Here is a 72,089-nt window from a genome sequence, read left to right as displayed (position 1 = left end):
TGTCCTGTGGTCAGCTTGCTGCCCCTCTTCCCACCCATGACCTCCATTGTCCGAATCAGTGCCTCTATTGCCTCTCTCTTGCCTCCCCATGGCAGTTGTGTTGCCGCTGCCGCTTCCTCCTGCCCTCGTTGGTCCTCTTTGCTGCCACTCCCACTTTTTACCCTGCATGGTCCATCGTTCTGCCACACCCACCTGACTTGATGCTCATTTCTTTGCAACTCCCCATCCTCGTGCACTCTGTTGCCTGAGTCTGTGCCCCCAACCTCTACCTCCTGCCATCTATGGTCCATAGTGATGCCACTCCTACATGCCCCATGTAGTCAGCTTGCTGCCCCTGGCCCCCTTTTGTCCTCAACGTCCATTGTGCCTGTCTTGTTTGAGTTCTGCCATTCTGTTGTCCTTTGTGGTCTATCGTACTGCCACTACCCCTGCCACCTGCCTTGTGTTGTTAGAGTGCTGCCACTGCCACCTACCTCCTACTCACCACTGTTTGCCCCACCCTATTACCCGGGCTGTCCACAGTCTGTTGTGCTGCCACTGTCTCTTCCCCTGACCTCCATGGTTTGTTGTTTGCCACTGCCCCTCCTGCCTGTCCTGCATGAACTGTTTTGCTGTCAATGCCCCTCCTGCCTTGTCATCATACTAAGTTTGCTGCCCGTGTTCCTCTCCCTTCCATCCGTCATCTGAGTCTGTTTTATTTTCTGCAGCCTTAACTATGATTTCTATGACAAAATAAGCCCCATTTTTAGATTTGGCCCTTTTGCAGGGTCATCCCCAAACTTTTTGCCTTCACCCTACTATTTTCAGAACCCATTTGTGTTGGCATGTAGGACTGCGTGCACTTTATCACAGCTAACCAGTGCTAAAGTGCTTGTGCTCTCTCCTTTAAACAAGGTAAGATTGGCTAGCACCCAATTGGCAAATTCAATTTTTGTATAAGTCCCTAGTAAAGTGGTACTTCATGGACCTAGGACCTATAAATTAAATGCTACTAGTAGGCTTGCAGCATTCATTGTGAAAAGACACTTTGTTAGCCTTTTGAACATGTCTCAGGACTGCTATTGCAGCCTGTGTGCGCAGTTTGAAACTGTTATTTCAACACCGCAAAACAAACCTTTTGCCAGGTCTACCCTAGCTTTTTAATACATATTCATCACCACTAGGGCATACTTTAAATAGCCCATTGGGCAGGGTGCAGTGTATTTAAAAAGATGGACAGGTACTTTTAACTTTTACATGTTCTGGTATTGAAACTTTAGTTTCTTACTACTGCAAGGCCTCCTTCTCCCATTGGATAACATTGGGTCTCCTCATTATATTTATTAAGTGATAACATTCAGTTGGGAGCAAGTAGGAATGTCAAGTTTGGTGTTTTAAGAATTGTAATTTAGAACCCTAACTAATGGTAAAGCTTGATTTTAAGTCACAATTCTTAAAATGCTACTTTTAAAAAGTTAGTATTTTCTTGTCCTAAACATTTGGGGCCTCATGTAGGTGGCCTGGCATTTACCACTTCATAAATACCGAATCAGACTGATTCGGTATTTATGAAGTGGTAAATGCCATGTAGGTATTCCTGCGGTAAAAATTACCGATTCGTAGAAATTCGGTAATTACCGAATCGGTATTTACCGATTCGGTAATGAGGCATACCTTCCCATTGATTAAATGTTTAAATCTGCATATCTCTGGTTCTACTGATTAATTATGTGTCATTTTGATCTCAAATTCTTTATTACATTTTACTCTATTTTTTCAAGCTGGTGTGGGATTTGTCTTGGGTTGCATTTTCACCTTATTACTGTTTGTAGTGCTGCATAAATACTTTACACATTACCTCTGATATAAGCCTGTCTGATTTGTGCCAGGCTACATCAGTCACAGGTTATTTTAGGGTTTGCGTGTTTCACCTTGACAAGAATTGAGGTAGCTGCTTGAGTATGGCTTCACGCCCCTCAACCAATACCCACATTTTCTATATCCATCATTTTGTTAATTTCTAAATGGAAATTATTAAGATTTAGAGCTTTGATTCAATCAAGATGTGTTGAGGTGTGCCCGTCTTATGTCATTAAAACATGTGTTAGCATTCTAGTTCATTACAACTTTGGGGGAGGCTGCAGCAGAACACTGGTGAATCTACTGACAGGCTGCTGGTACTGTTGAAATCCATGTTTTACTCAGTATTCCCACACGGCTGAAGAAGATACTATAAATACACAGAAAACATGCTCTTGTTTTAGGTACGGGATTAACGACCATCATCTCTATGATAAAACCATGAGATAAAACAGTTTTCTCTCACACATGGTTCATCAAATCCATATATGTTAACAAGCCAGATTCAGCTGGTAGACTCCCATTTTTTAAGTTAAAAATGGCTTTATTTTAGATGTCTCATGCATATAATTGCCTCGGCTTCAACAGAAATCAATAGAGAAAATACATTATCTGTTTCTGTCTCAAAATTTCCCACTTTCCTCTTCTAAAATGGCTGCATGTTTGCAAATTCCAGCAAAGCATCAGCATTTTCCACAGGGTAAAATCACCTTAGAATACACCACAATTACTAAAAAGAATATTCAAAAGTTTTCTCTTGTGACTACAATCTGTTATCACACTTTATATGTGCTCCTTTTTTGTGACACACAATTGATGGACGGAATGCAGAACAAATGAAAATATTCACCCCAGTCAAGATATCTGGGTAAAAAAGACTTGCCGTTCATCGTCAACCATGGGAGCTGTGTAGAGACTTCTTATCCACATCTACCATGGAGATCCAAGGAGGCATATTTGGCTTAATTCTTCATCTCAGACAGTGCCCCCTGGTTATTAGAGCCCACTAGCATTTTCAATTTTGTAGTAATTGGTGCTCGCTAGAGTTGCAGTTCCAGGTAATAATTGCTCACAATTTTATCTTTATTTTTTGTATGAAGCTATATTAATTTCATATTGTATTATTGTTTTGATTTGTTGAGTCTGGATAATCACATGTGAGGGTATCCGGGTAATAACAGTCAAACAGCTAGGTCTTTAGATTCCACCAGAAGTCGAGAAGGGATGGGGATGTGAGGCATGTGTTGTGGGAGGTCGTTCCAGGACTTAGCATTGATGTAGGAAAAAGACCATCTAATGGAACAGCTTTGTGGGTGTAGAGAACTTATGCGAGTGAGACAAATGCTGAGCGTAGTGGTCTGGAAGCCTAGTAGAAGTGAAGATAGTTGTTGAGATATGCAGGTCCGGTGCTGTTTAAGTCTTTGTAAACATGGGTGAGGATCTTGAAGTGGCATTGTTTCTGTATGGGTTGCCAGTGGAGCTCTCAGAGGTGAGTGCTGATATGAGTGTTGTGGGAGATGTCCAGGATGAGACTGGCCAACGTAGTCCTGTCTGCTTTTAGGACTTGGGTGACTATTTGCCTTGTGTGCATGGAGAGCCACTTGAAGATCTTGCAGAGCATTCTTAGAATAATGAAACAGGAAACAGGATGAGGACACAGAGTTCACCTGCTTGGTTTGTATGAGTAGGGGTCGATCTTAGTTCTGCTGGCCACCAAGAGGAGTCCTATGGGGACTCTTGTTTGCCGACTTTCTCTCTTCCCCCTGTTGAGTTTCAGGCAGATCTCCTTCATCCAGTTGGCTACGTTGATCATACAGGCTGTGAAATGAGTGCTTGTGATGTTTTTTTGTCAGTGCGGGAGAGGATAAGCTGGGTTCCACCAGCGTAGGAGACCATGTTGATGTTGTGGGCTCTGATGTTGTGTGGGAGCAGTGTCATGTAGATGTGGAAGAGGGTTGGGCTGAGGGAAGAGCCCTGGGGGACTGCAGATTGAGCTGCTTGTGTTCAGAGGTGTATGGGGAGACTAGCCCGTTGGGTGCATTTGGAGATGAAGGAGACGATCTGTCTGAAGGTAGGGCCTAAATTTCAGAGTTGTAGAATCTTGAGATGAGGATGGCATGAGATACGGTGCTGAAGCAGCTGAGAGGTCAAGGAGGATGAGGGTGGTGGTTTCCTCTCTACCCCATGAGTGTAGTGGTCTGGAAGGCTAGTAAAAGTGAAGACGGTTGTTGAGGTATGCAGGTCCGGTGCTGTTTAAGGCTTTGTAGACGTGGGTGAGGATCTTGAAGTGGAATTGTTTCTGTATGGGTTGCCAGTGGAGCTCTCTGAGTTGAGCGCTGATATGAGCGCTGTGGGGGATGTCCAGGACGAGACTGGCCGGCGAAGTCCAGTCTGCTGGTTATGAAGGCTTGGGTGACTATTTGTCTTGTGTTCAAGTGGAGCCACTTGAAGATCTTGCAGAGCATTCTTAGTATGAGGAAACAGGAAACAGGATGAGGACACAGAGTTCACCCGCTTGGTTTGTATGAGTAGGGGTCGATCTTAGTTCTGCTGGCCACCAAGAGGAGTCCTATCGGGACTCTTGTTTCCAGACTTTCTCTCTTCCCCCTGTTGAGTTTCAGGCAGATCTCCTTCATCCAGTTGGCTACGTTGATCATACAGGCTGTGAAATGAGTGCTTGTAAAGTGTTTTTGTCAATGCAGAAGAGGATAAGCTGGGTTCCACCAGCGTAGGAGACCATGTTGATGTTGTGGGCTCTGATGTTGTGTGGGAGCAGTGTCATGTAGATGTGGAGGAGGGTTGGGCTGAGGGAAGAGCCCTGGGGAACTCTGCATATTGAGCTGCTTGGGTTCAGAGGTGTATGGGGAGACTAGCCCGTTGGGTGCATTTGGAGATGAAGGAGACGATCAGTCTGAAGGTAGGGCCTAAATTTCAGAGTTGTAGAATCTTGAGATGAGGATGGCATGAGATACGGTGCTGAAGCAGCTGAGAGGTCGAGGAGGATGAGGGTGGTGGTTTCCTCTCTACCCATGAGTTTAGTGGTCTGGAAGGCTAGTAAAAGTGAAGACGGTATTTGAGGTATGCAGTTCCGGTGCTGTTTAAGGCTTTGTAGATGTGGGTGAGGATCTTGAAATGGCATTCTTTCTGTATGGGTTGCCAGTTGAGCTCTCTGAGTTGAGTGCTGATATGAGCGCTGTGGGAGATGTCAAGGATGAGACTGGCCGGCGAAGTCCAGTCTGCTGCTTATGAAGGCTTGGGTGACTATTTGTTTTGTGTTCGTGTGGAGCTACTTGAAGATCTTGCAAAGCATTCTTAGTATGAGGAAACAGGAAACAGAATGAGGACACAAAGTTCACCTGCTTGGTCATTTTAGGCTTGTTGTCAGGTTTTTCTTGCATGGTTTGTAGGAGTGGGGGTGGATCCTAGTTCTGCTGGCCACCAGGAGGAGTCCTATATGGGGCTCTTGTTTCCAGACTTTCTGTCTTCCTCCTGTTGTGTTTCATCCAGTTGGCAATGTTATCATACAGGTTGTGTAATTAGTGCTGGTGATGTTTTTTTGTCAGTGCAGGAGAGGATAAGCTGGGTGTCACCAGCGTTGGAGACCATGTTGATGATGTGTGGGAGCAGCGTCATGTAGATGTGGAAGAGGATTGGGCTGAGTAAAATGCCCTGGGGGACTATACAGATGAGCTGCTTGGGCTCAGAGGTGTATGGGGGAGACTAGCCTGTTGGGTGCATTTGGAGATGAAGGAGACGATCTGTCTGAAGGTAGGGCCTAAATCTCGGATTTGTGGAATCTTGAGATAAGGATGGCGTGATATACGGTGCTGAATGCAGCTGAAAGGTGGAGGAGGATGAGGGTGGTGATTTACTCTGTACCCATGATGGTCCTTATGTTTTAAGTAGCTGGTATGAGGGGAGTTTCCATGATGTGGTTGCTGCAGAATCCCGATTGAGTGATGTATAGGAGGTGGTCCTGTTTGAAATGGGTGGAAAGTTGCTTGTTGATTGCTTTATCCATGACCATGAATGGGAAAGGCAGTCTGTAGTTGCTGAGATCTTTCTGGTCAGCTGATGGTTTCTTCTGGAGGGTTTTGACCTCAGCATGTTTGCAGTTGTTGGGGAAGGTGCATCTGTGGATAGATGTATTGATGATGGAGGTAAAGTGTGGGCAAGGGTTGATGTGCATTCCAGTGGATGATTTTCATGACTTTGTCCGTGCCTTCTGTCATTAGGGTGTTCTATGCCATGAGTAGATTTGTTGTGGTGGGTGGTAAATGTTTGATGTGGTCTTCTGTGGAAAGTTTTTGCAGAGGTTTTGTGATGGGGATGGTGTTAGAGGCTGCGACGAGGATGGAAAATTCTATGATGGTGTTGAAGAGCTCTCTGGCAGTGTTGGATCTAGATTCAAATCTCTTTGCAATGGCTGCTTTATTGGCTTCTTTGTTCTGGGTGTGGTATTTGAAATAAAAATGAAATAAAATTTGAATTTATAGCGAGTATTAAACCCAAGGGTATCTAAGCGCTATACCAAAGAGGCGGAACTCACTAACAACTAAAACGTTGGAAGATCTAGGAAGAATATAGCCAGTTTTCAAAGGCTTTTTCAACCGAGACAAATGAGTTGAGCTTAGAGAAGTGGGCAGGCAAAATGTCCCATAACCTTGTGGCAGCCACAGAAATAAAACAGCTGTCCCATCAAACTTTGCAAAAACTGGGGATGGTAACTTTCTTACCTGAAGAGGATCTGAGCAACCTACCTAGCACATAGCAGTTAAAGAGAGCAGAAAGGTGTTTAGATTCTTTAAATTGAAAGGCTAAGAAGACCAAGGAAATGTCCTTAAAAGAGTTACACTTCCTAATAGGAAGCCAGTGCAATGAGTGAATGCTTCTGTAACTGACTTTCATTTGGGGGGTGTTAAGAATGAGCCTGGCAGCCGCATTCTGCACCACTTGCAGCTTATTCAAGGAGGATGCGGTATTGGTCAAATAAAGGGCATTGCAGTAGTCAAGTCGGGTGGAGACCAAAGTAATGACCACAGAGTGATGCATTTCTGCCAGAATAAATGGATAGACTTTCTTAAGACTCCTGATAATATAAAATAAAAAACATTTAGCAGATTTGACAGGGGTAGGTAGAGGGCCACATTCTTCAGGCCACCAAGTACTGGTCCAGATAGAATTTTGTGCCCCAAACACCAACAACTTAGTCTTGTTCATATTAAGGTTCAGAAAATGTTATTTGATTCCAGTTATTATTCCTGGTCATACAGTGAATAAACTTATTAGCTGTAAAGTAGCAGTTGTCAGAGATAGATACATTGATCTGAGTATCATCGGCATATGTATTGAACACAGTATGAAAATAACTTGCATCTTATCGTTTTTTCCATCCTGGATATAATTATCATATGTATGGTATGAGCTGTGTAAATGTATGTAAATAAAAAAGTGTTATAATACAATCACTGACTATAGAGTTTGATAACTTTAAAATCATTCTGCCTATGTCTTTTTGTCTTATACTGTAAGGTTATAACACATTTACAGGGCACTTCTACGGAGGGGCTGGAACAACAAGGAGGTTATTTTGTGGAGAGCTTAAGTACTGGCCTGTTTTGATCCCTAGAACACCAACCTAAACTGTGCACTGGTGAGGTTTATGGTCTGCACAGCAGAAAACTAGAGGAGGGGATCAGTTTATCATTACCTCGGCCAGAGATGCAGACTCCTGGTTCCTCGCAATAGTTGAACAACTCTTTTTCTGGGGCAGCCAGGTATATGGAAAACCTGACGGAAATACCAAAACAGAACGACTATCAGAAGGGGAACAACGTATGGGCTGATAAATCTGGGACTTAAAAAGCTACCTCAACCGGGATAACAATGGCCCCCAAGGGAACATAATCATATGATTTGTGGGCAGTGCACCCAGAATAGAACTCTTAATAGTGGGAGGTTGGGTGTTTTTATTTACATGAGCTGGGGTTCTTTTTAATGAATCTATTAAGTGCTATATTTAATTTTTTGTATTTTGCAAAGGTTTTATCAAATCATGCAATAAAGTATTATTAGTATACATTTTTAAACATGTTTTATTGAGCATTTTCACAGGTAACATCAGTACAATTCTATTGTCTGCTACAACTGTTACAACTAGTAAGTAAGTAAGTAAGTAAGTAAATGGTTTATATAGCGCACAAATACCAGAAGGTGTCTTAACGCTAGCGTTGACCCCCAGGTAACAAGCTGTAGGCAAGAAATAACCATTACAGCTAAATGAAAGATTCAGTAAAAATCCAGGTCTTCAATTGCTTCCTGAATAGTAACGTCTTGAATGGCAGCGTAGTGTTAAAGGTAAAGAGTTCCAGAGTTTTCCTACACAGTAGGAGAACATCCTTCCACCCCATCTGGTTTCTTTATTCTGGGAATGGTTATCATTTTAGTTGAGCTAAATCTTAAATGCCTGCTGGGGGTATACCAAGTGAACTGTTTTTGAAAGTATAATGGACCTGCCTGGTGAAGCGCTTTATGGACCATACAAAGTTCCTTTAAAATATGCCTCTTCCTGACAGGTAGCCAGTGCAAGCCTTGCAACGATGCAGAGATAGGTGCAAACTTAGGGATTTTTAAAAGCATTCTGACATCTGAGTTTTGAAAAGATTGCATTTTTTTCACCTGTTGCTTCAGTGCCCCCAGGTATAGAGCGTTACAGTAATCAATCTTGGAGGTGACAAGTGCCACCATCCCTGTCTGTTGTAGGTCCTGTGGGATGAATGGAAAAATCTTCTTAAGGACGCTAACCGGAAAGAAACCCGAAGAAGTGATTTGTTAGATTTGCACAGAGAATCCAAGTTTAGTGGCAAAATAACTTCCAGATGTCTAACTTTTTGCACCGGGACTGGAACTGGGCCAATATCATCTGGCCACCAAGATGAGTTCCAGAAGGTGGTATCTTTCCCAAAGAGCAGGACCTTGGTTTTTTCTGAGTTCAATTTCAGTCAGTTCCTTCGTATCCAATCAGAGATATGGGTCATGCAGCTGCGGAAGTTGTTTGATTCCTTTATAAAGTTGGAAGATATAGACACCACAATCTGTGTATCGTCGGCATAGGAGAACACTGCAAGACCATAGCTTCGGATGAGATTGATCAAAGGGGTAACACAGATGTTAAAAAGTGTGGGGCTGAAGTAGGAGCCCTGAGGCAGCCCACAGGGGAGGGAGAAAAGAGCAGAACTCACCTCACCCATCTCTACACGCTGCTGCCTGCCCTCTAGAAAGAATCTCAGCAAAGCCAGAGCAGAGTCCTGAATGCCAAGCTGCGGATGCCTGTTTATGAGGATGGAATTATGGACCGTATCAAAGGCTGCAGAGAGATCTAATAAAATCAATGCAGCTGTGCCTCCCTTATCAATCATCGTGTTCAGATCTTCTGATGCTGCTGCTGGAGCAGGGTTTTCTATTTAAACCCAAACATCAGCTTATATTTTTGTATGTTATAATTAAAATTATTAATGATTAGATATTAAGTACTAAATTTTTTCGAGTTTTTTATTAACCAACCTTACTAATGAAAGAATTACACGTGGGAATGCAATTGCATGGCTAAATTAATAAGTGAACTAAGTTGGTGAGCAAATTAATTAAATAAGTGTGGCTTATGTGATATTTGTTATGTGTTTGCGCTTTAAAATAATATGCTGTAATGCTTTTTTATGTCGCAAATGGCTAGATAAATACATACACATAATGGTATTAGTGGGGATTAACACTGTATAATCAATACAATGTAGTAACGTTGTTTTGTGTTTCTTTTTAATTAAGTTGTCCATTTTGGCCTGCTAAGAAAATGGCCGACATCTACAGCCTGCATTTGAGTAGATGAAATATGAAGAGAGGCCTCGCTGAATGTGACCTCGGCCTCTGTCTGAACTAAAAGTTATGAAAAAGACGACAACTCTGGGATGGTCGCCAATTATGCTTGGTAGAGAACATTTGTCACAAATTAACATTTTTGATAAACTTGCGGTGACTTCACTGCGAGTGATACAATTCCGAAGAAGAGCATCCATGGATGTTGCAAACAAGATTTTGACTTCCTATTTCCGTGTTTTTATTTTTGAGATATCCGAGAGCGGAGATTTTTCTAATGTTGCAAGCTAACATCCTTTCCTGATCAACGGACGTTTAGGGCTTTGTTTGTAACTTTAGTATGTTAATTTTTAGTATAAATATTACTAGACTAGAGAGGGTCTGCGCGCCACTTTTTCCTGAACTTATGCTCAAGAGGACCGATGCTGACTGACGGCAACTCGAGAGACTTTAATTCTTTGCCGAGAGACCTGATCTGATTTAGGGAACAACATTTAGCCAGAATAGGTAAATATGAGAATAATGATTTTGCAATTGAATGGCTTTCATATGAACTAATTTAGATAAATCATTCTTGTTTGAATTTCAGTGTCGGGTGGTTATTTCTTTGTCATATTATTGAGATCTCAAATGTGTTTAAATTGTTTAAATCATGACTCGAGACAATTCAATTTGGTTGCATTGACCTCAAATTAGGTGCAGATTGATTAAAGAGTTCTTCCTTATATTCAGTGTGGATAAAGTAATAGAATGAATGTTGGTGTAATGGGCCCCACCAGCGTATGATGAGTGTATGTGCGTATGACTGTGAAAATACTCTTTCCGTGGAAGTAGGGAGAATTTATAAGTTCTGATCTGCAGCAGTTTCCTGGTAGCAGTATGATGGTTTTGATTATTGTCTTGATCTGATAAATTGCTTGTACATAGGCTTTTTGGATTTATTGATTGATGTTGATACATGTACTAACACTAAATGTTGAAGTCGTCGTATTGAGTTATATGTAGTGTGTACGGCTTCTGGGACGTAGGAAGTCGGTGACGGTTCCGTAGTAGGGCAGAGGGAAGTGCGTGCTGCTCTCGGGAAAGACGGGATTGTTGGCCCTGTACGAATGCAGGTAAAAGCGTGTGACAATTGAAGTTGCGCGTCGCATTGTCTGGGTTCGATTCAGTGACATCGTCGTGTGTTACTACTAGAGACATATTTTCGGTATAAGAGAAGTGTGTATGGTTGCGAAGGTTATCTGTGAAGTTCTGGTTTTAGGTATCAGGGATCCTTTTGGGATTGCCGTTAACACTTATCACTGGGAAGGTAATAGGTATTCTCTGAGCTTGTTTGAAGGACAGAGCAGAGGTAAGCGCTGCTTGGTTAACGTGTGTTATAATTCTGTAGCAGGACAGATTGTTTGCTGTTCTCGGGAAAGGCAGGATTCTGTGTGAATGTGTTATATTTTTCTAGTGCGAAAGTGCGTGAATGTATGGGCATTTAGTTAATTGTGAAACTCTTAGGAACATTCTGGGAGGAAACAGTTAATGGATGCATGTTAGAAGGGCAGAGTAGAGGGATGTGCTACTGTGTCAACGAAAGTGACAATTCCGTAGTGGAGCAGAGGTAAGCGCTGTTCTAGAGAGAAGCGGGATTCTCGTGGAAAAGGTCTTTACTATTCTGTGGTTAGCGGAGCAGACAATGGAGATGTTTATATGTTGTAACTAATAGATTTATAGAATCTGAAACAGAGTCTACTGAGAAGGTTTTGTGAAGGAGGGGTAGACGAGTGACAGGAGACAGGAGTAGAAGCGACTGCAGCGACTACTGACGTCAGAAAAGACCGCACTGTGATTGGACAGTGGGTTAGAACAGCAAAAGCGCTGTGATTGGTGCATTGGTGTGAGCCGCGCAGGGATTGGAAGAAGTAAAGGGTGACGTAGACGCTCCAGGACTGGTGCGTTAGTGTGAGTCGCGCTGTTATTGGACAAAGATCATACAGTTGTAGAAAGAACTAGAGGGTTGTGGTAAACGCAAAAATGTATTACCAAACAGAGGAAAAGAAAAAGAAATCCTTGTTCAGTAAAATTAAAAAATGGTTTGACAAGGATAAGGACATAATAACTAGAGAAGGTGAGTTATTACCTCCGACAAGAACCCCTGCATCCTTCATGGTTGCGAAATATGGGTATCATACCTGTATTTGGTTAGACAATTGGGCTAAGTACACTAGAGAAGATGGTGTTTTAGCATTCCCGGAACATGGTTCATTTAATCTGGCCGTGTTGAGAAATTTACGGGAAAAAATGATGAGACTAGAGCCCAGACCAAGGCCGACACAGTTCGAGGCATTGGTAGAATGGGAAGATGAGTTGCATGAGCGAGAAAAGCAGAGGAGTGGAGGTAATTATAGGTACATGTTCGGGAGGAAATATGATCGTGAAACTCATCATGATCGAATGAGGAGATGGCGAGATGCTAGTATAACAGAGGGATTATATCCTGTGAGAACTGTTGAGGAAGCAGAAGGGAGGAAAAGTACGGAAAAAGTACATGATGCAGAATTGAGAAGGTATGGGGCTAATGAATAGGAGGATGAAGTCTTGGATGACATGATTTACAAGAGACCGCCTCCATATAGACAAGAACCAGAAGTGAGAACACCAGTTACTACCCCAATGAGAGATACTTTACAAATCATAAAAACAGAGGTTGGGACACCTGATCTGAAAAGTGGTAGCTCTTTCGCGGAAAGAGAGAGAGAGCGAGAGAGAGAAAGAGAGATTGAAATTGAGAATGAAAAAACAAGAGAATTAGCAAGGACCACATCTGAGTTGACAGAGAAAATCAGGGAATTAACAAAGAATCTAGAAGCTGTTACAGTGCCTGTAACCATAGGTCCAGTTATGCCTATTTTTGAAAAGCAAAGAATGGGTGAAAGTGGTTTAACAGTTCCATATGTAGGAAATGAATTAATTAGTTCTCCGGGAGAGTCAGGAATGAGGACGGGGAAAAATCAGTTGAGACATACTATATGTGGTGGAGAGTCAGATGTACAGCCTGATTCAGGATTGAATACTGGTTGTGTAGAAAGAAATGTTATGATGAGAGGATCAATTTTGGAACCACAGAGGATGGCAGAACAAGTGAGTACGGGGAAAAAGTCTACAGAAATAACGGCTGAGGATTTGAATCATTGGTTGAAAGTTCTCCAAAAGAAGGATAAAGATTCTCAGGCAATTGATGTAGCTAGGTTGCGTATAGAACTGGAAGAGCTTATAGCGGGAACAATTCCTACAGAAATGTTAAAAAATCATCATGATGGAGAGTTGTTATTTATGTGCAAGAGCATCACATGGAGGGCTAAGAATACATATGACAGGTTAAAAGGAATAGCGAGTGAAATGGGAATTGACATGGACAAGGTGAAAGCTTTACAGAAGCCTTACAGAGTGGATTTTTCGGATAAGGACATTGAGAATCTAAATGATGTTGGCCGAACAGGGCAGATTAAGGAAATGATTTCCTTATTGCGAAAATGGGGTGATGTGGAGAAATGGAAGGATAGATGGTATAAGAAAAGAGAAGATACAGTGGACAGGACTTACTCAGCATTTCCTATGAGAGAAAAGGAAAAAACAGTGGATGCTTATCCCATGAGAGAGATTCCTGGAGGAGGATATGTACATGTCCCATGGACTAGGCAGGATATTTTGTCATTTACGAATGATTTCCCTCGACTGAGAGAAAAGCCCGTCGAGTGGTATAGGCAGGTTGATAGGTTTGTGAAATTGTCAAAAGTGCTGTGGATTGACCTGAATAGTCTGTTTGATATAATTGTTCCAGCAGACTTGTGGGCAGAGTGTAAAATAGTCATAGATTGGCCCTCTAAAGAATACCCGAGAGATCAGAGAACAGGAGCTCCAGACCCGGAGGTTATGAAAAAATATGAGCAGGTCATTGTGTTCCTGAAGAATAAGGTTCCCCCTAAGGAGACAGATTGGGTTAAGATAGATCGAACACATCAGGAAGCAAAAGAATCAGTTCATGCTTTTTATGAAAGGTTAGTACTGGCTTTTAAACAGTTCAGTGGAGATGAACATCTGGGTGATAAGGATTTGTATACAGATTTGTATATGGCCTGAGACCTGAAATCAGTGAAATGATACATGAGCACACAGTTGATTGGCAGAGTAAGAAGATTGATGAGATCTTGAGACATGCGAAGTACTTCAGTGATGAAATTGAGGCGAAACAAAGAAAGCTGAAGGAAAAAGCAATGTGGGCACAGGTGAAGGTTGCAGAAAGACAAGAAGCACAGCTGGTTGAACAAGCAAATAATCCAGGAAATAAGCCTAGATATGGTACAGGAAAAGGAAAGGGGAACATCGAAGAGGCGAAAAAGAAGTTTCCGTGCCACAACTGCAGAAAATTAGGGCACTGGAGATCCGAGTGTACAAATCCACCATTAGTGAGTAATGACAATCAATCCTTGAATCAACAGGTGCAGAACGAGGGGTGTACTCATCAGCAGCAACAGCAGAAGGTTGTCAAGCAGCAGAATCAAGAGCCAAAATCGCCCTTGCCACAGAACAGAGGATCCCAGAAATACAATCAAGACTCGGGATTCTACAATGATGAACAGGTAAACAAACCGAGACGTACAAATCCAGTACAACAATACTGGCTAAAGAATGAGGGGAGTGAGTCTGAAGGGGACTACTGACGGTGCCGAAGAGAGGAGGAAGAGTGCATACTTGGAGCAACTCTAGAAATAGACCAGGCAGGACCATTTGTAGATGGGAAAATAAATGGGGAAAGTGTTACTTTTTTAGTAGACACAGGAGCGACGAGATCAACTGTCAGGTCAGCAGATATAAGAAATCTTCCTCTCTCGGACGAAGCAATCCAAGTGGTTGGTGTGTCTAATACACAGATTAGGACTCGTCTTACTGAACCAGTAAGGGTAAGGATAGGGAAATTTTCAGATATGCACAGGTTTGTAGTGTGTGACACTAGTCCAGTAAATTTGTTAGGTAGGGATTTGTTGTGTAAAATGAATTGCACAATTTTTTGTACTCCGGATGGAATAGCCTTTGAGACACCGGATGAGGATGTCTTATATAGGGTAACTCTAGATAATAGAGAAAACGAGATTGTTGGAACATATGCTATATTTAATCCAGATGATTTGCCTCAAGAATTGAGAAACACAGTAAAAGCAGCAGTCTGGGATTTTACTGGAGAGGATGTGGGATTGATGAATAATGTAGATCCAGTAAAAATTACAGTGAAAGAGGGAATCTCTTATCCTAATATCCCACAATACAGATTGACAACAGAGATAATTGAAGGAATAACACCTATAATTGACAAAATGATTCAGCAAGGTGTTTTGAGAGAGTTACTGAGTAGCCCATGTAATTCACCTATAATGGGACTGAAGAAACCTAATGGGAAGTTCAGAATAGTACACGATTTGAGAAAAGTTAACATAATTGTGGTATCATGCTGTCCCATTGTGCCAAATCCATCAGTGATTTTGTATCAGATTCCTCATGATGCTGAATGGTACACGGTAATTGATTTGTGCCATGCTTTCTTTTCAATCCCATTGCATCATGACAGCCAGCCGATTTTTGCATTTCGGTTTGGACAGCGTATTTTGGCATGGTGCCGAATCCCACAGGGGTATACAGAGAGTCCTTCAATATTCAATCAGTTGCTGAAGAAATCTTTGGAGAGTCTAACTCTGCCTGAAAGCTCAGTACTAGTACAATATATCGATGACCTACTTGAAGCTTGTGAAGTAGATACCATAGCTTTATTGAATCATCTGGCTGATGGAGGATTAAAGGTATCTCCAGCCAAGTTGCAATTTTGCAAGAAAGAAGTACATTATCTTGGACACAATATTGAAAAAGGTCTAAGAAAAGTGACCATTGACAGGATCAAAATTATCAGAGGAATGAGAGCCCCAATGACCCAGAGAGAAGTAAGAATGTTTCTGGGAATGGTGGGTTATTGTCGTCAGTGGATAAGTAACTTTTCCCTGATAGCAAAGCCACTGATTAAATTGACTAAAAGTGAAGTAAAAGACCCATTGGAATTGAATGCAGAACAAATGGCAGCATTCGAAGAATTAAAGAGCAGATTATGTGAAGCTCCTGCTCTAGGAATGCCAGACTATGAGAAGGAGTTTGAGCTGTACTGTAGTGAGAGGAATGGATGTGCACTTTCAGTGTTAATCCAGAAACATGGATGTCTGAGGAGGCCAATTGCGTACTTCTCATCAACACTTGACCCAGTAGCTGTGGGTTTACCAGGTTGCCTGAAAGCAGTAGCTGCTACATGCAGAAGCTTGGAACAGAGTGAGGGTATAATAATTAGGGGTGGGCGGAATTTGCGTAATCGCGTTACGCAAATCTCCGCGAAACGGTAAAAAATCTCCGCGAACACGCAGAAATTCCGCGAACACGCGGAATTGCTTGTTCGCGATACTTTTTTCCTGTTCGCGATCGCTGTTTGCGTGCTCGGGGTGAAATATCTCGCGAACACGCATATTGAGAACGCGAACAAGCAAAAAATTTCGCAAAGTCGCGGAACGCAGATTTTTGGGCAATTTCGCGTTCTCCGCAGAACGCAAAATTACCCAAATTCTGCAAATTCCGCGAACGGAACGAAATTTACCGCCCAGGCCTAATAATAATGGGATATCCTGTACGGGTGTTCGTACCTCATGATGTGGCAATTCTTTTGACAAGAAGCAGAACTCAATATATGTCACATAGTCGGCTGACTAAATATGAGAAAATCATTCTGGGAGCATCAAATGTGACTCTTAAAAGATGTGTGAATGTGAATCCAGCAACACTGTTGCCAGATGCTGAAAATGTGAGTGTGAGAGATGATGTTGATCATGATTGCTTGGATGTGCTTGATTACTGTACAAAACCGAGACCAGACATAAGAGATCTGCCACTGCCTGAGAGTGATCATGTGTTGTTTGTGGATGGATCATGTCTGAGAACAGAAGAAGGTGTACTTAGTGCTGCATATGCGGTGTGTAAAGTTTCAGAAGTTATGGAAGCTTCACCTTTGAAAGGAGTTAAATCTGCTCAAGTAGCGGAATTGATGGCATTGACAAAAGCTTGCAAGATTGGGAGAAATGTGAGAGTGACTGTAATGACTGATAGTCAGTACGGATTTGGAGTTGTTCATGAATTTGGCCAACTTTGGCTACAGAGGTTTCCTGACCTCAAGTGGAACTCCTATAAAGAATGCTGAAGTGATTGGGAAATTGCTTGAGGCGATACAGCTGCCTAAAGAACTAGCAGTTGTAAAATGTGCTGCTCATGGACAGGGTGATGATTTTGTTACTCTCGGTAACAGGTTTGCAAATGACATAGCACAGTATTGTGCAAAGAACAATCATTCCGTTAACAGAGGAAAAGAGAAAGAAATGTCTTTTTGTTCTGTGATGTTTACTAATGTACTGGAAACATGGGATGAGGGGAGGCAGTTGCAGGATGAAGCAGGAGATGAGGAAATGAGAGATTGGATCAAAGCAGGTTGTACACCAAGAGAAAAGGATCATGTTTGGATCTATAGGGATGGAAGACCAGTCATGCCAAATGCTATGTTGTCAACAATGGCAAGAATGTATCATGGCCAGGGACAACTGGGGAGGGATGCTATGATTAGGTCCTTCAAGCAGACCTGGTACAATGCAAAGTTCAGGCTGATTGCAGAGAGCATCTGTCAAAGATGTTTGATTTGTCAGCAATTCAATACGGGAAAGAAAACAGTGGTGAGCCTAGGAACAATAGGCAGAGAAGGAGGTCCTTTTACCAGAATGCAAATTGATTTCATTGAAATGCCCCAAGTCAATAGATTGAGGTATGTTCTAGTGGTAGTCTGTTTGTTCTCAAGGTGGGTGGAAGCATATCCAACTAGGAGAAATGATGGAATAACAGTGGCCAAGTTGCTGTTAAGAGAGTTGATTCCTAGGTACGGGTTCCCAGTAACAACTGAGTCAGACAGAGGAGGACACTTCTACAATGAGCTCATGAGTTTAATTTGTGAAGCATTGAGCATACAGCAGAAGCTACATTGTGCATACAGACCAGAGGCTTCTGGTGTAGTTGAGCAGATGAATGGCACAATCAAAAACAGAATTGGCAAGATGTGCTTAGCCACTGGAATGAAATGGCCTGATGTCTTGCCTCTAGTGCTGATGACTATTAGATCTACTCCAGGCAGAACTACGGGGTTGAGTCCACATGAAATATTAATGGGACGTGCAATGAGACATGCATTCGTGCCTGTCAACAAGCTGATGACTATAACTGATGACATGATTTTGGATTACTGTAAAGGCCTCGCTGACGCAGTTCATTCTGTGTTTCACCAGGTTGGAGAAGACGCCACCACACTTGAAAAGAAGGCAGCCCATGATCTGAGCACAGGGGACTGGGTGAGAATTAAGGTGCACAGAAGAAGAAATTGCTTGGTTCCAAGGTGGGGAAGGCCAAGACAAGTCATTCTGACTACGACGACTGCTGTGAAGTGTGCTGGAGTGAAGAACTGGATTCATGCAAGTCATACTCTGAGAGTTCCAAATCCAAAGGATGGGACTGGAAAAGAGTACTTTGAAGAGTCAGATTCAGTGATGATGCAGACACTGAAACAGTGAGAAGAAAAAAGAATCCTGAAAGGGGGGAAAAAGAGTCAGAAAGAGAGTCAGGTGATTCTTTTTTCTTACCAGGAGAAGCTTTAAGAGGAACATTTCGAACCTCAGAAGAGAGTTCAGATTCTGGAAAAGTGCCTGAAGTTCTAACTAGCAGTGAAAAAGGAAAAGAGAAGGAGAGGAAAGGAAAGAGTGTTTCCATAGAGACTATACCTGAGTCAAAGGAAGAGGTTGAGAGAAATCCATCTGAGATAATCCTTGAAGAAGTAGGGTCAGAAGAAGATAGAGAGGGACAGATTGCGGAAGACCCCCGAGGAGGTATAGGGAACATTCATGATAAGCTAGGTGAAGGGACAAGTAGACAGCAAGAAGATTGCGTGTCGGAGACCCGAGGAGGGACAGTAGTAGGGAAATCTCAAGTGGTGGAGAAGAAGACTGTGGAAAAAGAGAGAATTATTGATGAACAAGAGGCAAATGAGACAGAATCGGATGAGAGTGAGAATTAGAAACCAGAGGGTCGAGTTCTGAGAAAGAGAACTTGGATCGGAGAAAGAAACAATAGAGAAGGGAAACAGAAAAGAAGTGTAAAAGGAGATCTTTGGCCTAATAAGATAAAGAGGCTGAGATATCGGCTGACACGAGTGAATTCATCAAAAGCTGAACAGGTGAACGAGGTGTCAAGTCAAAATCAAGCAAAAGAAGAAGAACGAAAAGAACCAAAGGAACCAGAGGAGATCAAAAGAATCAGAAAACCCAACCAGAAGTATAGGTCACCAGAATGGACGTATGTGGCACTGTCTGAAGAAGAAGAAGAGGCAGAAAGTCAAGGAAATCCAGAGGGGACCTTACAAAAAGTGGTTGAGGAGGAGAAAACTGTTGGAATCTTGAACGTTATCTTGTCTGACATTGGAGAAGAGACAGATGTTCAGGATCTGATACAATTTGATGTTGCTGAAGAAGAAGTAAAAAGTGATGAAAATCCAAATTGAGTGAATTGAAGGAGTCACTTGGAGAAGAGTGAAGAAGAAGAAATCTAAAAAAATTAACAGATTTTAACGATCTAGTGTTCTAGAGATTCAGTAGTGGAATAGTAGAGGCTAAGTCAAAAGACACTGCCAAAGTAATAAGATGGCTAACACAGAAAATAATCAAAGTAGATGTACCTTTCTGAAAAGATGGTGTAGAATGTGCTGCTGCTGTACAGGACTATTGATGCTACTATGGAGTGTGCTTGCTTTATTAGTTACTTTTAGAGTTACAATAGACACTTTGGGAATACATACTGAGAATATGACTAACATAGGGAAGAGTTCACAGAAAGTAGTACCAACTAGAATTAGTAATATATACATACACAAGGATAGGTCAATTAATGATTTTTCTAGTAATGTTTTTTCAAAATTATTGTATGAATATGTAAAGACAATGGAAGTAAGGGATTGCTACGTCTGTATGCAATTGCCTGCATCCGTTTCAGAGGGAGTTACTTATCATCATCTCCCAGCTACGTATGGGATTTCATGTAGTGTGTTGAGTAGTATTTTTTATTTGTTAGGGAAAATAGATTATGAGATGTCTAATAAGGATAACATTTTTGGGCAATTGCCTGTGAATAAAAAACTGAATCCTGCAAAAGAAGCTAACATTTTTGGTGAGATTTTTATTGAAATAGAAGAATTAACATTAGATTACATTTTTAGAAACAATTTAACTTGTAGTTTGAAAGAAGAGGAAGACGCTTTCATAGACATGGTAGAGAAAAGGAGGATGAGCATTCATGAAAAGGCAGGAGGATATAAAATGAGTGAGACAGTGTGGGACATCGAGATGGGAAAGGAGTTGAAGAATGGGGCTAGTCCAACTTTGGCTTTAGATGCACCACAGAAGGGTAAACTATGCATTACCAGAAGGAAATCCCAATATGATCATTATTTTGTTGGGACTAGTGAGTGTCCTGATACATACTTTATTGCAACAGGATGGGGATTTAAAGGAGGGGAAGATCCAGTTTTCCCGGGAGTGTATTATATTTGTGGGAATAAAGCTTATTACAGGTTGCCTGACCATTGGTATGGCACATGTTATGTTGGCCTGGTCTTTCCAAAGATTTTTCATATGGATAGAATAGAAGATGCAGAACAAATTAATCTACTAACACGCTTTAAAAGGGAAACTTGGACAGAAATTGTAGGAGATATTTTTGGAGCTTTGATACCAGCAGTGGGAATTTCATTAAATGCATATGGAATTCGGAAGCTGTCAACAGTGGTGGATCGCTTATCGACAAGCACCGCTGGAGGGTTTCTGTTGGTAAATACAGAGATGGTTGCCTTACGCGCCATGTCTATGCAAAATCGACTTGCCCTTGATATTCTATTGGCAAAGGAGGGTGGAGTCTGTGGAATGCTGAAAGTTTAACATTGTTGCACTTACATTCCTGATGAAAGCAAAGATCTAAAAGTTTATATCAAAAATATTACTGATTTGCATGAAGAATTGGTACCACTGGAAGCTGAAAGTATCTGGACTAAAATGGCTAATAAGATGATTGCTGTTAAGAATTTTATTGCTAAGATAGGTAGTACTATTTTTGGTAAAATATTATTTCCATTGACATGTGTGATTGTTGCTTTATTGATTCTTAGATTAGGGTGTTTATGTTGTAGATACAGGAGGAGTAAAAAGAGAATAATAAAAGAAAATATTGAAAAGAGACAAAAGAGGTCAAAAAGAGAGCCACAAGAAATAGAATTAGAAGAATTTAGGGAGAGCATGTACTTAGAAACGAAAAGAGATGATGAAAGAGAAACTGGAGTTTAATGAATAAACAAAAAGACATTTGAATTTTTCCTAAAAAGGGGGATTAAATTTTTTGGGTTGGATTTTTGTGGTGATGATATATCACCAAAGGGGGGATTGCTGGAGCAGGGTTTTCTATTTAAACCCAAACATCAGCTTATATTTTTGTATGTTATAATTAACATTATTAATGATTAATTATTAAGTACTAAATTTTTTCGAGTTTTTTATTAACCAACCTTACTAATGAAAGAATTACACGTGGGAATGCAATTGCATGGCTAAATTAATAAGTGAACTAAGTTGGTGAGCAAATTAATTAAATAAGTGTGGCTTATGTGATATTTGTTATGTGTTTGCGCTTTAAAATAATATGCTGTAATGCTTTTTTATGTCGCAAATGGCTAGATAAATACATACACATAATGGTATTAGTGGGGATTAACACTGTATAATCAATACAATGTAGTAACGTTGTTTTGTGTTTCTTTTTAATTAAGTTGTCCATTTTGGCCTGCTAAGAAAATGGCCGACATCTACAGCCTGCATTTGAGTAGATGAAATATGAAGAGAGGCCTCGCTGAATGTGACCTCGGCCTCTGTCTGAACTAAAAGTTATGAAAAAGACGACAACTCTGGGATGGTCGCCAATTATCCTTGGTAGAGAACATTTGTCACAAATGAACATTTTTGATAAACTTGCGGTGGCTTCACTGCGAGTGATACAATTCCGGGGAAGAGCATCCATGGATGTTGCAAACTAGATTTTGACTTCCTATTTCCGTGTTTTTATTTTTGAGATATCCGAGAGCGGAGATTTTTCTAATGTTGCAAGCTAACATCCTTTCCTGCTCAACGGACGTTTAGGGCTTTGTTTGTAACTTTAGTATGTTAATTTTTAGTATAAATATTACTAGACTAGAGAGGGTCTGCGCGCCCCTTCTTCCTGAACTTATGCTCAAGAGGACCGATGCTGACTGACGGCAACTCGAGAGACTTTAATTCTTTGCCGAGAGACCTGATCTGATTTAGGGAGCAACATTTAGCCAGAATAGGTAAATATAAGAATAATGATTTTGCAATTGAATGGCTTTCATATGAACTAATTTAGATAAATCATTCTTGTTTGAATTTCAGTGTCGGGTGGTTATTTCTTTGTCATATTATTGAGATCTCAAATGTGTTTAAATTGTTTAAATCATGACTCGAGACAATTCAATTTGGTTGCATTGACCTCAAATTAGGTGCAGATTGATTAAAGAGTTCTTCCTTATATTCAGTGTGGATAAAGTAATAGAATGAATGTTGGTGTAATGGGCCCCACCAGCGTATGATGAGTGTATGTGCGTATGACTGTGAAATTACTCTATCCGTGGAAGTAGGGAGAATTTATAAGTTCTGATCTGCAGCACTGCTACCAGCACTGATTCTGTAGAGTGGTTGGCTCTGAAACCGAAGTGTGAGGTATCCAGAAGCCAGTTCATATCTAAAAAAGTAAGGATTTCCTCATTCATTGCCTTTTCTAATATCTTTTTTGGAAGATATGGGCCTATCTTATTTTTTTTTACATCTCTAGGGTCCAACAAGGCCCTCTTCCATATGCCCCAGAATGGCCCTACTTTCAATATTGTATTTAACAGTTCTGTGAGGGGACCTGCAACTGCGCTAGAGATTGTATTGAAGACCGCTCCGGATTTAATGGACTGACTTAGGTCAATCAGATTTTCTTCTGTTAAAGGGGTAAACCTTTCAAATGTACAACTCTTTGGACACTTGTAACTATGGAATGGGCCCTGTCTATCTGTCAGGGTTAAGGCCCCTCCTAGATCCCCTGTTGTCTGAGTAAGATTAAATTCTTGAAAAATCAGGTTAATTTTAGTCTGGAAAACTTCTGCCAGCTCGTTACAGAAGGATGGATCAGAATTAAATGTGTTGTTATTGCTCCAGTTTGACAAGGACTTGACCGTTTTAAATAATTCCCTAGTGGAGTCTTTTGCAGAGCCAATTATTTCAGCAAAGTATTCAGACTTTGCAGCTTTGATTAGCTCCTTACATTCTGCAAGTAATTCTTTATATTTAATCTTATCCTCTTGGTAGTACTCCTTTCTCCACCTATGCTCTTGGTATCTACATTTAATTTTGGAGGATTTTTAGTGCTTGAGTGTACCAGGGGGCTGAAGGTGTTTTTCCTGACACACTTTATTATTTTTTCTGGCACTTGCCTGAGGATAGCTGAGTCTAGCCAGTGTGTATAATTGGATGCTGCCATGTCCACATTTTGGTCTAAAACGGGATTTGAGTTTGAAGGTTATTATTCCTCAGCTCGACCAGATTAATCTTTTTACAGATTTGCATCTTAAAGGGTCTAGGTATTTGTGCCGTGGCCACTATTTGAGGGAACCTTAAGTGAAAAAAAGATGGCCCTATGATCCAACCAAACTATGGGAAGGAACTTGTTTATTCTTAGATTCTGATTGTTTGTAAATACTCCATCTAGTGTGTGGTTTGCTACGTGAGTAGGTTCCTCTATTAATTGCTCTAGGTCAAAGCACTTAAGATTGTCCACCAGATGATTCGAGTCCAGGTTATTTGTAAGCTCTAAATGAAAATTAAAATCACCCATGACTGTGAAACTAGGATATTCAGCACACGAATCCATGAAGTCATGGATCTTTTGGATGAACTTTCCTCTGTGGCCTGGTGGTCTATATATCAATAATCCCTGAAACACATATGTGTTACTTCTCAAACTCAAGGTGCAAAAAGGGCTGAAAGAGAGTATGCTGGTGGTGCAGGTTTAATCAGCAACCATACTCTAGTATAGCATATGCGAGGGTGGATATGCCCCTGTAGTGGGCTGAGAAGGGCAAGTGTCAGAGCTGGCTGTAAGGTTTTAACATATATGCACCAAAATATTTAAAAGTACTGCGCCCTACATTCTACGGTAAACCATCAGGTTAACAAGCAATATAACATTTTAAAAGATCTACACCACACCATTTCTCCTGTGTAAAAATGTACATTGTTGCATAATTTCTTGCATCTAATTGTAGAGATGTTATCAATGTATCTGCATAACCATATGTAACACCTTGAAATGTATCTCACATATTAGTGTTTGACTTGATGTTCATTTATTTATTTAAATTTACCTCTACTATACATGCATTTCACACGTAATATGATATTAAACAAACCCACAAACATTTGTTGAGGATGATCTAGTTATTGAAAAAGAATTATCAGAGCAACTAACATTTTATTCCTGTCTCATTCTGGAAGGTCGTTTATTATTTTATGTTTTTATGTGAACATCAAATATAATTGTATCTAAGTTAGTGTCTACATATTGAATAATGTGTTAGTCTGAAGGACCAATAATGTATGGTGTTTGCATTTGCTTTTAATATTTCACTTAAAGTTTTCAGGCACTATCTTACTAGGTTGTCAGGAATTAGATATATTTACCTTCAAACGTCAATTGACTTCTCCCTAACTTACTGCTGATTTGGCAATATGTGTAGTATTTTGTGACGTCATATCCCATTTGAATTAGTACAAATAACTTACCAATATGTCTTATTTTTCGGCTACAAAAAGATGGATAATACAAATATTGTGCATAGCCAAAAACAAGAATATCCTGTGGTGCTAAGGCACCAACGTCCTGCTGATAGATCCACGTTTAGATTCATTTAAGAGAACCATGTTCTAAGAGTACATTTTCAACACCCTGATATATGTTTCCGCTTCTCTTTGGCTGCAGTCTTAAGCCTGACATCCTTCAAGGCCAGAACGTTTTGCTGAGGCCTATGCAAAGAATTTCAGAGCTTGCATCTCCGTTACTTAAGGAAATCCTTCCCTTCTAGTGCAGAAATGGCGATATCCTCTTTCACAGATGGTGCATCCTTCAGTTTAGTGGATAATTTTACGACAGTCTATGCCAATGTTTCACCTACTTTCTTCCTCCAGATTAAGTCTCAGCGTCGTTAGTATGGAAGTTATCATGAGGCTCTGTCAAGGCATTTGTAGGTAAAACAGTCAGCACAAGTTCTCCCTGCCTGACTGGCTTCGGTTTCAATAGTGGCCCATTGAGAGTCTGACATTCCTAAACTCAATACATCATTTGAAGATGAGGAGGGGTAAACAGCGCCTTTTCTCTGGGTTCTAAGGCTACTCTCCATGGTGACCAATCATTGACGCCTTGTTAAGTCTTTGTTATAATCATTATTGAATTTGTAACATTGTCTCAGCAAATACTGCTTTGAACAAATCTAGATTTGTTCATCCTTTTCCTAGGTGTTTGCAGTTTACCACAGACAGAGACTTTGCAAAGGTGGGTGAAAGATTCCGCAGGAGTCATATTTTGAAGATTAATATCCAGCTCAGCCATGGAAACAATGTCAGTTCCAGCTGTCTGATCAGAGACTGCAGTATGTGTGTGTTTATGTGTCTTTAAATTAATGTCAGTGCCCAGTGAGAACAGGCTTGCCATGCTGCACCGCTCTAGTTACCTCCCTAAAGTTATTTATGTATTTATTTTTTGTGCTCAGCAAAAAAGTTCGAAAACCTGAATCAAAGTAAGCTACGGAAAACGCCCTGAATATCAACATTGAACATCAGGAGCAATAATCCACTGATATTCCACTGACAGGCTGTAAAAAGGTCTTTCAGCTGCAAGAGGAGAGGTGCTGTCTTTTTCTACCATGTTCCAAACAGACCTTAAAGAGTTAGTGGGACAAGTAACTATTTGAATAGGGGTACATGCATACTATTGGTGAGAAACTGCGAAAGAAACTATACAAAGATAGCACACACCACACTAAGCCCCTTTTACCGTAGATTGGTTTATTTGCTGCGCCTAGGGGGATCAGAATATTCCCAGGTGTTTTTGATTTTGAAGTCCATGATTTTATATATACACACAGGGCACTTTTTTACTTGTGTTTTTCACTATTTTAGCACTTGCTTTTTAGCTGCAAAATGTGTGATTACTTGAAGTTATATTTATGGCAATTGTGCCACGTCATGTGCCACTTTTTCCAAAAGTATTTAATGTCAGAATTTCTACGTCCACATAGGTAACAAAATTGCTACAAAATTCCACTTCTTTTTTTGTTCATTATATTATAACTTGTTTTCAGCTTCAATTTGAGTGACTACATAGCAGTTTAGATAGGCAACTGTCAGTAGCGTAACTCAAAATGATAGGGACCCCCTTCAAAATGTGAAGAGGGACCCCTTAGTTTTTCATCTCTCACAGATGCTCTTTGGTCTTGGGTTAAATTGGCCCAGATGATATATTCAGCCTTGCTGGGCTTTCATTAAATTCTGGGACTTGCTGCTGTGTTTATTCTTTTATAAAACAGGACATCAGGCATGGACCTGGGAAAAATGGCAGGTATGTATATTTGTCCTACGTTAATAAAGAACTGCTGCTGTTTCTTCTTTTCCTCTGTCTCAAACCTAGGTTGGTGTAAGAAGTACATTAACTAGAGGTTTCAGCCTCAACCACTTGCTCATCACCTTCCTTTCACTCTTGTCTCCTTTTATTACTGGCTGCCATATTGCAGGAATTGTCACACCAGTGGAACGTGTGAGGTCATGCGCCACTCTTCCCTATAGTATTTAATCTCAGCACTTACGTGTATGTGCAGGTAATACAATTGCTGTCCATTTTTTCTTATTTTTGATCATTATTTCTATTGCTTGTTTTTATCTACACTGTGCGTGAATTGTTTCAACCCACGGTTACATTGTTTTCCTAATTTATTGGAGGTTTGTTCCTTTTTCTACTATTCTTGCCTCCTAAACCACGGTGGCGGTAAACTGTTTGTCTGGAGAATTCAGCTTCAACCTCACACTCCCTACCTCCCTTTCCCTCAATAGTCCTATCCCTCTTTTTTGCCATCCTGCTAGAACCTTTCACACAAGTCTAATGACTAGGCCATGTGCCACTCTTGCCTATATCATTTCATGCCTGTACATGTGTGCATGCGCAATAACAGAATCCCTGCCAAGTTTTACAACTTCAAATAATTTTTTATGACATCTTCATTTAGCTACACTTTGTGTGAATACTTGACTTTTTAAAGATGTGTACTGGTATCTGATACTCATTTCTGTTGTCTTCCTAAATTATTAGCGGATTGTTGTATTTTCTATTACTCTCCTATATATGGGTGGTTGTACAAAGCACTTGACCTGGAGACTTAATCCCTAATCTCGCCATCACCACCTCTATTTCTCTCAGTAGTACTTTCTTTCTTTTTCTCCATGCCCCACCTTGGGTGAACCCTTTGCACTAGTCTAGAGTACAAGTCATGGGCCACTCTTCTCTATATATGTAATGTCAACACTTGCATGGCTGGGTAGCTGGCACAGTTGGCCCGTGCCAAAGGCAAGTCGTCTGCCCCAGTCTGCACCTTGGAGGTGCTACACACCCGTTGTGCTGCCAGTTTCACTTCACTACACAAGGTCAGTTCACCACTGTTCTCAAAATGTCATCTTTGCATATACCCCTAGCCTCATCGCCACTGCTTTCACACTTCATATTCATCGTGTCTTGTTCCAGCCTGCCATTTCTCTCTTGCTTTAAAGTCTTCATTCTTCCCTATTGCTAACATGCTACATTGGAATGTTCCTTTTTTGCCACAGCTGTGGCTCATATTAACCACAATTCCAGTCAGAAGGATATAACTATTAAGAACCTCTCATTATTCCCTCCCATGCCTTCATGTAGCCCTAATTTTCTGCCTGCAGAGATATCTTCACACACTAATGTGGGTGTCTCTAGGCTATTCACTCACACACATTTTGCCTTATCAAATCAATGTGTGCTCGCTGAAAATAATGCACTGTGTATACATTAGATACTTATTGACTGTAATCTTGATACTTTACTCATCACTAAGTTATGGACCCATAAAGCATCTGCCCCTGACTTCGCCGTTGATGTTCCCCATGTACTTCCTACTTTATTTCTCCCATTTAGATCAAACTGGGCGTGGGTTGGCTGTCATCTACAATTTATAGGAGTTTTTCTTGTGAACCTAAATCCTTTTGTGCATGCTGAGCTTTTTGTTGACTGTTTCTGCCTTTCATTTCAATTCCTGCATTTGTGAATAATTAACTCGCATGGTCCTAGTGTACCCTCGGCACTTCATCATCTGTGATTTTATTCTGCATTTGCAGTCTGACTCTGCCCCTAATTCTGCTAGTTTTACTAACTCTCATTTTGCCTTGGTTTTTCCAAGCTAACAACAGTCCCACACGCTACCAGTCACGCTTGGTTTGATCTTGATCTCTCAAAATCAAGCATCCTTCTCCATGCCATTCCATTTGCCTAGTACAAACACTTCAGTTGGTTCTCTCCTCCTCCGGCACACTTGAGTTCTTCTCTTGCGTGTCACAGTGTCAAACATATGCGACTTAAACTAATTGACATAAATATTTCCTGTACTCTCTTGAACCATTGCCCCTCTCTTTATACTTCTTCACTCCTTTTCCGACTCTTAATGACTGTTTATGGTATGTAATCCACGCCTTCCACTGACCCTTGATCCGCAGATATATTCCAATCTTTCTTTAATGTCATCTGTACAATGTTATAGGAGCTTTGTAACTTTTCTCTGTTTAGTTTCAATCAATCAGGGAATTGTAAGTGCGCTACTTACTCATAAGGTTCTCAAGGCGCTGAGGGGGGGGGGGGGTCCGCAGATCTGTTTAGCCGAAGAGCCAGGTCTTGAGGGTCTCCCTGAAGGTGTTCAGGGAGGGGGCGTGTCTGATGTCTGCCGGTAGTTCATTCAAGGTCTTGGCTGCAAAGTGAGAGAAGGATCTTATGCCTGCTCTGGCTCTGTAGATGCACGGGGTTTCGGCCAGTGCGAGGTTGGAAGATGGGAGGGTTTTTTTTGGGTACGTGGAAGTTGATTCTGTCGTTGAGGTATTTGGGTCCATTGATGTGTAGGCATTAGTAGGCATGAGTGAGGATTTTGAAAGTGACTCTTTTCTCCACGAGGAGCCAGTGGAGACATTGTAGGTGTTGACTGATGTGTTCGTGTCGGGGGATGCCAAAGACGAGTCTGGTGGCGGTGTCCGGTGTTTTCTGGAGTTGACTGTCTTCCTTGACTCAGGGGGATCCACTTGAAGGTCTTGCGGGGGATGTGAAGGGTGTTAAAGCAGCTGGAGGTGATGGCGTTGACCTGTCGGTTCATGGTGAGTGATGCGTCGAGTACGATGCCGAGGTTCTTGGCGTGGTCTGAGGGGGTAGATGGGCGACCGAGGGCGGTCGGCCACCAGGTGCTGCCTCATGCAGAAGGGCTTCTACCAAGGACGAGGACTTCTGTCATCTCGGCGTTGAGCTTCAGGCAGCTGTTGGTCAACCAGACTGCAATGTCTTGCATTCCTTTCTGGAAGTTGAGTTTGGCAGTGGTGGGGTCTTTGGTGAGGGAGAGGATGAGCTGGGTGTCGTCGGCGTAGGATACGATGTTGAGGCCATGTTGTCAGATGATGGCTGCGAGGGGGGGCCATATAGATGTTGAAGAGGGTGGGGCTCAGGGATGAACCCTGTGGGACTCCGCAGGTGATTTTCGGGGGGTCGGAGAGGAAGGGTGGGAGTCTGATCCTATGGCTTCTTCCAGTGAGGAATGATCGGATCCAGTCCAGGGCTGTTCCTTCTATGCCTGTGTTGTGTAGTCTGGCAACTAGTGTGCGGCGGGGGTCGGTGTTGAAGGCCGCTGATAGGTCGAGTATGTCCATTTTATCTGCAGGCAAGTCCATGTTGTTCCATTGTTGAAAAAACCCTCTTCTGACCCCATTAATATGAGCAACTGTCTCCTTATTTCTTCTGCTGCTTGTCATAATCCTCATGAAAGAAATTAAGAGCATACTTGATTCAAACAACTCCGCGGAATGGTACTGAATGTGCCTTGATATGCATTCTTAAAGGGGCTTTTATGAATTGTCGTCCTATGTTTGGGTTGTAAACTTGGGGTTTGTCTCATACAAAATACGTGAATGCACTTGCACTTTAGCTATGTGGTTTTACTGCCCTGCCTTGTATTGCTGAAGACATACAAATTATGATCTACTTGAGAATTGTATAATTTATGCCCTTTTGCACGTTGTTATTATCATGCCAATCACTGCCATTTTTATCTTCAAATTGTTTTCTTTGCCATTTGAATGTTGCCGTTTAGCCCAGAATGTATTCAACTATGATTTGTGTAGCTGGGTCTTTCATGGTTTTCATTAACAGAAATAAAGAGAATTTGGATTTGCATTCTTATGAACTCTTGATCTGCCGAATTTACACTTTTAGGCACATCATAGCCTTCTGTCTTGACTTTCTCAGATTGGTGTCAGTGACCAAGCCCTGTCTTAGAATACCTTCAATCTAGATAATCAGTCATAGGCCACCCCATCTTCTACCTCTCCATTCTTCTTTTCTGCCTCTGGCTGATTGTGTTCATCAAGCCATCTCCATTTGTCAGACATTGTTTCATGTGTGTGTAACTCCTCTGGATATTCTTATTTGGTCCTGTGAGATTTCTCTCATGACTTATGCCAACATTACCTTACTAGTTATTTACCTTAAGTCTTCTGTGTCCCTACCCAACTGAAATCCCCTTCCTGTCTCTCGGAGTTAGAAGGTTTTTATGCTTAAATATTGTATGACAATAAACACAGATAAAATAGAGATATTAGTGGTCGACAAACATTTTTTCACCTGATCTGATGACAGGTGTATGAGAGAAATTACTCCTGTTCCCACACCCACAGTTTGTTTGCTGTTCCCATTAGTTGCAGTTGCTTTTCAGAATCTTGCCTTTCATCCCTCTCTCTGCTTAACAAATTTTGGTTCAAGCGGTTTTCCTTTCTTGGCTTCACTACTGTAATTCTCTTTGTCTTGGTCTTTCAGCATCTGCTCTTGGTAGATTATCTAGAATTGACAATATGGCAGTCCAAACTATCTTTCAGCTCCACCTTCCCTCAGATCTACTCATTATGCCTCATTGGACTGTAACTTTTTTCCATGAGGATCAAGTTCAGGGCTGGAGCAAATGCATGGTCACCACTTTGTGATTTTTTTATACCTGATTCCTAAAACCTGGTAAAATTGCCTAACTTCTAATTCACATGTTTAACATCCCTGTAAGGTCACACTATATGGTGCAAAAATAAACCCATCGCATGGAAAGGCATGTTTCACCTGTGGACTGCAGCACTTATTGTGCCATCCAATAGAGTGACAAAAAACATGGTTTCACGACTACCCGTGTAGCATGACTCCTGCCGCTTTTAAAACTGCATAAATCCTGTCAAAATAACACCTTTTCACTGGTTTAACCCTACTTTTAAATAATAAATATGTCCCCTACATGTAGCCCTAGCAGCGCACATGACTCTTATTTACAAATGACACATGTAAGAATTCAATGTTGGCATATACTTACAGTGAGTATGCCCCAAACCCTATTTCCACTGTAAAGGGCTGCAACTGCCCTATGGGAAAAACTAAAGTACTAAATAAAATCATTAATCTGCTAACTTTGGACTGAGAAAAAAACAGTACAGGTGATCAGAACGCTATTTTTTTAAATTTGATTTGTCTGCTTGAACACCTAGGGGCCGATTCCGATCCTGTATTTTTTTTTCCCGTACGACTCGTATCCGTATTTTTTTACGTACTAATCGTACAAGTACCGTACAAACGGTGAAGTACGATTCGTACGGGAAAAATACATACGAATCGCCTCGGGAAAAGTCTACAAGACGTCCCCGGACAGTTTTACGTACGAGTCGTAAAACTGAAGCCCGAGCGCACAAGTCCGATCCATACCGGCGTTCCGAATGCACAAGCGTATGGAAAACGTACGGAGCGAACTGTGTACGACCCCTACCCCGGGTACACTTGTGCCCGGGGTACGAGTCGTACGGCCCCCCCATCCTCCCCCATATGAATGCGCCGTACCCCCAGCCCCCCCGTATGTACACGCCGTACCCCCTGCCCCGTATGTACGCGCTGTACCCCCAGCCCCGTATGTACGCATCGTACCCCCAGCCCCGTATGTACGCGCCGTACCCCCAGCCCCGTATGTAAGTGTCATACCCCCAGCCCCGTATGTACGTGCCGTACCCCCAGCCCCGTATGTACGCGCCGTAACCCCAGCCCCCCACCCGTATGTACGCGCCGTACCCCCAGCCCCGTATGTATGCACCGTACCCCCAGCTCCATATGTATGCGTTGTACCCCCAGCCCCGTATGTACGCGCCGTACCCCCAGCTCCGTATGTACGTGCCGTACATATGGGGCTGGGGGTATGGCACGTACATACGGTGGGCTGGGGGTACGGCGCGGACATACGGGGGGGCTTGGGGTACGGCGCGTACATACGGGGCTGGGGGGATGTCACTTACATACAGGGGGGGCTGGGGGTACGGCACATACATACGGGGCTGGGGGAACGGCTCGTACATACAGGGCTGGGGGTACAACGCGTACATACGGGGGGCTGGGGGTACGGTCCTTACATATGCAATGTTGGGGTACGCACCGTACATGATGACATGTACGATGTGGGTGATGGCATGTACGGCGTGTACCGGGCCCCCTTTTCCTCGTGCATTGCGGCGTACTTAGCTTTTCCGGCACTTTTTGGCTCCCATAAAAATATAGCCGTGCGGAGTGCTGTGGGTACGAATCGTACTTGCTGGTCTGTAAAACACTGCCTGACTCCGTGCGGACGTTGCGTACGCGCTGTCCAGGATCGGAATTGTATGTATTTTTTAGCCGTACAGTGTTTTTTATTATTCGTACGGAAGTGGTATTTCTGTACGAGTCGTACTTGCTGGTTTGTACGGTGGAATTCCCGGGTACGAGTCATGTGGAGAAAACGCTTCGTACGACCATTTGTACCCGGGTTTTACAGGATCGGAATCGGCCCCCTAGTAAGCAAATTTGTCTTAACCTGCTTGCAGACGGCCCGGCCAGGCCATTTCTTTAATGAGGTGTGATAACTGCTCCCAGAGCAGAAACAAAGGCTAAGGCTTTTTCACAGGAAGACCTGGGTGTGAGGTATTTGACAGATATCAGCTCAGGAAGTGCAGCTGGGAAGTGTTAGGAAAACTTTTTTAACTTGAAAGGGACTAGGGTGGGAATCATCCATTTATAGTTAACTGTGAAGGGAGACCTGGGCCCTCTGTAGTCAATTTGGCACGAAACTAGTTGGAGGAGGAGCTGGTCTCAGAACCAGTTTGGTTTAGCTGAGGAGAGGGGACTGCCAGTTTGACCAAACACATTTCTGGTTGACTCAAAAGCTTAGATGAAGCAAAAATGTTCTGCCATGTTGGATTTGTCTCAGAATAGTGCACTGTGAAATAGTTCGTAGTAAGCCAAACAGGATGTGCTGCAAAAGTAGAAAGGGTTACCTCTGTGAAGTTTTTTCTCCTCTGTTCGGGAGTTGTTAGGACTTAACCCCACCCAGAACGGAACCAGTCCTGCTGTTTGAGACTTGTCTGAATTTCAAGCTCCATCAAAAGACTAAGATCAACGGTACAAATCTTGACAGGGCAATGGCGTGAAATGTATCAGCCCACTTCATCAGCCACAAACTTTGAATTCCTGGCACTCTGCACAGGAGCTCCAGTGGGACCTTGTCCAGTGGCTATTCTGCTTTGTATGGCTTCAGCAGATACTGCCAGCAACATTGGCCTGCTAGAGGATTTCAATTTCAATTTCAGATACATAGTCAGAAGATAACACTTTTGACCGGATGAACCCACTTAGTGTATCTGACTCACACTCCATCATGGCCATCCTGAATTCATGCCTAGGTCCTGGTCAGTTGTGAACAATGTCTACTTATTGGTGCTTCACTTTTTTCTTGGTGATTTGTGCCATAACATCTTTTAAATTCTTATGTCTGTTTCCCTTTATTGCTTTTTTGTTGTTTTGGTGTCATTTAACTCATTAGATTTTTCTCTATTTTTCTAAATTGTTTGTGCAATTTTTTATTGTGTTGTGTTTTTATTTTTTAACAGTTTTGTTACTTCTAAAAACTTCACACATTGTCCTAAGCTAAGCCTGTCTGCTCTGTCATAGCTACCAGCTGTTAAAACCCATGCTTAAATTGTTGAAACTGTTTTTCAACTTCATAAGTTTGTGGCCTTATTCATTGTGGTAAATTTCTATTCACTTTATTACAATCACTAACCTTCATATCAGGTTAGTGAGTCAGCATCTCTTGGAGTACATTACGTATGAAATGTATTTTCTTTTGAATAACCACGCAAAGACCTTCTTTGTTCTTTGTCTCAGATGCTTTGAAATCATTTCCTACATTGCATGAAATAGTTTTATTCTATTCTTGAGTTTTAATTTAGGCGTGGTTGTCCGGAGGCCTCCCACTGCTGCTACAGACACCGTAAGTCATCATTTTTCAAGGCTTGGGGGAACGGAGGTTTGTGCTCCAGTAAGCACAGTTCCAGAGGGAGGGTATTCCAAAGTTTAAATTACAAAAAGAAGTGGAATGGCCACCCCAGCGGTATCTACAGATCCTAGGGACCTTCAGTAATGAGCTGAAGAGTATCTAAGAGGTCTCCCAGGCAAACATGGGAGACTAAAGATCTTAACAGTGAGGGGCCTTTTATATTGAGTGCCCTGTGCATAATGCATATTGTCTTGAACAGCAATTGGCCTTCCACCGGAAGCTAGTGGCGCTCTCTAAGAGCCCTAGTGTCAGACTGATGTTTAGAGATGTTCATCAAAAGTTGTGCAGCAGCCTTCTGCATTGTCTGCAACCTTATTACAATATAGCGGGCAAACCAAGATATAAGGCATTCCCATAATCAAGACGTGATACAACAATGGCTGTGAAAGGGAGAAGGTTGAGAACATTCCTCAGAAATCTCAAGATGTCATTGCATCTATCAGTAAGTTTTTTGTCTTAATGGTCTATCGTAAGACTGAAGTCTAACCACAACCACAGGCTCTTTCTTTGTTGAGCTTTTTGGGGTAGGCTACTAGCTCTGACAGTCTGTTAGAGGGCTCAGACTTTGCTGCAGAGCTTGTTGCCCAGCAGCATAACTTCCGTTTTGTCCCTGTTGAGTTTTGGTTTAAAACCAGCCATCCATCCAACTGGCTACGTACTGAAGGCAGGGAGTCGAGGATTAGTGACTAGAGCTGGGGTTGTGGGAGATTGACATGACCCTCTGTGTGCCATCTGTGTAATAAACCAATGACAGCTAAAATGAGTGCACAATACTGGCAATGGGGAGCATATAAAGATTAAAAAGGGTGGTGCTCAGGGAGGAGCCTTGAGGAACCCCGCAACCAAGAGGAAGACTGGCTGAGTAGCAGGGCTGATGCAAAACCTGGAATGTTCGATTCTCTAAGAAGGAGAATAGCCACTCTAGTGCTCTTCCCTTGATACCGACCTTTGAGATTCTCTGAATAAGAATTAGATGGTCCAGGGGATCGAAGGCTGCACTGAGGTCTGAAAGGATGATGGCAGCTGTTCCTCCTTGATCCAGAAGACTGCTATGGTTCTCGACCACTGCCTGCAACGCTGTTCCAGTGCTTTGTTGCAGTTGGAAACCATTTGGATGGGATGGAGAAGTTCCTTAGATTCAAGGAAGGTGGAACAATTTTTAACATGTTTTTCTAACACCTGGAGATTCCGGCTAATAGGAGATTGACCTGTATTTATTCAGGCAAAGGGGGTCAAGGTTAGGTTTCTTTATAAGTGGTTTGACTATTGTCCACTTCAACTGATGAGGAACCTGACCACAGGAGAGGGAAAGGAAAATCAGGGGCAATGCATTCAGTCCCTTGGACAGGAAAATGGAGAGGGGCAGGGTCCAAGGTAGAGCCTTATTTTGCTGTATTTTAACAATCTTTTACAAGGTTCGCAGTGAGGTTTGGAAAGACTATGAGAAAGCCCTCTTGTCTGTCTAGAAGCAGATGCCAGGTGACATTTGATCAAGCCACTTTCTTTGTTTTCCCAGTCAGGCAGGCACCATACCCAGTAGGAGAAAAGCTGGCCTCCCATATAGGTTTGGAGTGACCATAGAGGAGGGGTTGCATATTACCCTGGCCACACTATTGGTTGACACACAGGCTCTCCACAAGGGGATGTGGGTTTCTCCATCTTAGATTTAGTAAATGAGGGGCACTGTGGGGTTGTTTTCACTAGGACACACAATTAAAAGTGGATAAGGGTGCTCCTAGGAACCTTTATCCTATTGATGTTGGAGCGGCCAGGAGTCGCTCCTACCCACAACCTAGTGCCAGACATAAATGTTGCACCACAAAACTTCATAACACTCTTGGCCTGTGGAGAACAGAAAATGGACTGTATCTCTTGTTTGGACCTACAAGGAGACCTGATGGGCTGAACACGCTCATTTGTACCCAGGACAAACACGTGGACTCTAGGAGTTCGCTGGATGGATTTGTGTGTAAGCTACAGGGGCACAACTAGCTACAAGAGGCCTTATCTTGAAGTGTACTTCTGACCAGAACCATATGAAACTGACCTGGGCCCTGATGACGGCCTCTGCTAAAATGAATATTGACATAGATAATATAGATATAAGATTGGAACATCATAAAACAGAAAATACTTTTGGTTTCCGTTGATATTACTATGAAAACAAAGGGAGGGTAGCATGGCAAGATTGCAGGTGCATATAGAAAGGCCCCCGTGAACCAGGCTACCCTCAGTGATACACATCCCTTTGCCCTGGTGGGGTACATTCACACCGGAGGCCCACGAGGAATGCCCAAGCTCTTAAAAATTGGAGATAAGGATGCCATATGAGAGATAGTCTGGAACTCCAAGAGCACTAAGAGTCTGTCCCAGCAATCTTCAGCCTGTAAAAACAATTGGATTTAGAGGTGACAAGTGGCTGTAAGACACCCTAAGAGTGGGGGCAGGTGAGTGAACCAAGACAGCCCTCTTCCCCTCGAGACCTCTCTGTAAACCTGTGGGACGGTTTACAGAGAAGTTGCGATTGGGCCTCTGAGGCAGACAGCACCACACCATACCCGGATGTAGATGACAACTCAAGCCCATTTGACTAGAAGATTGCAGTGGCAGAACTGAATCTGGGAGTGAACTCCGGTGAGATGGTTTTTAACGCCCTCCCCACGGGGATGTAATAGGTGTGGGAACAAAAAGCACATAACAGATGCATGAGATTTATGGGAGGCAACGGATTGCTTCTATTCCCTCCACAGTCATTTTTCTTTTGATCCTCACTGTGCATCTTCATATGAGACCTCAGCAGGAGCCAGAGAGCTTGACAAATAGACTAAAGCAAAAATCCCCCCCCCTAATCCAACATGCAGCAGGTCTCAGTCATTCACATACAGAAAAAGGATCTATGACCTTGTTTGCCAAGGACTGGCTGGCTGATGGTGAATTTTCTGTATGATATAAGGGACACACCCTGGGGTCGATGTAACTAATAAGAAAGGTTGTGGGCCAGTATTACCTGGTCAACAGAGATACTGAAAATGTTGGTGTAAAGATTGGCAGGTTAGCGCACTGACACACAGGCTCTAGATAGAATGCAGATCTGGGCCAAACCAGACTAGATGCAAACTCGTAAATGAGTGAATAATGCCTGGACGTGCATATTGCGGATATTACAGAATGGACGGCAGTAGACAACTAAGATGTCAGCAGGCCCACAGAAGATGAATGCAACTAGAGCCCATATGGGGGCACCAAGGTCCAATGTCTTGCAGGAGAACCCCCAGGCAAATATAGATGATGTCATGCAAGGCAAAGTAGTTGCTATATTGGATACAATTGGATCCACCAAGAAGGCACAGAAAATTAAAATCAATGCTAATGCAGGAGGCCTAGGACTATTATGAGAAGATCAGTGGATGATGTACAACGGAGCAACCTATATGGAGTGGGCACTTAATAACTCCAACCGCGAACCTCCACAATGAACTAGTAATTGCAGGACCTCACACACAGGGTAAAAATGCTGGAGGGAAGGGTGAAGGACTGTGAGGGGAGGGCCAGGTGCAGTAACATAAAAGCAGTAGACCTCCCAGATGGTACGGAAGGCCAAAACATGTGCACACAGCTGGAAAGTTGGCTTCCGCACCTCATTGTGTCCAAGATTCTCCCTCCCTCTCTTCCTCTTGGTGGAGAGAGCTCATAGGGTACTGGTCCACGAGCCAATTCCAGGAGGTCCACTAGGATCAGTAGCTGCAAAAGTGCTCCACTTTTAAAATCAGGATTAAATATGAAATATGAAGGGCAGCCCTGATGCAGCAGCACTTTAACATCGAAAACTCAAGGGTGTTGGTTTTCCAGATAACAACAGCAGAGTCCAACAGCGGAGAGCTTCCCTCTTGTGGGAGAAGGTGATGTTACGGGAGATGGGTTTTAAGTATGCTCCCCTGTAACTAGTAACTAGCAAAATTGGAACTCAGGACTGATCAAAGTAGCTACTTTTTTACTGAGCCAAAAAAGGTGTGGGACTGGAAGGAGCAATACAGCACCTCATGAAAAGAGGGCCTCTGAGGGGAACGGGAACTCAAACCCAAGCAAAAGAGCTGACTGTGACTGAGACACTATTGAAAAGCGGACAACAAGCTTTTCAGACTGATGGTACCCACATTGCAACAAGCGGAAGAGGACATAAAGGAAGCTCTATGATGTTTTGTGATTAGCAAAACCAACACACCACAGACTGTGTGTCTACCAATATTGATTTTGAAGATGAATGCTTAAATATCAAAATCATAGGCAATGGCCTATTGCCATATTTGACTCCACAAACAGCAAAACACTTTGTCTGAACTTAGGACACATGTGGAGACCTTTATAATCCTAAATTGGAGTGGGGTGAGAGAGAGAAGACTAATGACAAGATGACAGCCTAAGAGCTCACTACACAAGAAATAGTCTTACATTCTTAGTGCTGGGCAAAGATCCACCACTAGAGTGAGGATAATGACTGCATGGCAAATAGAAGGGGGTCCCCGAAATGAACTCTGGTGAAACCACGCACTGCCCAAACCCCCTTTTTACTAGGTATAATGTTTTGTATGTGGTTAACTGGGAATCAGGCAGTTTTAAGTCTGGTCCTGATGTGGGGTTTGAAACTGGGAGAGCTTTCTTAGTTTCAGGAATTGATGAAGGAAGCATTGGGAAGCAGATGAGGTTGGCGGTTGGACACACTGAGACATGGAGACATAATATACCACGCAGTGGGGGACAGAGGGGTGCGTAAAAAACGCTACCCACCATGGTTGGAGAAGAGAGCGGAAACTACTTCTAAGTGTTCAGCAAAGAGAATCCTTAACAAGAAATTCGGTGAAACTTTACAATATACTTTACTCATGTGGAATGTGGGAGGACCGGGAAATGGGGTGCAGGGGCATCAGGTTCACTTGCATTTAAAGGGAAGAGGTGTTCACTTTGCACTATTCCAAGTAACCCATTTAATGGAGAGTGAGAATAAAAAACTACAGCACAGGTCTGAAGGGTCACTTATACTCCACAAAATCTCCAGTATGCATGGGGGGGAATGATATGGGTGTATCTAGGGGACCCTGCCATTAGACGTGAACGGATGTTATATCTGGGTGACTAGGCATCTGGAAAATAGAGAAGTCAAATTTTGACACTGTATTTGCCCAATGCAGGTCAAACTGTCATGGTTCTGCTCCAGGAAGGGTTAACTGGTATGCGTGTTGGTTTCAGGTCCGCATTCACTGCAGGACTGGTTAGCAGTCTAGCCCTCCAGCCACGAAGTGCATCAGGTCAGGTGAGAAGCACTACCGGGTGAGACCGAATAAAGCCCACGGTGCTCAAACCCTCAGCGCTTCAAGTACTGACTCTTGCCCGGATACCTGCCACTCGCTGCTTTCCCTAAGGACCTTCTGGACTTAACCTGACTGCCTTCCCGAGCCTCTCCCCTTTGCTGATACACTGAAGCGTCCTCCTTGCTGGCAAAATGCGCAGGAGCGCATTGCTGGTTCTCCCTTCGTGACACGCTCTGGAAACGCGTGGTCGCGGTTACTTTGTTCTTTCACGGCGCAGGAGCACCTTGTTGCTATCACCCTCGCGACCCGCTCTGGAAACGCGTGGTCGCGGTTACTTTGTTTCTCTACGGTGCAGGCTCGCCTGGTTGAACTACCCTTTTTGCAACATGCACTGGAATGCGTGGTCGTGATTTTTCTTTGGTTTAACTACCACGCAGGAGAGCGTGGCAGCCTTTCACTCTCCTTGCAATAGCGCTGGAGCTGGTGTTTTCCCTACCATTAGCGGCAAGCGCAGGAGCGCGTTCTCATCAAACCTACCTAAACACGCGCCCAGGAGCGCTGGTGTCACCCTCTTCTGGTGCAACAGAAACTCAAGTGTGCTTTGGCTGCCTTCCTGTTCGTCCTACCCATTCCACCTTGAAGACTTCTTATCCTTGCTCATCCTTTTGTCTCCAGGTGACTATAGGCCCTTAGATAATACCCTTAGTGTTGGTGTGATTGATGTATGTGTATAACCCGGGGAGAAGGTTGGGCAGATGCACTAATCATTTGGTTATTCTCTTATCCAGCTGGTGATACCCAGGATAGTTCCCTCACCTCGGTGAGACTCCTTACCAGGTCTTCACAGACGGCATTCCCTCCCAATGCCATTAGGACTCCTTCCCCTGGTCCCATCCTTGCCTTGGTCAGTATACACACATTTGATATGGTGAGGAGGGGGGCGGTGGAGGTTGTTCACATCGTCCCTGCGAGATAGCTCCACGAGTACACGAGGTAAGACTTGTGGGGGTTCCGACAGAACTTGAAGCCCATGTTAAATTCTCGCCAGAACGTCATGAGCAACCCTGACATCACCCTGCAGGACATTGCAACCATGCTGACTTGGATACAGGCAGAAAACCTGAGCCTACGCAAAGACATTACGACACTGCAGGGCCAGATAGCAGTTGGGCAAACAGGGGCCCAGACCCTGCTATTAGAGCCAAACAGAGGGGTGTTTTGTGTCCTCCTTTATTCAATCCTGGGGGGTCATTACCCAATTCTCGCAGCCCTAACCCACCCATACAGGTGATAGCTCCTCACCCAGTCCAGCTAGTTCCCCCAGAACGCTTTTATGGCGATAGCTCCAAATACAACATCTTCCTTAATCAGTGCCACCTGCCCTTCATGGCGCGTGCTTCTGCCTTCCCAGACAACGCCTCCAAAGTCGCATTAATCTTGTCCCATCTCTGAGGAGACGCCACCCAGTGGTCAATAGCATTGTTCGAAAACGACGACCCTATGCTGTATAGCCTTCCTGTCTTTAAGGAAACCCTACGATGGATGTTCGCCCGCCATACATTCATACAAGCTGCAGACAATGAACTCTTCAACCTTAAACAAGGCACTTCTGATCTACTACATTACATCACCACCTTCAATAGACTAGTTATCTAGGCCAGATGGCCAGATTCCAAAAAGATATCTGTATTCTACAGAGGATTGCGGGATGAGGTCAAGGATCTTGTTTCACAATTATCCAAACCCCCGGAGGACATTGGATCCTTCATCGACTTGGTGGTCAGAATGAACTACAGATTGCAGGAGCGGAAAATGAGAAATCCAAATGTACCGATTCCCGAATCATTTCATTCAGAGCTAAAACCAGGAATGAACCGGTGAAAGCTCCTGAAGCACCTGAACCGATGCAAATAGGCGGAGTCCGTGGTCCTTTAACCTGCGAAGAAAAAGAAAAAGGACGAAAACAGAACTTGTGCCTGTATTGCGGCAAAAGTGGACACTTCATCAAAGAGGTACATCAACTACAGCCTACACAGCAACCCTACACTCTTTCCTACTCCCTGCTGACGAGGGGCAACTACCTCGAAACACGTGTCCAGGGATGGCTAACGCTATTCACACTTGCACTCACGACACGAGCATAGGTGTATCCGCCGACGCTGACTACAGGGACCACAGTTCTTTGGGGTAACACGCAGGTAGGTCAGCAGTGTGCGACCATTTGGATTTAATTATTTAGTGGCTCCATGAGCCGGGGAGTCGACGGACTCAGGTTACGCACCTGCGTTGCTACGAGAGGTACTTTACCTGATAATGATTTTAGCAGCCTACACAGCAACCCTACACTCTTTCCTACTCCCTGCTGACGAGAGGCAACTACCTTGAAACACGTGTCCAGGGATGGCTAACGCTATTCACACTTGCACTCACGACACGAGCATAGGTGTATCCGCCGACGCTTACTACAGGGACCACAGTTCTTTGGGGTAACACGCAGGTAGGTCAGCAGTGTGCGACCATTTGGATTTAATTATTTAGTGGCTCCATGAGCCGGGGAGTCGACGGACTCAGGTTACGCACCTGCGTTGCTACGAGAGGTACTTTACCTGATAATGATTTTAGCAGCCTACACAGCAACCCTACACTCTTTCCTACTCCCTGCTGACGAGAGGCAACTACCTCGAAACACGTGTCCAGGGATGGCTAACGCTATTCACACTTGCACTCACGACACGAGCATAGATGTATCCGCCGACGCTGACTACAGGGACCACAGTTCTTTGGGGTAACACGCAGGTAGGTCAGCAGTGTGCAACCATTTGGATTTAATTATTTAGTGGCTCCATGAGCCGGGGAGTCGACGGACTCAGGTTACGCACCTGCGTTGCTACAAGAGGTACTTTACCTGATAATGATTTTAGCAGCCTACACAGCAACCCTACACTCTTTCCTACTCCCTGCTGACGAGAGGCAACTACCTCGAAACATGTGTCCAGGGATGGCTAACGCTATTCACACTTGCACTCACGACACGAGCATAGGTGTATCCGCCGACGCTGACTACAGGGACCACAGTTCTTTGGGGTAACACGCAGGTTGGTCAGCAGTGTGCGACCATTTGGATTTAATTATTTAGTGGCTCCATGAGCCGGGGAGTCGACGGACTCAGGTTACGCACCTGCGTTGCTACGAGAGGTACTTTACCTGATAATCATTTTAGCAGCCTACACAGCAACCCTACACTCTTTCCTACTCCCTGCTGACGAGAGGCAACTACCTCGAAACACGTGTCCAGGGATGGCTAACGCTATTCACACTTGCACTCACGACACGAGCATAGGTGTATCCGCCGACGCTGACTACAGGGACCACAGTTCTTTAGGGTAACACGCAGGTAGGTCAGCAGTGTGCGACCATGTGGATTTAATTATTTAGTGGCTCCATGAGCCGGGGAGTCGACGGACTCAGGTTACACACCTGCGTTGCTACGAGAGGTACTTTACCTGATGATGATTTTAGCAGCCTACACAGCAACCCTACACTCTTTCCTACTCCCTGCTGACGAGAGGCAACTACCTCGAAACACGTGTCCAGGGATGGCTAACGCTATTCACACTTGCACTCACGACACGAGCACAGGTGTATCCGCCGACGCTGACTACAGGGACCACAGTTCTTTGGGGTAACACGCAGGTAGGTCAGCAGTGTGCGACCATTTGGATTTAATTATTTAGTGGCTCCATGAGCCGGGGAGTCGACGGACTCAGGTTACGCACCTGCGTTGCTACGAGAGGTACTTTACCTGATAATGATTTTAGCAGCCTACACAGCAACCCTACACTCTTTCCTACTCCCTGCTGACGAGAGGCAACTACCTCGAAACACGTGTCCTGGGATGGCTAACGCTATTCACACTTGCACTCATGACACGAGCATAGGTGTATCCGCCGACGCTGACTACAGGGACCACAGTTCTTTGGGGTAACACGCAGGTAGGTCAGCAGTGTGCGACCATTTGGATTTAATTACTTAGTGGCTCCATGAGCCGGGGAGTCGACGGACTCAGGTTACGCACCTGCGTTGCTACGAGAGGTACTTTACCTGATAATGATTTTAGCAGCCTACACAGCAACCCTACACTCTTTCCTACTCCCTGCTGACGAGAGGCAACTACCTCAAAACACGTGTCCAGGGATGGCTAACGCTATTCACACTTGCACTCACGACACGAGCATAGGTGTATCCGCCGACGCTGACTACAGGGACCACAGTTCTTTGGGGTAACACGCAGGTAGGTCAGCAGTGTGCGACCATTTGGATTTAATTAATTAGTGGCTCCATGAGCCGGGGAGTCGACGGACTCCGGTTACGCACCTGCGTTGCTACGAGAGGTACTTTACCTGATAATGATTTTAGCAGCCTACACAGCAACCCTACACTCTTTCCTACTCCCTGCAGACGAGAGGCAACTACCTCGAAACACGTGTCCAGGGATGGCTAACGCTATTCACACTTGCACTCACGACACGAGCATAGGTGTATCCGCCGACGCTGACTACAGGGACCACAGTTCTTTGGGGTAACACGCAGGTAGGTCAGCAGTGTGCGACCATTTGGATTTAATTATTTAGTGGCTCCATGAGCCGGGGAGTCGACGGACTCAGGTTACGCACCTGCGTTGCTACGAGAGGTACTTTACCTGATAATGATTTTAGCAGCCTACACAGCAACCCTACACTCTTTCCTACTCCCTGCTGACGAGAGGCAACTACCTCGAAACACGTGTCCAGGGATGGCTAACGCTATTCACACTTGCACTCACGACACGAGCATAGGTGTATCCGCCGACGCTGACTACAGGGACCACAGTTCTTTGGGGTAACACGCAGGTAGGTCAGCAGTGTGCGACCATTTGGATTTAATTATTTAGTGGCTCCATGAGCCGGGGAGTCGACGGACTCAGGTTACGCACCTGCGTTGCTACGAGAGGTACTTTACCTGATAATGATTTTAGCAGCCTACACAGCAACCCTACACTCTTTCCCCCTCCCTGCTGACGAGAGGCAACTACCTCGAAACACATGTCCAGGGATGGCTAACGCTATTCACACTTGCACTCACGACACGAGCATAGGTGTATCCGCCGACGCTGACTACAGGGACCACAGTTCTTTGGGGTAACACGCAGGTAGGTCAGCAGTGTGCGACCATTTGGATTTAATTAATTAGTGGCTCCATGAGCCGGGGAGTCGACGGACTCAGGTTACGCACCTGCGTTGCTACGAGAGGTACTTTACCTGATAATGATTTTAGCAGCCTACACAGCAACCCTACACTCTTTCCTACTCCCTGCAGACGAGAGGCAACTACCTCGAAACACATGTCCAGGGATGGCTAACACTATTCACACTTGCACTCACGACACGAGCATAGGTGTATCCGCCGACGCTGACTACAGGGACCACAGTTCTTTGGGGTAACACGCAGGTAGGTCAGCAGTGTGCGACCATTTGGATTTAATTATTTAGTGGCTCCATGAGCCGGGGAGTCGACGGACTCAGGTTACGCACCTGCGTTGCTACGAGAGGTACTTTACCTGATAATGATTTTAGCAGCCTACACAGCAACCCTACACTCTTTCCTACTCCCTGCTGACGAGAGGCAACTACCTCGAAACACGTGTCCAGGGATGGCTAACGCTATTCACACTTGCACTCACGACACGAGCATAGGTGTATCCGCCGCCGCTGACTACAGGGACCACAGTTCTTTGGGGTAACACGCAGGTAGGTCAGCAGTGTGCGACCATTTGGATTTAATTATTTAGTGGCTCCATGAGCCGGGGAGTCGACGGACTCAGGTTACGCACCTGCGTTGCTACGAGAGGTACTTTACCTGATAATGATTTTAGCAGCCTACACAGCAACCCTACACTCTTTCCTACTCCCTGCTGACGAGAGGCAACTACCTCGAAACACGTGTCCAGGGATGGCTAACGCTATTCTCACTTGCACTCACGACACGAGCATAGGTGTATCCGCCGACGCTGACTACAGGGACCACAGTTCTTTGGGGTAACACGCAGGTAGGTCAGCAGTGTGCGACCATTTGGATTTAATTATTTAGTGGCTCCATGAGCCGGGGAGTCGACGGACTCAGGTTACGCACCTACGTTGCTACGAGAGGTACTTTACCTGATAATGATTTTAGCAGCCTACACAGGAACCCTACACTCTTTCCTACTCCCTGCTGACGAGAGGCAACTACCTCGAAACACGTGTCCAGGGATGGCTAACGCTATTCACACTTGCACTCACGACACGAGCATAGGTGTATCCGCCGACGCTGACTACAGGGACCACAGTTCTTTGGGGTAACACGCAGGTAGGTCAGCAGTGTGCGACCATTTGGATTTAATTATTTAGTGGCTCCATGAGCCGGGGAGTCGACGGACTCAGGTTACGCACCTGCGTTGCTACGAGAGGTACTTTACCTGATAATGATTTTAGCAGCCTACACAGCAACCCTACACTCTTTCCTACTCCCTGCTGACGAGAGGCAACTACCTCGAAACACGTGTCCAGGGATGGCTAACGCTATTCGCACTTGCACTCACGACACAAGCATAGGTGTATCCGCCTACGCTGACTACAGGGACCACAGTTCTTTGGGGTAACACGCAGGTAGGTCAGCAGTGTGCGACCATTTGGATTTAATTACTTAGTGGCTCCATGAGCCGGGGAGTCGACGGACTCAGGTTACGCACCTGCGTTGCTAGGAGAGGTACTTTACCTGATAATGATTTTAGCAGCCTACACAGCAACCCTACACTCTTTCCTACTCCCTGCTGACGAGAGGCAACTACCTCGAAACACGTGTCCAGGGATGGCTAACGCTATTCACACTTGCACTCACGACACGAGCATAGGTGTATCCGCCGACGCTGATTACAGGGACCACAGTTCTTTGGGGTAACACGCAGGTAGGTCAGCAGTGTGCGACCATTTGGATTTAATTATTTAGTGGCTCCATGAGCCGGGGAGTCGACGGACTCAGGTTACACACCTGCGTTGCTACGAGAGGTACTTTACCTGATAATGATTTTAGCAGCCTACACAGCAACCCTACACTCTGTCCTACTCCCTGCTGACGAGAGGCAACTACCTCGAAACACGTGTCCAGGGATGGCTAACGCTATTCACACTTGCACTCACGACACGAGCATAGGTGTATCCGCCGACACTGACTACAGGGACCACAGTTCTTTGGGGTAACACGCAGGTAGGTCAGCAGTGTGCGACCATTTGGATTTAATTATTTAGTGGCTCCATGAGCCGGGGAGTCGACGGACTCAGGTTACGCACCTGCGTTGCTACGAGAGGTACTTTACCTGATAATGATTTTAGCAGCCTACACAGCAACCCTACACTCTTTCCTACTCCCTGCTGACGAGAGGCAACTAACTCGAAACACGTGTCCAGGGATGGCTAACGCTATTCACACTTGCACTCACGACACGAGCATAGGTGTATCCGCCGACGCTGACTACAGGGACCACAGTTCTTTGGGGTAACACGCAGGTAGGTCAGCAGTGTGCGACCATTTGGATTTAATTATTTAGTGGCTCCATGAGCCGGGGAGTCGACGGACTCAGGTTACGCACCTGCGTTGCTACGAGAGGTACTTTACCTGATAATGATTTTAGCAGCCTACACAGCAACCCTACACTCTTTCCTACTCCCTGCTGACGAGAGGCAACTACCTCGAAACACGTGTCCAGGGATAGCTAACGCTATTCACACTTGCACTCACGACACGAGCATAGGTGTATCCGCCGACGCTGACTACAGGGACCACAGTTCTTTGGGGTAACACGCAGGTAGGTCAGCAGTGTGCGACCATTTGGATTTAATTATTTAGTGGCTCCATGAGCCGGGGAGTCGACGGACTCAGGTTACGCACCTACGTTGCTACGAGAGGTACTTTACCTGATAATGATTTTAGCAGCCTACCAGCAACCCTACACTCTTTCCTACTCCCTGCTGACGAGAGGCAACTACCTCGAAACACGTGTCCAGGGATGGCTAACACTATTCACACTTGCACTCACGACACGAGCATAGGTGTATCCGCCGACGCTGACTACAGGGACCACAGTTCTTTGGGGTAACACGCAGGTAGGTCAGCAGTGTGCGACCATTTGGATTTAATTATTTAGTGGCTCTATGAGCCGGGGAGTCGACGGACTCCGGTTACGCACCTGCGTTGCTACGAGAGGTACTTTACCTGATAATGATTTTAGCAGCCTACACAGCAACCCTACACTCTTTCCTACTCCCTGCTGACGAGAGGCAACTACCTCGAAACACGTGTCCAGGGATGGCTAACGCTATTCACACTTGCACTCACGACACGAGCATAGGTGTATCCGCCGACGCTGACTACAGGGACCACAGTTCTTTGGGGTAACACGCAGGTAGGTCAGCAGTGTGCGACCATTGGGATTTAATTATTTAGTGGCTCCATGAGCCGGGGAGTCGACGGACTCAGGTTATGCACCTGCGTTGCTACGAGAGGTACTTTACCTGATAATGATTTTAGCAGCCTACACAGCAACCCTACACTCTTTCCTACTCCCTGCTGACGAGAGGCAACTACTTCGAAACACGTGTCCAGGGATGGCTAACGCTATTCACACTTGCACTCACGACACGAGCATAGGTGTATCCGCCGACGCTGACTACAGGGACCACAGTTCTTTGGGGTAACACGCAGGTAGGTCAGCAGTGTGCGACCATTTGGATTTAATTAATTAGTGGCTCCATGAGCCGGGGAGTCGACGGACTCAGGTTACGCACCTGCGTTGCTACGAGAGGTACTTTACCTGATAATGATTTTTGCAGCCTACACAGCAACCCTGCACTCTTTCCTACTCCCTGCTGACGAGAGGCAACTACCTCGAAACACGTGTCCAGGGATGGCTAACGCTATTCACACTTGCACTCACGACACGAGCATAGGTGTATCCGCCGACGCTGACTACAGGGACCACAGTTCTTTGGGGTAACACGCAGGTAGGTCAGCAGTGTGCGACCATTTGGATTTAATTATTTAGTGGCTCCATGAGCCGGGGAGTCGACGGACTCAGGTTACGCACCTGCGTTGCTACGAGAGGCACTTTACCTGATTATGATTTTAGCAGCCTTCACAGCAACCCTACACTCTTTCCTACTCCCTGCTGACGAGAGGCAACTACCTCAAAACACGTGTCCAGGGATGGCTAACGCTATTCACACTTGCACTCACGACACGAGCATAGGTGTATCCGCCGCCGCTGACTACAGGGACCACAGTTCTTTGGGGTAACACGCAGGTAGGTCAGCAGTGTGCGACCATTTGGATTTAATTATTTAGTGGCTCCATGAGCCGGGGAGTCGACGGACTCAGGTTACGCACCTGCGTTGCTACGAGAGGTACTTTACCTGATAATGATTTTAGCAGCCTACACAGCAACCCTACACTCTTTCCTACTCCCTGCTGACGAGAGGCAACTACCTCGAAACACGTGTCCAGGGATGGCTAACGCTATTCACACTTGCACTCACGACACGAGCATAGGTGTATCCGCCGCCGCTGACTACAGGGACCACAGTTCTTTGGGGTAACACGCAGGTAGGTCAGCAGTGTGCGACCATTTGGATTTAATTATTTAGTGGCTCCATGAGCCGGGGAGTCGACGGACTCAGGTTACGCACCTGCGTTGCTACGAGAGGTACTTTACCTGATAATGATTTTAGCAGCCTACACAGCAACCCTACACTCTTTCCTACTCCCTGCTGACGAGAGGCAACTACCTCGAAACACGTGTCCAGGGATGGCTAACGCTATTCACACTTGCACTCACGACACGAGCATAGGTGTATCCGCCGACGCTGACTACAGGGACCACAGTTTTTTGGGGTAACACGCAGGTAGGTCAGCAGTGTGCGACCATTTGGATTTAAATATTTAGTGGCTCCATGAGCCGGGGAGTCGACGGACTCAGGTTACGCACCTACGTTGCTACGAGAGGTACTTTACCTGATAATGATTTTAGCAGCCTACACAGCAACCCTACACTCTTTCCTACTCCCTGCTGACGAGAGGCAACTACCTTGAAACACGTGTCCAGGGATGGCTAACGCTATTCACACTTGCACTCACGACACGAGCATAGGTGTATCCGCCGACGCTGACTACAGGGACCACAGTTCTTTGGGGTAACACGCAGGTAGGTCAGCAGTGTGCGACCATTTGGATTTAATTATTTAGTGGCTCCATGAGCCGGGGAGTCGACGGACTCAGGTTACGCACCTGCGTTGCTACGAGAGGTACTTTACCTGATAATGATTTTAGCAGCCAACACAGCAACCCTACACTCTTTCCTACTCCCTGCTGACGAGAGGCAACTACCTCGAAACAAGTGTCCAGGGATGGCTAACGCTATTCACACTTGCACTCACGACACGAGCATAGGTGTATCCGCCGCCGCTGACTACAGGGACCACAGTTCTTTGGGGTAACACGCAGGTAGGTCAGCAGTGTGCGACCATTTGGATTTAATTATTTAGTGGCTCCATGAGCCGGGGAGTCGACGGACTCAGGTTACGCACCTGCGTTGCTACGAGAGGTACTTTACCTGATAATGATTTTAGCAGCCTAAACAGCAACCCTACACTCTTTCCTACTCCCTGCTGACGAGAGGCAACTACCTCGAAACACGTGTCCAGGGATGGCTAACGCTATTCACACTTGCACTCACGACACGAGCATAGGTGTATCCGCCGCCGCTGACTACAGGGACCACAGTTCTTTGGGCTAACACGCAGGTAGGTCAGCAGTGTGCGACCATTTGGATTTAATTATTTAGTGGCTCCATGAGCCGGGGAGTCGACGGACTCAGGTTACGCACCTGCGTTGATACGAGAGGTACTTTACCTGATAATGATTTTAGCAGCCTACACAGCAACCCTACACTCTTTCCTACTCCCTGCTGACGAGAGGCAACTACCTCGAAACACGTGTCCAGGGATGGCTAACGCTATTCACACTTGCACTCACGACACGAGCATAGGTGTATCCGCCGACGCTGACTACAGGGACCACAGTTCTTTGGGGTAACACGCAGGTAGGTCAGCAGTGTGCGACCATTTGGATTTAATTATTTAGTGGCTCCATGAGCCGGGGAGTCGACGGACTCAGGTTACGCACCTGCGTTGCTACGAGAGGTACTTTACCTGATAATGATTTTAGCAGCCTACACAGCAAACCTACACTCTTTCCTACTCCCTGCTGACGAGAGGCAACTACCTCGAAACACGTGTCCAGGGATGGCTAACGCTATTCACACTTGCACTCACGACACGAGCATAGGTGTATCCGCCGACGCTGACTACAGGGACCACAGTTCTTTGGGGTAACACGCAGGTAGGTCAGCAGTGTGCGACCATTTGGATTTAATTACTTAGTGGCTCCATGAGCCGGGGAGTCGACGGACTCGGGTTACGCACCTGCGTTGCTACGAGAGGTACTTTACCTGATAATGATTTTAGCAGCCTACACAGCAACCCTACACTCTTTCCTACTCCCTGCTGACGAGAGGCAACTACCTCGAAACACGTGTCCAGGGATGGCTAACGCTATTCACACTTGCACTCACGACACGAGCATAGGTGTATCCGCCGACGCTGACTACAGGGACCACAGTTCTTTGGGGTAACACGCAGGTAGGTCAGCAGTGTGCGACCATTTGGATTTAATTAATTAGTGGCTCCATGAGCCGGGGAGTCGACGGACTCAGGTTACGCACCTGCGTTGCTACGAGAGGTACTTTACCTGATAATGATTTTAGCAGCCTACACAGCAACCCTACACTCTTTCCTACTCCCTGCAGACGAGAGGCAACTACCTCGAAACACGTGTCCAGGGATGGCTAACGCTATTCACACTTGCACTCACGACACGAGCATAGGTGTATCCGCCGACGCTGACTACAGGGACCACAGTTCTTTGGGGTAACACGCAGGTAGGTCAGCAGTGTGCGACCATTTGGATTTAATTATTTAGTGGCTCCATGATCCGGGGAGTCGACGGACTCAGGTTACACACCTGCGTTGCTACGAGAGGTACTTTACCTGATAATGATTTTAGCAGCCTACACAGCAACCCTACACTCTTTCCTACTCCCTGCTGACGAGAGGCAACTACCTCGAAACACGTGTCCAGGGATGGCTAACGCTATTCACACTTGCACGCACGACACGAGCATAGGTGTATCCGCCGACACTGACTACAGGGACCACAGTTCTTTGGGGTAACACGCAGGTAGGTCAGCAGTGTGCGACCATTTGGATTTAATTATTTAGTGGCTCCATGAGCCGGGGAGTCGACGGACTCAGGTTACGCACCTGCGTTGCTACGAGAGGTACTTTACCTGATAATGATTTTAGCAGCCTACACAGCAACCCTACACTCTTTCCTACTCCCTGCTGACGAGAGGCAACTACCTCGAAACACGTGTCCAGGGATGGCTAACGCTATTCACACTTGCACTCACGACACGAGCATAGGTGTATCCGCCGACGCTGACTACAGGGACCACAGTTCTTTGGGGTAACACGCAGGTAGGTCAGCAGTGTGCGACCATTTGGATTTAATTAATTAGTGGCTCCATGAGCCGGGGAGTCGACGGACTCAGGTTACGCACCTGCGTTGCTACGAGAGGTACTTTACCTGATAATGATTTTAGCAGCCTACACAGCAACCCTACACTCTTTCCTACTCCCTGCTGACGAGAGGCAACTACCTCGAAACACGTGTCCAGGGATGGCTAACGCTATTCACACTTGCACTCACGACACGAGCATAGGTGTATCCGCCGACGCTGACTACAGGGACCACAGTTCTTTGGGGTAACACGCAGGTAGGTCAGCAGTGTGCGACCATTTGGATTTAATTATTTAGTGGCTCCATGAGCCGGGGAGTCGACGGACTCAGGTTACGCACCTGCGTTGCTACGAGAGGTACTTTACCTGATAATGATTTTAGCAGCCTACACAGCAACCCTACACTCTTTCCTACTCCCTGCTGACGAGAGGCAACTACCTCGAAACACGTGTCCAGGGATGGCTAACGCTATTCACACTTGCACTCACGACACGAGCATAGGTGTATCCGCTGCCGCTGACTACAGGGACCACAGTTCTTTGGGGTAACACGCAGGTAGGTCAGCAATGTGCGACCATTTGGATTTAATTATTTAGTGGCTCCATGAGCCGGGGAGTCGACGGACTCAGGTTACGCACCTGCGTTGCTACGAGAGGTACTTTACCTGATAATGATTTTAGCAGCCTACACAGCAACCCTACACTCTTTCCTACTCCCTGCTGACGAGAGGCAACTACCTCGAAACACGTGTCCAGGGATGGCTAATGCTATTCACACTTGCACTCACGACACGAGCATAGGTGTATCCGCCGACGCTGACTACAGGGACCACAGTTTTTTGGGGTAACACGCAGGTAGGTCAGCAGTGTGCGACCATTTGGATTTAATTATTTAGTGGCTCCATGAGCCGGGGAGTCGACGGACTCAGGTTACGCACCTGCGTTGCTACGAGAGGTACTTTACCTGATAATGATTTTAGCAGCCTACACAGCAACCCTACACTCTTTCCTACTCCCTGCTGACGAGAGGCAACTACCTCGAAACACGTGTCCAGGGATGGCTAACGCTATTCACACTTGCACTCACGACACGAGCATAGGTGTATCTGCCGACGCTGACTACAAGGACCACAGTTCTTTGGGGTAACACGCAGGTAGGTCAGCAGTGTGCGACCATTTGGATTTAATTATTTAGTGGCTCCATGAGCCAGGGAGTCGACGGACTCAGGTTACGCACCTGCGTTGCTACGAGAGGTACTTTACCTGATAATGATTTTAGCAGCCTACACAGCAACCCTACACTCTTTCTTACTCCCTGCTGACGAGAGGCAACTACCTCGAAACACGTGTCCAGGGATGGCTAACGCTATTCAAACTTGCACTCACGACACGAGCATAGGTGTATCCGCCGACGCTGACTACAGGGACCACAGTTCTTTGGGGTAACACGCAGGTAGGTCAGCAGTGTGCGACCATTTGGATTTAATTATTTAGTGGCTCCATGAGCCGGGGAGTCGACGGACTCAGGTTACGCACCTGCGTTGCTACGAGAGGTACTTTACCTGATAATGATTTTAGCAGCCTACACAGCAACCCTACACTCTTTCCTACTCCCTGCTGACGAGAGGCAACTACCTCGAAACACGTGTCCAGGGATGGCTAACGCTATTCACACTTGCACTCACGACACGAGCATAGGTGTATCCGCCGACGCTGACTACAGGGACCACAGTTCTTTGGGGTAACACGCAGGTAGGTCAGCAGTGTGCGACCATTTGGATTTAATTAATTAGTGGCTCCATGAGCCGGGGAGTCGACGGACTCAGGTTACGCACCTGCGTTGCTACGAGAGGTACTTTACCTGATAATGATTTTAGCAGCCTACACAGCAACCCTACACTCTTTCCTACTCCCTGCAGACGAGAGGCAACTACCTCGAAACAAGTGTCCAGGGATGGCTAATGCTATTCACACTTGCACTCACGACACGAGCATAGGTGTTTCCGCCGACGCTGACTACAGGGACCACAGTTCTTTGGGGTAACACGCAGGTAGGTCAGCAGTGTGCGACCATTTGGATTTAATTATTTAGTGGCTCCATGAGCCGGGGAGTCGACGGACTCAGGTTACACACCTGCGTTGCTACGAGAGGTACTTTACCTGATAATGATTTTAGCAGCCTACACAGCAACCCTACACTCTTTCCTACTCCCTGCTGACGAGAGGCAACTACCTCGAAACACGTGTCCAGGGATGGCTAACGCTATTCACACTTGCACTCACGACACGAGCATAGGTGTATCCGCCGACACTGACTACAGGGACCACAGTTCTTTGGGGTAACACGCAGGTAGGTCAGCAGTGTGCGACCATTTGGATTTAATTATTTAGTGGCTCCATGAGCCGGGGAGTCGACGGACTCAGGTTACGCACCTGCGTTGCTACGAGAGGTACTTTACCTGATAATGATTTTAGCAGCCTACACAGCAACCCTACACTCTTTCCTACTCCCTGCTGACGAGAGGCAACTAACTCGAAACACGTGTCCAGGGATGGCTAACGCTATTCACACTTGCACTCACGACACGAGCATAGGTGAATCCGCCGACGCTGACTACAGGGACCACAGTTCATTGGGGTAACACGCAGGTAGGTCAGCAGTGTGCGACCATTTGGATTTAATTATTTAGTGGCTCCATGAGCCGGGGAGTCGACGGACTCAGGTTACGCACCTGCGTTGCTACGAGAGGTACTTTACCTGATAATGATTTTAGCAGCCTACACAGCAACCCTACACTCTTTCCTACTCCCTGCTGACGAGAGGCAACTACCTCGAAACACGTGTCCAGTGATAGCTAACGCTATTCACACTTGCACTCACGACACGAGCATAGGTGTATCCGCTGACGCTGACTACAGGGACCACAGTTCTTTGGGGTAACACGCAGGTAGGTCAGCAGTGTGCGACCATTTGGATTTAATTATTTAGTGGCTCCATGAGCCGGGGAGTCGACGGACTCAGGTTACGCACCTACGTTGCTACGAGAGGTACTTTACCTGATAATGATTTTAGCAGCCTACCAGGAACCCTACACTCTTTCCTACTCCCTGCTGACGAGAGGCAACTACCTCGAAACACGTGTCCAGGGATGGCTAACGCTATTCACACTTGCACTCACGACACGACCATAGGTGTATCCGCCGACGCTGACTACAGGGACCACAGTTCTTTGGGGTAACACGCAGGTAGGTCAGCAGTGTGCGACCATTTGGATTTAATTATTTAGTGGCTCCATGAGCCGGGGAGTCGACGGACTCCGGTTACGCACCTGCGTTGCTACGAGAGATACTTTACCTGATAATGATTTTAGCAGCCTACACAGCAACCCTACACTCTTTCCTACTCCCTGCTGACGAGAGGCAACTACCTCGAAACACGTGTCCAGGGATGGCTAACGCTATTCACACTTGCACTCACGACACGAGCATAGGTGTATCCGCCGACGCTGACTACAGGGACCACAGTTCTTTGGGGTAACACGCAGGTAGGTCAGCAGTGTGCGACCATTGGGATTTAATTATTTAGTGGCTCCATGAACCGGGGAGTCGACGGACTCAGGTTACGCACCTGCGTTGCTACGAGAGGTACTTTACCTGATAATGATTTTAGCAGCCTACACAGCAACCCTACACTCTTTCCTACTCCCTGCTGACGAGAGGCAACTACCTCGAAACACGTGTCCAGGGATGGCTAACGCTATTCACACTTGCACTCACGACACGAGCATAGGTGTATCCGCCGACGCTGACTACAGGGACCACAGTTCTTTGGGGTAACACGCAGGTAGGTCAGCAGTGTGCGACCATTTGGATTTAATTAATTAGTGGCTCCATGAGCCGGGGAGTCCACGGACTCAGGTTACGCACCTGCGTTGCTACGAGAGGTACTTTACCTGATAATGATTTTAGCAGCCTACACAGCAACCCTACACTCTTTCCTACTCCCTGCTGACGAGAGGCAACTACCTCGATACACGTGTCCAGGGATGGCTAACGCTATTCACACTTGCACTCACGACACGAGCATAGGTGTATCCGCCGACGCTGACTACAGGGACCACAGTTCTTTGGGGTAACACGCAGGTAGGTCAGCAGTGTGCGACCATTTGGATTTAATTATTTAGTGGCTCCATGAGCCGGGGAGTCGACGGACTCAGGTTACGCACCTGCGTTGCTACGAGAGGTACTTTACCTGATAATGATTTTAGCAGCCTACACAGCAACCCTACACTCTTTCCTACTCCCTGCTGACGAGAGGCAACTACCTCGAAACACGTGTCCAGGGATGGCTAACGCTATTCACACTTGCACTCACGACACGAGCATAGGTGTATCCGCTGCCGCTGACTACAGGGACCACAGTTCTTTGGGGTAACACGCAGGTAGGTCAGCAATGTGCGACCATTTGGATTTAATTATTTAGTGGCTCCATGAGCCGGGGAGTCGACGGACTCAGGTTACGCACCTGCGTTGCTACGAGAGGTACTTTACCTGATAATGATTTTAGCAGCCTACACAGCAACCCTACACTCTTTCCTACTCCCTGCTGACGAGAGGCAACTACCTCGAAACACGTGTCCAGGGATGGCTAACGCTATTCACACTTGCACTCACGACACGAGCATAGGTGTATCCGCCGACGCTGACTACAGGGACCACAGTTTTTTGGGGTAACACGCAGGTAGGTCAGCAGTGTGCGACCATTTGGATTTAATTATTTAGTGGCTCCATGAGCCGGGGAGTCGACGGACTCAGGTTACGCACCTGCGTTGCTACGAGAGGTACTTTACCTGATAATGATTTTAGCAGCCTACACAGCAACCCTACACTCTTTCCTACTCCCTGCTGACGAGAGGCAACTACCTCGAAACACGTGTCCAGGGATGGCTAACGCTATTCACACTTGCACTCACGACACGAGCATAGGTGTATCTGCCGACGCTGACTACAGGGACCACAGTTCTTTGGGGTAACACGCAGGTAGGTCAGCAGTGTGCGACCATTTGGATTTAATTATTTAGTGGCTCCATGAGCCAGGGAGTCGACGGACTCAGGTTACGCACCTGCGTTGCTACGAGTGGTACTTTACCTGATAATGATTTTAGCAGCCTACACAGCAACCCTACACTCTTTCTTACTCCCTGCTGACGAGAGGCAACTACCTCGAAACACGTGTCCAGGGATGGCTAACGCTATTCAAACTTGCACTCACGACACGAGCATAGGTGTATCCGCCGACGCTGACTACAGGGACCACAGTTCTTTGGGGTAACACGCAGGTAGGTCAGCAGTGTGCGACCATTTGGATTTAATTATTTAGTGGCTCCATGAGCCGGGGAGTCGACGGACTCAGGTTACGCACCTGCGTTGCTACGAGAGGTACTTTACCTGATAATGATTTTAGCAGCCTACACAGCAACCCTACACTCTTTCCTACTCCCTGCTGACGAGAGGCAACTACCTCGAAACACGTGTCCAGGGATGGCTAACGCTATTCACACTAGCACTCACGACACGAGCTTAGGTGTATCCGCCGCCGCTGACTACAGGGACCACAGTTCTTTGGGGTAACACGCAGGTAGGTCAGCAGTGTGCGACCATTTGGATTTAATTATTTAGTGGCTGCATGAGCCGGGGAGTCGACGGACTCAGGTTACGCACCTGCGTTGCTACGAGAGGTACTTTACCTGATAATGATTTTAGCAGCCTACACAGCAACCCTACACTCTTTCCTACTCCCTGCTGACGAGAGGCAACTACCTCGAAACACGTGTCCAGGGATGGCTAACGCTATTCACACTTGCACTCACGACACGAGCATAGGTGTATCCGCCGACGCTGACTACAGGGACCACAGTTTTTTGGGGTAACACGCAGGTAGGTCAGCAGTGTGCGACCATTTGGATTTAATTATTTAGTGGCTCCATGAGCCGGGGAGTCGACGGACTCAGGTTACGCACCTGCGTTGCTACGAGAGGTACTTTACCTGATAATGATTTTAGCAGCCTACACAGCAACCCTACACTCTTTCCTACTCCCTGCTGACGAGAGGCAACTACCTCGAAACACGTGTCCAGGGATGGCTAACGCTATTCACACTTGCACTCACGACACGAGCATAGGTGTATCTGCCGACGCTGACTACAGGGACCACAGTTCTTTGGGGTAACACGCAGGTAGGTCAACAGTGTGCGACCATTTGGATTTAATTATTTAGTGGCTCCATGAGCCAGGGAGTCGACGGACTCAGGTTACGCACCTGCGTTGCTACGAGAGGTACTTTACCTGATAATGATTTTAGCAGCCTACACAGCAACCCTACACTCTTTCTTACTCCCTGCTGACGAGAGGCAACTACCTCGAAACACGTGTACAGGGATGGCTAACGCTATTCACACTTGCACTCACGACACGAGCATAGGTGTATCCGCCGACGCTGACTACAGGGACCACAGTTCTTTGGGGTAACACGCAGGTAGGTCAGCAGTGTGCGACCATTTGGATTTAATTATTTAGTGGCTCCATGAGCCGGGGAGTCGACGGACTCAGGTTACGCACCTGCGTTGCTACGAGAGGTACTTTACCTGATAATGATTTTAGCAGCCTACACAGCAACCCTACACTCTTTCCTACTCCCTGCTGACGAGAGGCAACTACCTCGAAACACGTGTCCAGGGATGGCTAACGCTATTCACACTTGCACTCACGACACGAGCATAGGTGTATCCGCCGACGCTGACTACAGGGACCACAGTTCTTTGGGGTAACACGCAGGTAGGTCAGCAGTGTGCGACCATTTGGATTTAATTATTTAGTGGCTCCATGAGCCGGGGAGTCGACGGACTCAGGTTACGCACCTGCGTTGCTACGAGAGTTACTTTACCTGATAATGATTTTAGCAGCCTACACAGCAACCCTACACTCTTTCCTACTCCCTGCTGACGAGAGGCAACTACCTCGAAACACGTGTCCAGGGATGGCTAACGCTATTCACACTTGCACTCACGACACGAGCATAGGTGTATCCGCCGACGCTGACTACAGGGACCACAGTTTTTTGGGGTAACACGCAGGTAGGTCAGCAGTGTGCGACCATTTGGATTTAATTATTTAGTGGCTCCATGAGCCGGGGAGTCGACGGACTCAGGTTACGCACCTGCGTTGCTACGAGAGGTACTTTACCTGATAATGATTTTAGCAGCCTACACAGCAACCCTACACTCTTTCCTACTCCCTGCTGATGAGAGGCAACTACCTCGAAACACGTGTCCAGGGATGGCTAACGCTATTCACACTTGCACTCACGACACGAGCATAGGTGTATCTGCCGACGCTGACTACAGGGACCACAGTTCTTTGGGGTAACACGCAGGTAGGTCAGCAGTGTGCGACCATTTGGATTTAATTATTTAGTGGCTCCATGAGCCAGGGAGTCGACGGACTCAGGTTACGCACCTGCGTTGCTACGAGAGGTACTTTACCTGATAATGATTTTAGCAGCCTACACAGCAACCCTACACTCTTTCTTACTCCCTGCTGACGAGAGGCAACTACCTCGAAACACGTGTACAGGGATGGCTAACGCTATTCACACTTGCACTCACGACACAAGCATAGGTGTATCCGCCGACGCTGACTACAGGGACCACAGTTCTTTGGGGTAACACGCAGGTAGGTCAGCAGTGTGCGACCATTTGGATTAAATTATTTAGTGGCAGCATGAGCCGGGGAGTCGACAGACTCAGGTTACGCACCTGCGTTGCTACGAGAGGTACTTTACCTGATAATGATTTTAGCAGCCTACACAGCAACCCTACACTCTTTCCTACTCCCTGCTGACGAGAGGCAACTACCTCGAAACACGTGTCCAGGGATGGCTAACGCTATTCACACTTGCACTCACGACACGAGCATAGGTGTATCCGCCGACGCTGACTACAGGGACCACAGTTCTTTGGGGTAACACGCAGGTAGGTCAGCAGTGTGCGATCATTTGGATTTAATTATTTAGTGGCTCCATGAGCCGGGGAGTCGACGGACTCAGGTTACGCACCTGCGTTGCTACGAGAGGTACTTTACCTGATAATGATTTTAACAGCCTACACAGCAACCCTACACTCTTTCCTACTCCCTGCTGACGAGAGGCAACTACCTCGAAACACGTGTCCAGGGATGGCTAACGCTATTCACACTTGCACTCATGACACGAGCATAGGTGTATCCGCCGACGCTGACTACAGGGACCACAGTTCTTTGGGGTAACACGCAGGTAGGTCAGCAGTGTGCGACCATTTGGATTTAATTATTTAGTGGCTCCATGAGCCGGGGAGTCGACGGACTCAGGTTACGCACCTGCGTTGCTACGAGAGGTAATTTACCTGATAATGATTTTAGCAGCCTACACAGCAACCCTACACTCTTTCCTACTCCCTGCTGACGAGAGGCAACTACCTCGAAACACGTGTCCAGGGATGGCTAACGCTATTCACACTTGCACTCACGAGACGAGCATAGGTGTATCCGCCGACGCTGACTACAGGGACCACAGTTCTTTGGGGTAACACGCAGGTAGGTCAGCAGTGTGCGACCATTTGGATTTAATTATTTAGTGGCTCCATGAGCCGGGGAGTCGGCGGACTCAGGTTACGCACCTGCGTTGCTACGAGAGGTACTTTACCTGATAATGATTTTAGCAGCCTACACAGCAACCCTACACTCTTTCCTACTCCCTGCTGACGAGATGCAACTACCTCGAAACACGTGTCCAGGGATGGCTAACGCTATTCACACTTGCACTCACGACACGAGCATAGGTGAATCCGCCGACGCTGACTACAGGGACCACAGTTCTTTGGGGTAACACGCAGGTAGGTCAGCAGTGTGCGACCATTTGGATTTACTTCATCAAAGAGTGCCCGGTGAAACCTGCCAAGACAAGACCCTATGCTCTTTCCGTATCCCGCAGGGATAAAGCGGTAAATGACGTAACCCAGTAGGTGGAGGGGTCAGTCTACTGGGTTCCTCCTCCATGCGGACCCCCATCTCCAAATCCCTTGACAACATCTGACACATGGGAATAGCGGTAACGTTGCAGTCACTGACGGGTCAGATATGAACGATCATAGCCCTCATCGACTCCGGTGCTACGGGGAACTTCATTGACACTCAGTACATGGAAGGGTTGGGCATATCTACCGTGACCAAAGAAAAACCAGAAAGCATGAAGGCAGTGGATGGCACGACCTGACCTCTGGGCTTATACGTTTCCAAAGAAAACCATGAGGATGACGTGTGGGAATGGAAACACAGAGACCATAGCCTTTGACGTCATCAACGCGCCTCAATTTAAGCTCATCCTCAGGCTTCCATGGTTGGTGACTCACAACCCACACATCAACTGGGAAACCCGAATCATGACACTGGACTTTTCTCATTGCACCTCCACCTGCTATCCACAGGAGAACGAATCTGGTAGGTGAGAGATACAAGCCCGCTCAGTGCCCTTAACCTGGATGGGTACGGTTACTCAACGGAATGTACCTAAGGCGTATGCAGATCTGGTCTCTGTGTTCAACAAGAAGGGGGTTAACACCTTACCACCACACCGCTCCTTCAATTGTAGGATAGATCTCATCCCTGGTTCGACTCTCCCATGTAGCCGCGTCTACTTCCTCAAGGAGAAAGAAAACAACCACTTACGTGTCTATCAGGATGAGTTTCTACAAAACGGATTCATACGCCTCTCCAAATCGCCCATCTCCTCCTCCCTCTTTTCATGGAAAAAAAGGAGGGAAACCTGAAAATTTGTATTGACTATAGAGCCATGAGCACCATAACCGGTATCCCTTACCGCTCATTTCCAACCTCTTGAATCAAGTGAAAGATGCCACTATCTACACTAAACTGGAACTACGTGGAGCCTACCATTTCATCAGGGTCCAGGAGGGCGATGAATGGAAGACCACGTTCCGAACAAAATACGGCCTGTTCGAGTACCAGTCCATGCCCTTTGGTCTCTGCAATGCCCCAGCAGCCTTCCTGTACTTCATCGATGAGGTATTGAGGGAAAACATCGATCATTTCTGTGTCGTATACATCGACGACATCCTGGTTTATTCCGAAAAACGCCCCCAAGGACATCAGTCAAGTTTGTGCTGTCCTGCTACAACTCCACGGGCTCTATGTAAAGCTGGAAAAAAGCATGTTCCATACCACCATGGTCGAGTTCCTGGGGCACATCCTAACCCCTCAAGGGGTCAGAATGGACACCAGAAAAGTCAAAGCAATATTGCAATGGCCGTCGCCTTGTTCCATCAAACAGGTCCAAAGATTCTTGGGGTTCGCCAACTACTACAGGTGCTTCATCGCAGGATTTTCCAGCAGAGTTACTCCCATCACTAGCCTACTGCGCAAAGGGGTGAAATTCATATGGGACCCCAAACCTGAGAAGGAGTTTCAGGGCCGGAAGAGAAGGTTTACTAGCGCTCCCATCTTGAGGCACCCTGACCTTGAACAACCCTTCATAGTGGAAGCTGATGCCTCGCAAATGCTTTGGGGGTGTGTTGTCACAACGTAACATCGAAACAAGACTGTTACATCCTGTGGCCTTTTACTCCCGAAAACTGCTACCAGCGGAATGCAACTACACCATTTCCGACCGTGAACTACTTGCCATCAAGGCAGCATTCGAAGAATGGCATCATTATCTCAAAGATGCACGACACCCAGTAACCATATATACCGACCACAGGAACTTACAGTTCCTCCGCTCTGCCAGAGCCCTCACTTCCAGACAACTGAGGTGGACCCTGTTTTTAATTGAGTACGATCACCTATCACCCCGGAAAGGAAAACGCTAGAGCAGATGCCCTGTCAAGGTTGGACGAAACCGAAGAAGATGCACCTAAAGCCGAACCTGTATCCATCCTTCCTGAACATTGTTTCCAAGGGGTGATCCTTTCCTCCTCCTTCTTCACCCAGTTACACAAAGACCTAAAACAAAAATACCTAGAAGAATCGGTGACCTTGCAGGAATCATTGCACGGGATGGTTATCTATACAGAGGAGACCAGTACTACCTCCCTTTGGAAAGCTGCCGTCCGCGATTGAGCGGGCTCTGATCTTCATGCACAACATAATCCTTCACATGGTGTACCCTCAGTGCTGATCACGGATAGGATCTCCCAATTCGTATCCAGGTTCTAGGGTGAGGTGTGCAAAAACATGGGAATGGAAACACATCTTTCATCTGCGTATCATCCACAGACAGACGGGCGGGCGGAACGAAGAAACCAGCACATGGAACAATACCTTTGTTGTTTGCTGTGGTCCATAGAACAAGAATGGTAAGAGGTGCTCTGGATGGTGGAATATGTGTACAACAACAGCAAACATACGTCCATAGGAATATTACCCTTCTTCTGTCTACAAGGACGACATCCACTATCAGAGCCATGGGAAAAGCCGCAGACCTGTCACATACCCACCGTGCAGGAGTACCATGCCCTTCTACACGACCTGTGGCAGAAGGCTCAGTTCGAACTTGCCATAGCAAAGGAAAGCCACAAACAATGTGCCGATGCTCACAGACAAGCGGAACCAGACTACAATGAAATTAAATGAAATGAAAAGAAAGGTTTATATAGCGCAACTGTCACTCCTGACGGAGTCTCCTGGCGCTGCAGATAACAAGACTAACTGTAACTGTCCAGACTAAATCAAGGCCAGGTAGCAGGCATCTGTGAGGCCAAAGATCCAGGTCTTGAGGGCTCGTCTAAATAGATCTTCGCTTTGTATTGCTCTCAGGTCCCTTGGCAGATTGTTCCATGCTTTTGCTCCCAGTACAGTGGCTGATTTCCCTCCTTTTGATGACAATTTAAAACTGCCTATTGCCAAAAGATTAGCAGAACTTGATCGTAATGTCCTGGTTGTAGTGTATGGTTTAAATCTGATAGAGAGATAAGCAGGGCCGACTCCCCGTGCAGCTCTAAAAGTCGTCAGAAGTAATTTAAAGAGGATTCTTTTAGGAATCGGAAGCCAGTGCAGGGTCTTCAGTGCAGCAGAAGCAGATGATCTACGAGGGAGTCCCAAGACCAATCTGGCCGCTGCATGCTGGACTACCTGAAGCCGTCTCAGGGAGGATTTATTCGTCCCAACGAGAAGGCTATTGCAGTAGTCCAGCCGAGACAGTATGAGAGCTACTGTCACCGTTTTCCTTGCTGCTGATGGAATGAGATTGAAAAACATTTTCAATATACGGATATAACTGAAACAGATCCCCGTTAGTTTTAAAACATGGGGCTTAAATGAAAGGGAGGAGTCAAACAATACCCCCAGGTTTTTAGCAACCTCAACAGTTGAGGGAGGGGCTGCAATATCATCTGGCCACCAATCTTTGGGTTGAAACGCATTGTTTTTACCAATGGGAAGAATCTCTGTTTTATCGGTGTTACAGCAGAGATGGTTGATATTCATCCATTTAATGATCGCTGAGAAACAAGCTTTGAAATTCTCTTCCACTGTTGTTGATCTATCTTCCAGAGACAGAATGAGTTGGGTATCGTCAGCATAAGATGTAGTCTCAATTCCAAAGGACGAGATTAATGAGATCAGCGGGGCCATGTATATATTAAACAACAGGGGACTGATAGAGGCCCCCTGTGGGACACCCGTAGAGACCATGCGTTCAGATGACACACAGGAACCCAAGGAGACGACCTGTTTCCTGTTGGACAGGAATGATGTGATCCAGGCCAATGCCAGATCTGTAATGCCACATGATCTTAATCTGGCTAGCAGGATGTCATGGGAGATGGTGTCAAACGCGGCAGACAAATCCAGAAGAATCAGGACTGTCTTCCTGCCACTATCCATGATGAATTTTAGGGTGTCAGATATCTCAAGTAAGGCTGACTCTGTCGAATGTTTTGGACGAAAACCAGACTGTCGAGAATGAAGGATAGATGCAGACTCAGTGAAGCTGACAAGTTGTTGATATACTACTTTCTCAGTGATCTTACCCAAAATTGGTAGGAGAGATATTGGCCTATAGTTGGATAAGATTGAGGACTCTACATTCTGTTTCTTTTTTAGCGGTTTGACAATGGCAAATTTCCAATCCTTGGGAACAATACCCAAGGCGAGGGAGGAGTTCACTATACCATTAATAACTGGATTGACCACATCAATGATATGATGTAAAAAGGTTGGAGGACATACGTCCAATGGTGAACCAGATTTACAAGCTAAAATAGCCTCTTTCGTTTGGGCTAATGTGGCAGCTTGAAATGATTGCAAGACAGGAATATTTGAACCAGGATCTAGTGCTCTTTCGTCAGTAAAATCTTCCGGTCTAAAAGTCCTAAAGTTCCTTTGGATGTTTTTAACCTTGTTGTCAAAGTAGCATGCAATGTCAATACAAAGTGCCACAGACGGAGGGATAGTAGTATGCAGGACCTTAGGATCTGTGAAAGATTTTACAATTTTGAATATTTCTTTTTGGTTGTTCTTGGCTATGAAAATTCGATTACAAAAGTATTCCCTTTTTGCAATTTTAATAGCCAGTTTATACTTCTTCCTGAAAGCTCTGAAGGTATGCAGGTTGGATGTTTCGTATCCCCTCCTCCACTTACGCTCAAGCTGCGTACTGTGTAGATGAAGATCCACAAGATCCTTGGAGAACCAAGGGTCACTGTGAATCTTCCTTTTAGAAATTCTAGTACCACTTCTAGGGGGTTCCAATTTATTCTCTATAGATGTGATCCAGTTAAACATTCTAACTGAGTCCTCTTCTGGTTCCCCGATGAGCACAGGCACCGTGTCTTGAGCCGTAGCTAACAGAAGGGGGTTAGAGACTAATGAAAGCCATTTCCGCTTGAAGACGTTAGTAGGGTCATTATCACTTATACCTGTGCTAACTTTTTGGGGAATAAAGAAGGCAAAGGGAATAAAACTGTGGTCCGACCAAACCTGTGGCAATGAATTACTAATCTGTAAGGACTTTAGGTTGGTGCAAACGGTGTCAAGCGTGTGCCCTCCACGGTGAGATGGACCCTGGACCATCTGTTTAAGTCCCAAGATAGAGATCATTTCTAGAAAAGATGACACTCCTGGGCTATTGTCACATTCCAAATGAAGATTAACATCCACAAGAAGAGTGAAGTTCGAGTACCTAAGCACTGTCTCACTAAGGGCATCTCCCAGGGATTCTAAAAAAGTGTTGCTATTGCCTGGAGGGCGATACAGCAATACCCCAGAAAAGGAGAAGGAGTTATGCATGGTACAACAAAAGCCCATATTTTCTGCTCTTTTTAGACCTTGTAGGGTAAAGGTCTTTACCTGCATGGTCTCCCTATGTATAATGACAACTCCCCCCTCCCCTGCCAACCTCTCTATCTTGCCTGCACAAGGTAAAGTTTGGCGGCAGTGCAACCACTATGTCTGGATTACAGTCTTCCTTCTACCAAGTCTCGGTAATAAATAAGAGGTCCAACTTATTGTCGATAATCAATTCATTAATGTCCAGGGCATGCTTACTTAAAGATCGAGCATTTATTAAGCCCCCCTAGGATGGGAACCGAATGACTGCCTATGGTATCTAAGTCAGTCATGGTATGGTGATCAATAACATTTATTTGTGTCTGGCATTTTCAACAACTTATCGGGCCAATAACACTATTGACCTCTAAAAGATGACCACATTGCTTACCGGTATTCAATTCCTCCAAATAGCAAGAGGGCATGGTATGGTTTGAGGGGTAACAAGCAGCATGGCTGGCGCTGGACGCGGACGGGCGCAGACGGGCGCAGACGGGCTTGCCTTGGGCGCGACCGCTGTGCGCGTCCGCTGTGCGCGTCCGCTGCGCGTCAGCGTCATAGCTTGCTTAAGTACCGTGCTGGAGAGAGTAGGTCCGTAGACTAGACCGTTACTCTAACAAGATGGCGGTCAAAAAATGTCCCACAGGAAGTAGGGACCAGTATGTTGTGTAAGTCCTCCGTCCACACAACCAGCACCAGCTGTGGTGGACCGGGGAGTGAACGCGAAAGGCAAAGTTACACAAAGGTAAAATTTTAACTGTACAAGATACGTTCCCTGCAGAGTATTTTAACACGATTTTAAAAACTAATCAAAATTAATAGCTACAAGCGCCGCAAAGCAAAGTAAATACAGTGATTTTAAAAGGAGATTTTAGCCAAAAATAGCGAGCCTTAATCTTAATTACAGCAATACAGCAAGACAAGTTATCAACAATGTAGGGGACAAGGTGTGGGTTTTGATCAAAAACCTCAACGTACATGGACCCAAAAACTGCTGCCACGATACATTGGCCCTTACCCCACCAAGAAAGTCATCAACTGGGTGGCGATGAGGCTCTCCTTACCACAGCAGATGAGACTGCACCCGGTGTTCCATGTCTCTCTCCTACGTCCTGCCCATCTTGAGAGCCGTGTAGTCAACCCTCCGCCTCCCATCCTCAGGGACGATCATGAGGAATACAAAGTAAAGGCCATCCTTGATTCCCGTAGGACTAGGGGGCAGCTTTTTTATCTGGTGGACTGGAAAGGGAATGGGCCAGAGGAACATTCCTGGGAGCCCTTGTCACATGTGTGCCATGCTCCCCTGTTGGTTCGTTACTTCCATGCACGGCACCCGTTCAAGCCACGCCCTGCCACCCCTGTGTAGATGTTTTTTTTCTTGGGAGGGGATACTGTCATGGTTCAACTCCAGGAAGGGTTAACTGGTATGCGCGTTGGTTTCAGGTCCGCATTCGGAGTGTGTTACCTCACTGCAGGACTGGTTAGCAGTCTAGCCCTCGAGCCAAGAAGTGCATCAGGTCAGATGTCAAGCACTACCAGGTGAGACCACATAAAGACAGGTGTGCTCAACCCCTCAGCGCTTCAAGTACTGACTCTTGCCCGAATACCTGCTGCTCACTGCTTCGCCTTAGCCTGACTGCCTTCCCCGAGCCTCTCCCCTTCGCTGATGCACTGAAGCGTCCTCCTTGCTGGCAAAACGCGCAGGAGCGCATTGCTGGTTCTCCCTTCGCGACATGCTCTGGAAATGCGTGGTTGCGGTTACTTTGTTCTTCCACGACGCAGGAGAGCCTTGTTGCTTTCAGCCTCGCGACACCCTCTGGAAATGCGTGGTCACGGTTACTTTGTTCTTCCACGGCGCAGGAGCGCCTTGTTGCTTTCACCCTCGCGACATGCTCTGGAAACGTGTGGTCTCTGTTACTTTGTTTCTCTACGGCTCCTGGATCATTCCCCACGCCCACCAGGACCCGCAAATTTAACAGACCTCAGCAGCGCTGCAGGGCACCTCTCCCCAGCACTGTAAGGTCTGTTCAGGGCATCTGACCCACTCCAAGGACATCGACATGTGCGGGCCAAATATCTGGAGTCAGAACAGCACACGTTAGACTCATATCATGTCACCATCTAAACTAGAAGACCTACTTCATGTTGAGTTCACTACTTCATTGGTCTGATTGTTTTCTCTAGGTTGGGCATAAAGATAACGTGAAATCACATGATAGTATATACTGTATTGCACATCAAATGCACGCATAAGGTGATGGGAAAATAGTTGTGAATAGTCTAAACAGTGACAGTATCTCTGGGTAGCATTCTAGCCCATCGTTTTTCACCATATATGCCACTCCAGACCACCTTATGCAAATCTGCACTGGCCATGCTTCATTTGGGAATGGTCCACCACGAATTTTTAGGCAAGACTCCCTCTAAAGGGACACGAGCAAACCCAGTCAATCGCTCTTGCACACTATTGATTCATGATCTCTTGTTACTATTTGGGAGATAATAACATGTCTGATTAAAACATTTTTTCTGGAAATTTTGTCACAATAATAAAATATCTTCCCAACATATTACCTTCAAAAGATCATAATGACTAATTATCACAGTTTCTTTCATGCATATGCTGTCGAGTTTTATCTGATAGAGGAGCATTCGTTTTATGCTCCAATTTGTCTTTTTTGTCTTTCTACATAGCGACTTCTCTCAGTACAGACTGTGCCAATATTTATGTGGCAAGGATCAAATTGAACTCTTGTTATTTGAGAGATTAAATACAAAGACATACGTTATTTTAAGATTTTCCAAGCCTTCAACAACATACGGGCTGATTTGAATGCTGTTGAAATGGGCATTCAACTGCATACACATCTCACATAAACAAAGGAAATATGAGAAGAGAACATATGTTTATTATATATTTGAAAGTTAAACGTATGCACAATTGGAGAAACAAAATTACAGCAGTCTCAAAGAGCAAGATTATAAAGCGCAACTCTGTTCTGCAGCAGATTTATTTTGTTGGGCATTCAAACCTAGCGCCATATGGAACAAAGCAATACAAGAGGATTCATGACCCACGGCCTAACACGGTTGGCGTTTGCAAGAAAAAACTGAGGATGCTTGTTCTTAATAGTAGGAAGAATGCATCGTTTTCAATTATTTCACAAATAGCAATCAACTTTATTAGGCTTCACTCTTCTCTGGCTATTTCCAACAATCATAGAATCAATCGCTTCAGCGCGAGTTTAAGGTCAAACTTTATCAACGTTTTGCTCCAGTGCAAAGTTAAAGGAAATTATACAAAGCGGCACAAAGTGCTGACTTTGTAATTACATGCTAGTGTAAAACTTTTAAAAAAATGGAATGCAGCCTAAAGTTACTTACATTAGCACTTTTCACTTGCCATAAACTCCTCTCCTCTGGTGGAATTTGCAGAGTTTGTCCACTCTGCACTCTGCTTGAACCACAGAGTTTTGGAAAAACTCCACCAACCACCGGGTGGTGGAGTTTTTACCATGAACTGCTCACCAACGATCAGTTGGCAAGCGAGAAAATTGAGAGCTAGAATGGCTCTCATCGAGATTTCTTGACACGGGCAGTCTTGACAGGTCGCTACCGTTCGCGTTGAGAAAGCTGCCACTGGAGTAGAAAATTGATTCGAGCAGCAGAAAAAAACAGCGGCCTCAGGGCAGTTCGCTCTGATTTCACAGCGTGTAACAAGCTTCTTGTGCAAAAATTAGCACAAGTAGCGCAACATGCCGAATTCCGCCATTTACGGCACTCCAAGCAATCTTGCAGAGTTTTTGTGCAACTTAGCAGAACTACACAGAGTAAAACTCCTCAAATTCCTCCCACCCCTAACCATGTGTCGAACATGGATGTTCCCCTGCAACCTCCCATGGTTTCTGATGCAAAGACCTTTCTAATAATATTCTGAGACTGGGCTTTGCACAAAGAATTATGCCTTTTTGAGGAATGTGCAAAGAATGTGAAAAGATTTCATTTCTAACTTTGAATGTGTGTGGTCTTTACGGTACATAAATGAAGTGGGAAACATTTAAAAATTATTCTAAGTAGTGTTTTGTACTGAAAAGATATCCATTCAGTGCAAACACTATTCAAGACTCATGCAAGCACTTTTGCTCTATGGTGCTGAAAAGACACTTAGAATACAGTGAAAACGGGAGACGCGCGAGCGCGGGATCCAAGATGGCCGCCGCGTAAGAGTCTACGCGCGTTTTCGGCCCATTTTTGACATTTTAAACGCCGATTCCTGTCAGAAAAATGCCCTGGAGGAGGTCGCTGTGACTATAAAGCTCTCACCTGCACTGTGGAGCAATTTCAAGCATCTCTGCACGGCGGAAGTGGGTTTTTTCGCTGCCTGGTTCCTGCTCCCTACTCAGCATTCAGGTACAGCCAGACTTTCAGTCAAGGGGGCGGAGCAAGCTTGTAGGAAAGGGCCTGGCTTGGGCCTAACCACTCCCCCAGCCCATTTTAGCTGCTGCACCAGTCATTCCTTGGTGTTTTACACAGCTTTCATTTCCTCCTTCATTATTTTGTGTCTGCAATTATATTTTTGACTCTTTTTACTTCAAAATGGAAAATAAGAGTTCTGTCAATAAAAGGAAGCAGCAAGTTTCTCCTCCTCCTGCTAAATCAAAAGTAGTGGAGTCTTCTGAACCTTCACTGTCTTTAATATTGGAGGAAATTCAGGCGCTTCGAGTCAATACAGATACCATTGCCTCTGAAGTAAAAAATGTGCGTAAAGATATGGCCAGCCTTTCAATGAAAATATTAGATAATTCCATCAAAATAAACGATAATAAGGTCAAACTTGACTCATTTACTCCACTGGTGGCAAAAATTTCTCCTATGTGCTCAACATTATTGGATTTGGAGAATCTAACAGACAATATAATTTACGCATATTTATTTTTCCTGAAAATGTTGAGGGGGATAACTGCAGATTATATTTGGAGAATTTATTACCTGGTCTTCTACAAATTAAATTCTCAGAAAGGTTTGAAATTG

The sequence above is a fragment of the Triturus cristatus genome, chromosome 2_2 (assembly GCF_964204655.1).
Source record: "Triturus cristatus chromosome 2_2, aTriCri1.1, whole genome shotgun sequence".
Classification (NCBI taxonomy): Eukaryota; Metazoa; Chordata; class Amphibia; order Caudata; family Salamandridae; genus Triturus; species Triturus cristatus.
Note: the sequence above shows the minus strand (reverse complement) of the source record.